The sequence below is a fragment of the Miniopterus natalensis genome, chromosome 4 (assembly GCF_054644295.1).
Source record: "Miniopterus natalensis isolate mMinNat1 chromosome 4, mMinNat1.hap1, whole genome shotgun sequence".
Taxonomy (NCBI): domain Eukaryota; kingdom Metazoa; phylum Chordata; class Mammalia; order Chiroptera; family Miniopteridae; genus Miniopterus; species Miniopterus natalensis.
In genome coordinates, this window is record NC_142084.1 from 75,878,558 (window position 1) to 75,945,539 (window position 66,982).

Below are 66,982 nucleotides of genomic sequence, written 5' to 3' on the forward strand. Positions count from 1 at the left end.
GGTATCCTGAAAATACATTTTAGAAAGAGGTAAGAATGAATTAGGCACTGGAACTCTGAGCAGCACTTAATCTGAAGACTGGGAACTTGAAGACAACCTCTCCTACTTCATAGTTCTGAGGAAAATCCCTCAAGTTGTCTTGGCGGGGACCATCCCTTATAAGTAACCTTTTAGAAATTAGAGATATAAAGAATTCCTCTTGATTCAATATTGACACATGCCCTTTGTAAAAGTTAGGTCCCTTGGGTCCCAAGTGACAAGAAGTCAAGCCTACTTTGTCTCAGACATTAGAGGGCTTATGTGGCTTTCTGATTAAAAGAACAAATGTGGGTGTGACTTCAGAAGAGACTTCGTCTGTACTCCCAAAGTGTGTTATTAACAATCTTTTTCTCTCCCTCTCTTTACCTTGCCTTTTTCAGTGTTTGTACCCTCCTGGGGACCCATGTGAAGGGATTTGGAGTTTGAATGGCACTGCCTTCTTCAAGCCCTTTTATAGACAGAGGTGGAGATCCAGATCAACACTTTCTGTGCGCCCTGCCACTCGAGGATTCCACAGGGCATTGCATCTACTCTTCCTATGGTTCTTGACTGTTAAGCATTTAATGGCTTCCTATGTTATTCATTTGGCAACTGCTCGTCTTCCTCTTTGAGCTACAGGAAAAAATAAAAACAGAGCCCTATCTGGCCTGAGGTGGCCAGGGTAAGAGAGAAAGTAATAATTACGTTTCTGGTTTGGTCCAAGGTTTGGAAAGCGGAGCTGAAAATGGACTCTGCCAGGAAAATGCGTGCTTGTGGAGGTCTGCCAGACGTTGGGAGAGAGGAAACCACAAACATTTACGTCCCAAGAACACATTTGGAGTGGATTAGCTTAAGGCAGTGCTGTCGCACCTGGCTGGTCATCTCATCACCTGTCGAGGTTTATAAAATGTAGATTCCCTGGCCCCACCGCAGACGGCTCAATGAAAATCATCCAGGCTGGGATCCGAGAATGTGTTCTTGAAAAGCATCCCAGGTGATTCTCATGATCAGTCAGGTTTATGATGCTGGGCTCTGGGGATGTCTGGTGAACAGCTGGCTCACGGGCATGACTACACTAATGGGTTTTATCCTATCTGCAGATAGCCTTACACTGTGAGACACAAGACGTGGTGCTGGCCCTCAGTGCTGCTTGGGCTCAGCCTAATTTGTACCCATGTGCCCTTCTGTACTCCGATCTGGAGTCAGGGCCTCATTGCCTGTGCTTCTGGCTTTAGACAGAGTGCTGACCTATCGTACAGGTCCCAGCAATTTAGACTGGGCCTTACTGTATTTTCCTTGGCTTATTCTAGTGGTACAAAAAGAGAAGCGATTAATCTTTTAAAGTTGCCATATATCATATCCCCCTCCCCCCCCCATAAAATCTGCTACATAAAGAAGGAGTGGTTTCCAAGCCTGGGAAGCCTCTAACAATTGGCATGTGTGTTTATTGTACTGAACTGCCTCTCCTGAGTGGTTTGGCTCATCTCACCACTTCCTGCTAGAGATTTTCAAGCTATGATATTTGTAGTATGATTTTTAGGGGACTTGGGATAGTTATACATAATGGGATTTCACTGTTTAAAAAACATCTTGCCCCCTCCCCCCCAATCTGTATAATAAGTCTTCTAATTTCCATTCATGGTATCTTTTAAAAATTTAAACATCTTTATTTATTTTTCTGTTTATTGCACTTTCCTGTTTTTTAAACTTTCCTGTTATTAAGAACACTACTCTGTTATTAAAGAATTAATTATTATAGTATTGTATGACTTAAAAGTAATCTCTGCAAGGTCGCTTCTGATTTAGATATATTTAGTGTTCTTAATTTGGGACCCTGCTGTATATTAAGTATAGTATATATATAAATATATAAACACAGAGCATATCACTTGAAAATGTAAAAAATAAAAGCTAGCCTGGTAAAAAGCAGGCTTGGCATGTGTATCATTAAGAGAATTTTTAGGATGGCATTCATATCCTAATTTATATGCATCAACAAGCAAAAAGCCTACCTTACCCGCAGCGTCTCAGGATCATATCTCTGGGGTTTGGAATAAAAAATTAAGACTGCATGAGGTTACAACAAAACTCCAAAGGTTCCAGTAGTATTCTACACCTGGGGATTAGGCCACGAGGGTGGAGCCCTCAGGAGCTGAATTAGTGCCCTTACAAAGAGGCCCCAGAGAGCTTGCCTACTCCCTCTGCCGTGCGAGGATACGCCGAGAAGTTTGCAGCTGAAACGGGTCCTCACCCAACCATGCCGGGGCCCTGCTGTCAGACTCCCAGCCTCCAGGGCTGTGGCTATACATTCCCGTTGTTTGCAAGCCGCCCCATCTGTGCTATTCTGCAATAGCGGCCTGAATGGAGTAAGACCCTTCATATAGTATTCAGTATCTATTGAACTCATTCTACCATGCCCTTGATTTTATACCAGCCTTTCGTACTGATCGTCCATGCACTAAAATTAAAATTACTTAGTTTGCTTTCTCAGTCATTTTCATGATCTGGCTGCAATTACTCTTTTAAGTCTCGTTTTCATCCAATCTGCTCTATGCACCCTCTGCTTCGCACAATTTCTTTATTCCCAAGGAAAATACCTTTGTTCAGGATTTTCCAAGCTTCAGAAAGGGCAATCAAACTTTTAAAAATATACCTGAGTTCTATTTTATCATCTAACACTCCATTTACATTGGACCCAAACCAAAAAGTCTTTCTTGACTCCCCAAGACCAAAATGTTTCTCCCCCACAATTTCTATGGCATTGAAGGCCCATTTCCCTCTTTTGGCCTTTAACATGTACTGTCTGCCTTGTCAGACACCTTTATTTCTATACTTATATCTTGTTATCTCAACCATGTTGAAAGCCGCTAAGTGTAGAAATTTGGAAGGATGCCTTTTTGCCTCTCCTATAGCACAAACTAGTGCTTCTCACACCACACTCAAATATGTGTTTAATTGTTTAGTATACCAAACAAAATTGATGTAGTATACAGTACATACAATTGGATTTCTAACTGATTGACTATGGGTAAATTTTTTTTTAGTATGTGAAGAAAACATTAGTATGCAGTCTAGGCAAAAAAATTTTTTTTCCTGTCAAAAGCTTTATTGTTTCTATTTGGTCCAGGGCATGGGAGAGGGCTCCAGGGTGGTTAAAAGGCCGCCTAGCAGTTGTAGGGAGAGTCTCTGGCAGAAGCCAGACACCAGGGGGTTGCAAAAGGGCCCCTCAAAGACCTCTGGGCTCCAAAGGCTCCTAGTTGCGCTTGAGGGGGAGCCTTTTAAAGAGACACGCACCCAGCCCAGCCTGGGGCCCGCCAGCCTGGGGAGGTGCCAGGTGTCGCCTGTCTTCTTGATGAGTTTCTCCTGCTCATCCAGGAAGCGGGTCTGCAGGAGGTCACAGAGCTGAGGGTCTGTGCGGGCAGAACGCAGGGCCTGCGGATCCAAAAGGGCCTGGTTCAGGTTCCTCTCCAAGGCCTGGAGGCTTCCGTGGCGTCCTGAGTTTTAACCCACTCAGCTTGGGATCACTTCTGCTCATGCAGTCCTCTGCTCGTCCTGGCAGAGGGAGCAGCCTCCGGGCTGGTTTTGCATCTTCAAGAGATGCTCATGGCTCTTGTGATTCTCCGCTGAGAGCCACATCATCTCAGTCGACATAGAAGCCCAGAGACAAGTAGGTGTCGGAGGAGCGCAGATGCAGGCTGACCAGGTGGTCGATGGCAGCCTCCACCTCGGGGTAATAATTCTGTTGAACTTGGGAGGTCGTGGTTGCTCAGCAGGGAGGAATTAAGCTGAAGGAAGGGTGTTGGCTGGTCTAGGAGGCTGAGGATGGCTGAGATGGTTCTGAAGGTGGCCGCTGGAAAAGAGGTTGGAAGGTGGTTGAAAGCTAGAAGAAGGGGCATCCCTGGGTCTGTTCTGTCTAAACACTGATGAAGGGACAGATCCGGGGGACCCCCAAGGGTACTGCCTCCGGTCACTTTTTTCTTTTTTCATATTCATAGTATCTTTGAATAACACCTGAGTTTCTGTTTTCAGTTAATTTTAATAATCCCTAATTTTAATTGTTCAGACACAGTTTTTGAAGGTGTTAAATAGTAATTCTAGCTAAAAATAGTCTTCATTGAATGGCCCTGTTTTGGGGTTGAACTTTGGAAGGAAGAAAATCAATGTTTGTCCTAGAGCTTTAAGTTTCCAGAATTGTGAGGAAGTTATAGTACAGTTAAGTTTGCTTGCCCTAGAGCCAAACATTCAAAGGAGCATATGTTTGGCAAATTAGTGGGCTGTCAGATGATGGGTTTAAGTAATCACAGGATAAATCTGTTGCTAAGATTTTCAGGATTTAGAAGTCTCCTGATGAATGACTGGCATCGGGGGCCTAGGGGTATTAGCAGAGCCTGTAATTGTGGCCATTTATCCCACATTTCTTTCCACTTACCATGATTGTGGGCTCTTTTCCCATAGCAAATAGGTGTCTGCTCCATAATATTCTGAAGCCATTTGGAAAGTAAAAAGCTATATGTTTCCAGGGTTGTTCAGTAACAGTCTACATTACAGCCAATCACCCTAGTAATCCTGCCCTTAGAGTCAATTGCAACCATGGAGCCAGTACATAGATCTCTCACTTAATATCCTGACAACTACTGAGCTGATATTTTCCGACTACTTGTAACTCACCTAAATATCCTGAGAGAACAAGACACAAGTATGAGAACTTGGCTTTCCCGTTCAGAATATTTACCAAGTAATTTCACATTTATTTGAGGTGCTTCACTCAAAATTCCAAAAGAAAGAAAGAAAGACCCACACGGTTTTAATTATCACAATATAAACTTATAATCAATAATTTGGGGGGGGGGGTAAGAAAACAAGAAAGAAAATGAAAGTTTCTCATATTTCCATCTTCCTGTAATGAACCATGAACCACTATTAAAAATGTTGTAGTTCTTAGAATATATAACATATATTTTTAAATAAAACTTGGATCACACAATACTATCTTATAGTTTTCTTTTTAATTTAACAATACAATGTAAATGTCATACCGTCGTATATATATTGCATGTCTTCTATATTTTTGTAATTTTCCATTATCTTGCTATTTTACATTTAAACTAAGCTTTCAGTAATGAATATTTATGTCTCCATGTATAACTATTATAAATACTTATGTATTGAATAACTGCCTATTTTCTGCTACATTCATGGAAATTTTTTATTATATGCTCGTATTACATCAGACCGGTAAGTTCTTTGTCCCCCTGCCCCCTCACATACCTTTTTCTGTGCATGCACTTTCCTTTTGAATTCAGAATTTTTCAAGCTTGTGTTTTAATTCCCTTTAGTATCCAATCTAATGTGTCCTGCCACCACTACATTTCATTGCAGATAGTATTTTTCATCTCTAGAATGTTTATTATCTGAGCTTTTCTCTCCCTCTTTGAAAGGCCTGGGTTAATTTCAAGATGTAACTATTTGTAATTGGTGTGTGTGTGTGTGTGTGTGTGTGTGTGTCCTTGCACACGCACAGGAAGGAGGAGCAGGGAGAGAGAAAGAGAAATGGAAAGATGTTGTTAAAACAACCTTGAATAGATACATAAGAAACATGTTTTTCTATTGAGATCATGAGCAATGATAGCATAGGGCGGGTGCTGATAACGGAGCAGAGAGGTTGCAAACAGCAAGCTTTGCTTGCTTACACTTTTTTCCTAGACCCGAGCATAACTGTGGCATCTTCAGCAGGAACCAAGGAAGTTAATACAAGAAGTACATGCAGTTCTCCCCTGTATTACCACCATGTGCTTTCTATAGTCCATCTTTTTTTCTTTGTGATTGGCAAGCCCTAAATATCTAGCTTAACTGTTTATTCTGGGAGTTCTTCCAGAAATATCATAAGATTAGCTCACTCATGAAACTGGAGCAATTTTACTGCATCGTTATTACTAGTAATAACCTTATTAGTTAATAAATAGAAGCATTGATTCAGGACCAGCAGAGTTCTGTGGGATCATTTTGTTTAACATATAATTGGAGGTGGTGCTGGAAGCACTAGGGAGCAGAGTTGGAGCCAAAAATTTTGGAAACCAAACCTTAGGGAAACTAGGTTCCAACTTTATAAGTTTTCTGAAAGTTTCAGAGTCACTTTTTTGAAAAATTTCATAAAATTCCAACACTTTCCATTTTATTTTGGAACTGGGTCATCTCAGACTCAGGCCACTGTTCTTATCTGACTTTTACAGTTGCTTTCATGCTGTCTTTTCATTAGTTTGGCGCTGACTCTAGTGTCATGCCTAAAAAATGTGGGCATGTAAAGAAAATCCTTTGTCGTTGTTGTTTTAAATATGTTTTTATTGATTTCAGAGGAAGGGAGAGAGAGATAGAAACATCAATGATGAATCATTGATCGGCTGCCTCCTGCAAGCCCCCGACTGGGGATCGAGCCCACAACCCAGGCATGTGCCCTGACCGGGAATCGAACCCTGACCTATTGGCCGATGCTCAACCACTGAGCCACGCCAACCAGGCTGTTTGTTTTTATTGCCAACATGCTATGTGTGCCCTCATAGAATACTTAGTGGGTAAGTGGATACTACTCATTCAATGTGGCGACAAGAATTACTTTTCTAAAGTAATATTAGACAATAAGGAAGAGTTTAGGAAATGTTTGAATTCTATGACAAACTGTAAGCCAGAAAAATGTTTTGCTTAATTGTTGCATCTATCCAGAAGTTGGCATATTTTAAGTGAAGATACTGTTGTGATAAATATTTATATTAATATATAATTCATGTGTATATAATATATATGTGAGTGTATAGTATTAATATATAAGTTATATATAGATACTTATCTGTATCTATTTATATATAAATTTTATACATGCATATACAAAATGTACAAAGAAATATTACTACCACAACAAGCTTATTTTTAATCACCTTCAAATTGGCAATTGCATGTTTCTATTGGTTTTGTGGAAACATAAAGGGTTAAGTTAAGAAAAGTAAGAGAACGCAGGAACCTGGAATTTTCCAGTGAGACACACTGGGAATATTCTCACAAATCAGAAATATTTATGGATTGACTTGTTTTACCTGAGACTATCGCCCTACAAAGATAGCAGGACGTAGAAAATACCTCAGTGACTCACCTCTTTTCAATAGGTGTTCTATAATTTATTATAAATGGAAGGCATTCCTACTCCAAACTAACACACCCAACTCTCTAAGTGAAGTTAACTTGCTACGTCGGTTTCTTCACAGAACACTTCAAAGCCAGCTTCTAATACACTTTGGAGACTTAATAAAGCTTCACCCAAAATGTAAAATTGACTTTCTTCCTGTTTCTTAATCCTACCAGACCCTAGGAACCCGGGTCTAGTGTCACCTTCTCCCGGAAGCATGGACAGTGCAGAGGTAAAATTAAAAGTCACCTTCTCTGGCTGTTATTTCACAGATAAGAAAGCAGGAGAAGAGAGGCTAAGGGAATGGCTCAGTGCCACACGAGGCCTGCTCCGCGTTCCCGCGTCCTCACTGTCCCTGGGTGAGCTTCTCAGGCCTTGAACATGGCCAGATCATGCGGGTTAGGGACACGGTGTCCTAGGAAATGGGCGCAACGTTGCAGAGCCAGCTCACCGGCCTCCTCACGGGGTGGGTCTCCCGGGCAAAGGAGCCGGGTGTAGGAGGCTGTCAGAGGCCGGGCCCCGCCGCCCAGGCTGGTCACTGAGAGGGTGATGATGGCAGTCGCGGCTGGAATGGAGCCACCTCCTTGCCCGCGTTACTACAGCTCGCCTTTGATGTGGGAATCAGCGTACGTTCTAGAACACTCATTTTGAAATCACACCTAAAAATGGGCTTCAGGGGGCCAGAGTCTCCCACATGAAAATCTGCTCAGAAATTGTTTTGGGGGGGGGTTGTTGTTGCTTGCTTTTTGTTGACTTATTTATTCATCTATCTGAGGTCAAGCCCACAGGGTCCCTCAGGTTTTCCAAGGGTTTTCTGAACCAAAGAAGACTTAAAAATCACTGACCTCAAGTTTCAAAACAAGTGCACCCGCCCTAACGCTGGAAAGCGGTGCTTTTGTCCCCGCGTGTGCAGCCTCTGTGTTCAGTACTGTTTTGCCTCCGTTAGCACTGTTTCAGCGCACCCCCCATTTCAGGCACTCGGGGTTCTCATGCTCTTATCTCCTTCAAGCCTATTATCTTCCAGAAAGAAAATTAAAGCACTTTCTTCGCAGCGGAGATGTGTATGACCGGTGGAGCAGTCATGCGTGTCCTGGTGAGCTGAGCTGCAGGTTCGAGGGGCCCCCCACATCCTGGCTTGGCAGTGAGGGGGTGCACCCACCTTTCCTGGGCTCTTTGCCATTCTCCCTTTGAGGCCAAATTTAATGATTCCAGGTGGATACAGCTCTCTTCCTGTGTTTATTCATTTAACCTGCTAGACAACATGGACTTCTGTCCCCGGGCGCCAGGTGACATTTGTGTCAGCCTTCAGTTCGAGGAATTCCCCGGTGTCCCTTCAGACTCACGTTCGCTTCATCTTCTGTTCTTAGATTCCCATTCATAAGAGTTTTTAGTTTTTAATTTCTTTTTGCTTTCTCAATTAACTGTGCTGTGGTCTGACAATAGCATCTGCACAAAACAAATACTTTTGAAAAGTTTAAACTCTTACTTTATTGCCTAATACATAGTCAATTTTGTTTAGTATGTGTTTGAAAAGAACTTGAAACCATTTGTTTTGCATTGGAGTGCCCTAAATATGTACTTTAGATATTTTTCTCATTTTTTGGTTCAAATAATTTTGTACACATCAATTTTTGTCTGCTTGTATCAATTACTAAGGTGTGTTAAATCTTCTAATATGACTATGAATTTCTCAGGTTTTTTTTGTTTTGTCAGGATGGGCTCTCTATGTAATTAAGTACGTGAAATTTAAAATTTTTATATAACCCGGTCGATGGAAACTTTTGTCAATATGTAGGGAATTTGTTTATCTCTGGAAACATGTTTTGCCTCAAAGACTATTTGTCTGCTATTAAATTGTGTCATCATTTGGTTTTGAGTGTTTATTATAGTTCTCCAGCCACTGTCACTTTTTTCTATTCTTATGTTTTGCTAGCTTGTGTTACAAGTTTGCAAATATCATGTGGTTGGATTTAAAAAATATATGATGATTATTTATGACCTATCTGAATAATCTATTATTTCACATTTTGTGATGACTTATATATTTGTATATGTTTCTACCTTAACTCTTGTGCTTCCTTTTTATTGACTTTTCTGTTTGTTTTTCTCCCTCTTTGATTTACTTTTGATCAGTTATGGTTGTTTGTTTCTTAATTTAACTATTTTCCTCCACTAATTTGATATTCATTCTAATTATATTCTTGCAGGGGATATCTTTAAATTTTAATAAGTCTGTTTACATAAAATTATAAAATTATTCAATATATTTATTCATCTTTCCAGTAATACAAGGACCTTAGGACAGTTGAACTGCATATATCCTATCCTAGCCCAGATGCTATTGTTTTTCAGTTTTTAGCTTCAGATTGTTTTCTAATTCCACATATGACATATTATTGTCAAAATTAATGGTCAATAATTATTTGGATTTACATATTTGTAATGTTTATAGTTAACATTTCTTCTTGTATCTAAGATTTTCCTTTGGTAATTTTCTCTCTTATTGAAACATTTTCTTTCATTTTCTATGTTGTTAGGAAATTATTTCTTTTTCTTATTTTTTCTTAATTTACCTTTCTTTTCTTTTCCCTCTTGAAAGATCATATTTTTGCTGTACAATTCTACATTTATAGTGATTTTCTTCTCAGCAACTTGAAGCTATTATCTTGCAGATTTTTGCTTCCATTATTATTCTTTTAAAATATATTTTGCTTCGTTTTTAACTTTGTTTTTCCACCTGTGCTGAGATTAAAGCTTTTGCTTCAAGCCGTCAAATATCCTTTCTGGAGCAGAAAAGATCTCTATCTGGATTGGACTGGGCAGAGTCTGTGGACTAGACAGAGCGCAGGGTGACAGCACAGAGTATTAGCCTAGAATGGAACAGAACTAAGGTTTCAGGTTACCTTCCTGATGTGTCCTGGATATTTAATTCTGATTTAGAAGATCATGTTTGCACAACATGCCACCTGACACGTATTTGAAGCAAACATTAGCAGATAAAAATGGAGTTAGAGTGACAATCGGGAGCACAGAACTGTGGTCAATGTCCACATAGGGCTTTTGGAGAAGACAGTGAGCAATACATGATTCACTCTGACATCAAGCTTTCAGGAGAAGTAGAAATTAATTATGACTCACTTTGTAATCTGCTACACACTACATCTTCTGTGTGCAAACCCGGCACGCTCCATTTCGTTTTCCCATCCAAAAATGGTCAGAACAGGTAGATGGCTTTGGAGAAATTTGTTTTGTAAGATGAGTTTCTGAATTGTACAGTGTTTTTTTTACATTAGCCTTACCTCCAAACACAAGGCACTGAAACCCTTTATTTATCCCACTGTTGGGGGTGTATCCGTTTCTCTGTCTACACCTACAAATCTCTTGCCCTGACCCTGGTTCATTTCTGCCTAAATTAACGAACGAGAAATGCTATAACAGGATCAGAGGTTTGCAACAACCAAAATAAAAGCATGGGATTGAGAGAAGAAAGTACTGAGTTTATTTCCTCCTTTGGCATTAACGGATAGGGGGAAGTATTTTAAAAGTAACTTGACCCTTATTGACCTCAGCTTTCTTATTAGGAAAGCTAGTGGGTTTGGCTCAGATTACTGATACATTCAGCAGCACCTTTGTTGGGGTTAATAACAGTGTGGGCCTCATTCAATTAGTTGGGGGCCTTAATAGCAAAAAGATCAACCTCCCCTGAGAAAGTGAGTATTCTGCCAATACGTGGCCCTCAGACTTGAGCTGCAACATCAACTCTTCTAGGTTTCCAGCCTGCCTCCCCTAGAGATTTCAGACTTGTCTGCCTCCACAACTGCATGAGGCAATTCAGGGACTGCTTCAGATATGGTGACTAAAGGCAGAAATTAAATAACACGTGGGAAAAGGGAGTGTTAGCTGGAGAACTCGGCTCTGGACAAGGGCTTGAGTTTGATTGGAAAGGGCAGGTCTGAAGAATTATATAGCAGTCATTTCACTTAGATCTAGCTGCCTGGGCACAAACAAGCCACTGTGAACAGTGGCAAGACAAGCTGTGAACCAGGACCCTTAGTGTCCTAAGGAGGCACCATCCCTGTCTAGGAAAGGTTCAGAGACTGTAAAAATGATTCCTCTTATTTATGATCACGGGTAGAAAGAGGTTTCCCATGTTTACTACATTATGGACCAGTTTCCAGCCAGTGACAAAACAGTTGCTATAACACACCAGTCAGAATCCACTTCCTACTTAATATCTTGAAAACAGAAGACATTTTCCAATGATTTAGACCTGTAGGAGCTGTTGGATGATTTTGGAGTGGAAGGGTACACAGAAGAATAGAATAGGTTCCCTGCTAATAGTGTGCTCTGTGGGCTCAAGTGGATTACTAAAAACTTCTTTAAAGTTTATATATATATATAAATATAAAAGTTTATATTTATATATATATATATATAAAATATATACACACACACATATATATATAATCAGAATTTTATGTTAATAATACTTTTTGCTACAAAAATTTTTCAAAATCTTCAAATTCGTTCACTTGACAAATATTGCCAAATATTTATTGGGTACTTACTCTGAAACATGCACAGTTCTAAAAGCTGGATATACTTCATTGAACAATTACTTACCCTCATGGAACTTACATTCAATTGGATAAGAGACAGACTGTAAAAATAAATAAACAAATAAATATATATACAGGGGTGGGCAAAAATAGATTAAATTACCAACCATCATTGCCTAAGAGATAAATCATGAGTAAGGATATGAAATAATAACAGCAACAATAAGACAAATCATACAAATAAATATTACAATATTTAATAAATAATAATACAAGAGTAAACCGTGCTTTGTGTACTCATGACTCTAAACCCACTTTTACGCACTGCTGTATAATATAGAATGCTAGTACGTGATGCTGTGCGGTGATGAAAAATAAAAGAGAAAGGCAAAGGTCGTGCTGGAGAAGAGAAAGTGGGAACTTCTGACCAGGTTCCATCTCACTGAGAAGGCAGTCTTAGAGCAAATACTTGAACTAGTTAACCATTCGGGTAGATATCGGAGGGAAGAGCATTTCAGGCAGAAGGAACAGTCGAAGCAAATGCTGAGGCAAGTATATGTCTGCCATAGTGGCGGACTGTGGACCAACCGGCGCGGCCGCATTAGGCCGAGCGGGAAGACGAGCTCAGAGAGCAGAAGGCACTGAGCAGCGAGCGCAGAGCTTCGAGGCGCAGACCCTGCGCGGCTTTGAAGGCCGTGGTCACGGAGATGGAGGTGAGTCTAACCGAGATGGCGAAGACTTTCAGTCCGCCTGGATTTTGATGTGTAGGCAGAGCATGGGAGTAAACAGGGGAAACCTCTTTCTACCCATGACTATAAATAAGACTAATGAGATGGCCCTGTGGGAGTTTCACTGGGAAATCAAAACATAACAAATCAAAGCGCATATAGAGAATGCCCCCAGAGGACATGTCACGGCTGCAGGAGGTGGGGGTGCTGGGTTGTCTTATCTGTCCTCTAATTATTCCATCGGTGAGGGACAGATCTTAACTTTAAGGTTATGGGTGCGGCTGAACACACACCCGTCATTGGACAGGCGAGACTGACGACGCTTTCTGCCACGTGTACTCACAGCCCAGGGCTGGGGAATGCCCGTGCCATGCCCGGCACGAGGGTTACGCTTGGGAGCAGGGTGAACCACCAGGGGCTTCGGGAGGCCAGCTTCGTAGTACCAAGGGGGTGAGATGCCCCTGGTCCCCATGGGCGTGTGTAATGGGCCTGAGTAACTGCAGGCTGGCAGGAAACCGAAGCTCACTACTCAGAGATAAGCAGGGCCTGTGCCTGGCCCCTGTGATAAGAAGGGTGTGTGACCAAGGGACCTTATCCATGGGAGCAGAGCAGGGAGAGAGACTCGTGGTTAGGCCAGTGCAGGCCCTCTCGGTTTCCAATAGATGTGAAGGCTCACGTAACACTGGGTCTTCATTTTAGTTCTTATGCCAGAAAGAGAATGGGGGAGAGTGTACGTCAGCAGTGGAGCACAGAAAAACTAGGAGTTACAATTATAAACCTAGAAAATGTCAATGCTCATTCTACCTGGAAGACAGAGTGCCCTGCTAGCCCCGGTCTGCTAGTTAAGCACATCAGATTATGCAAATGAGGCAGCTTTTGACTAGACCCAACACATCTCTGCTGATTCCCTATTGCTTTTAATTTAGATGTTGTAAAATGAGAGGACCGGCCACTTCATGTTGCAAAGAACCTAATGGAATGTAGTATATCTTAAGCACATACCTGGTAATTCAGGGCCAAAGGGAGCTATTGGCTGATTGTAAAATTAACATCTAAGCAAGAGGGTAGAATCTTATGTCAATATAGTACCCGATGATAACAAAATCTCTTAGCTTTCTTATGTAAAACTGTATTTACCAAGCTTTCCTTCCTTTGTGTCACACTATTTACTTACCACAGGTGGGAAGGTGTTAAGTTAGAATAGGAAACCCTAAGTCTTTACATTGCTTTTGGCTTTAAAAGAGTAACAGCTCTTTTTCTACTTTTCTTCTACGACTCAGCTGCTCCCCTTGTTTTTTTAAGAGGAATCCTCTTTCAATCATTAATTCAGTGGGCAAATGTATATTAGTAGCTACTATTTCTAAGCACTAATTTGGGGTTTTGGGGGCGCAATGATGACTAATATATGTCTTAAAAAATAGCTCAGTTTAAGGAAAGAAAGGCCACTTAATAATTTTGGAAAATATTTCTATTTTTGTTTATTTTACATAATTTAAAAATTATACAAGTAATGCTAAACACTATTTAAAAAATTTTAAAAATGGGTACAAACACATCTTCCCAGCACAACCAAAAAAAGTGTCTCTAAATATTTTGGGATTTTTTCTGTTTTTGTATTATACTCCAAATAGCTTTTTGAAGTTTTTATTTCATTTTGATCGTTTTATATATAACTTGATCACTTTATTTTTTTCCTGATACTATGATGTAAAGCTTTTCCATAATATAAAAATTTATTGCACAGGTAATTTTAAATGTTGGCTTAATATTTCACTGAGTAGGTATGTGGTAGACTGCATACCTGTCTTCTTATTTTTGGATATTTATTGTTAGTTTTATCTTTTATACACAATGTAATTGACATATTGATGCATAAAAGTCATTTATGTTTCAGATAATCTTCTTAGAATGATTCTCAGTGGTTGAATTATTTATTTAAATATGAAAAATGTTTAAAGTTTTTGAATTTGACAATGGTAAGTCTTCTTCATCTTAGAGGGTACTTTCAAACTCTAAGCTCGTACTTTTGTTTGTTCTGTTACCCTAAGTCGTGGTAGAGATGTGATCAGATAAGTTTTCAATATGTATACAATAGTGTATGGAGCAGAGAGACGGGATGTGTTCACCCATGTTGAAACCAGAGTTTCTTAAACCCCAGGACACATACTTTTTAGCATCACTGGAAACATTTAGTCTGTGCCGACTCTGTGCAGTACCTGGCTGCAAAGAAGGCAGTGTCTCAGTTCTCCATGACTCTGTAGCTGTCTTTGGATTGAAGGAGTGGTACCTCTCTGTGCATTCCAGGTGCAATTATAAGAGCATGGCAATTTAGAGATATTTAACTAAGTAAAGACATATATTGAAGACCCTGCACCCAATGGTCCCAAGATTAGTCACAGATGATCAGAGAAGATCTATTGTCTTTGATTTCAATAATACTTCTTTCTTAGAGTTGTGGTAAAGATTGACATGTGGTAATATAAAGTAACTGGCATATTCGAATCACCCAGTAACTACTGTTTCTTTCTTTTCCACTTGAGAAGATCTTGCATCCCCTTGGCCTGAGTGGGACCTAGCAGAAGGTGACCGAATCATCCTTTCCTTCCATTTCAGCACTAACACCATTTCCTCTTCTTTCTACATGACATTCTTTGAAATAATAAAAATGGAAAAGAGAAAGAATAGTAACAATTCTGGGCTGAAAAGAGATTTTTTTGTGTGAAGTTCTTTTGAGGAGAGAGAGAATCTTCCATGTGTGTGGATGAATCCCTCTTCTGCCCTTAGCGATTAGAGTGCTTGGAAGCAGAGCTGTTACGGTTCTGGGGTGTGAACAGAGTTACAAGAATCACTGCTTCAAGAATAACCCACCTTACACAGAGTTCAAGACATCATCTCTCATTCATATAATTCAATGGTTCTAAGTAATTATTTTTGAAGACATTTTGAAGCCTTTAAATGAAATAAATATCCGGAGAGCACAGCAGGACTATTATATTAATCAGCTCCAATCTATGGGTCTCAGGAAATGACACACAATTGAGTTTTAGGTCCATCTGCTCCTAGGAGGGAAGGGCCATCTACTATTAAAAAAAAAGGTGTTTTGAACTGTGACTATCTCTCCTTCCTATTTATCTGTGTCTGTTTTCCCAGTAGATTTTTTTGTGTGAGGTATGCACCCAGAAGAAAAACAGGAGAGGGTGTCATACTGTGCTACAGATTCTCACCTCCAAGAAATGCCTCCCAAATCAGCAATGAAAAGGCAATACCGACCAAAAGACGAGAGCCTCCCCGCTACAGTAAATTTTATTGTCCGCCTCCTCCTAGGTGCTGTAGGAGCCTTTCACTGTCACTGTCTCCCCAGCCAGCATCCCTGAAGGATTTTTCTCTTTCTGACAACCAGTGAACTGTGCTCCCTGAAGGGTGGAGCTAGGACCTGGGCGACCCCTGCTGGCGGATGCTAGCATACAACGATCTTGCAAAAGCTGCACGTCGCTGGAGTCCCTGGGACAACTTTCTTGAGAACTGAGACCTACATCAAAAACAGTTTTTGTAAGAATTAACGACAAAGTATACCATGCACTTCAAACGGTGCCAGGCATGTATTAAAGGGAAGGGACTTTCCCAGTATCTCAGAAATTACAATACCTAGGAATTACACAATTTGGAACTCGGGTTCAAAGCAGAAATGCCCCTTCCTGCATCCAGATCATAATAAATACACACATTTCTCAAGATCCATCGAAGCTGTTGTCGCATGCAGGCTTGTTGGGCTGGGGTAATATATTGGAAATGCACTGCCTTTGAGTGGGGTGTTGGGGCGAGTGAAGGATAAACCACAGCTTATGGTGAAGCCAACTGGGAGCCCGGAGGCAGCCAGGACTTCCTCCTGCTTGTGCCATCGCCGCGGGACCACAGCTTCAAGGTTGCGCAATGCCTTCGGTAAACACTTCCTGAGGCAGGGACAGCCCTGAGCCTGGCAGTTTCAGTCGTCTCACTCGAGAGGTGACAGCGAAAGACCGAGCAGGACGCTGCTGTCTGCGGGAAGAGGGCAGACACCACGCTCCCGGGGTCGCCCAGGATGTCGCAAGGCCTGCTTCTCGTGGCCACTTCCATTCTTTCTTCAGTCCCAGGTAGGTATTTCCTTCTTTTTAGGTTCCACTAAACACATCGGTGAGCAGCTTGCTTTTCATCTTCTCCAAATGTATTTGTTTAACGAATTTTACTAATAGTTGGGCAGATTTTAATCTGTTGCTGGGGGGGGGGGGGGGACAGAAACTCTCAATGTAAATGAGAGGCAAGGAGATGTTAATCAATAGTTACAGATCTGATCTGAGAATATGGAAATCAAATGGAAGATTTCATTCTGCATAATTTAAATAAGGAATCTGATCTTTGAGTTGAAAAGTGAAATTCGTGGGAACCCGCCTTGGCGTTTTTGGAGCAGTGAAGATGAGTGGATCCGACTGGGTATTGCTGTGCACGAGGCTTTGGAAAGTGTTTGCTACTTTTATGGGGACCCTTTGGCTCGTCCTGCTCCTTCTGAGCTCACATTTTTTTATATTTTGTTCTTTCATTTCTGGTGATAATATATATGACTAACTAGAAATATATACGTGACCGATTTCATTTTATAATATAAGGCATTGTGATATTACTTGATCAAAACAATGTTGCTGCTAAGCCTGACTTGATCACTTACTTCCATTTTGCTGGTTATAACAAGCATTTAAGAAATTAAGAGTAGAGAAAGCCTACTTCCTAATAATATGTAATATCTAGTATCTCTCTCCTTCTTTGATAAATTCTTCAATTAGATGTTGGTTAAATTAGATTGGTCAACACATTTCCTCAGCTTATGTCTATTTCTCGAGCTTAAGGAGGCACATTAGCTTTAGTGCCTGAGAACCCTTCCTTGGCCAACCTTTTCTTGGGCTTAGCACGCTTGCTGGGACCTAGGAATGGGAACAAATCACAATAAGAAGTGGGGGATTGGGAAGAAAAGACTCTCTTTCCCCTTGCTTTGTCACTAAAAGTGATTGTTTCCTTTCCCCCTGGTTTCTGATTTGTTTCCCAAACTTGTGAAAGTGTTACTTAATCTCTTTAAACATAGAACTGTGCGAGGCATTTATGTTTTTGACTGAAAATTTCTACTTTCTGAGTCCCACGTAATAAAAGTCTTCTTTCCCTATAATTTCCAAAAATGCTATGACTAAAAGCTCTTTGGAAGCCTTTGCTTGGTTGAAACATAAGCATTGCTTAGGTGCTACTTTATCCGACAGCATGAAGGCCACGCTGGACCCATAACAGAATCGCATAACTAACCCTGTAGTTTATTTATCTACGTGATAGCCTTTTCAGTGAAATTGGGTGTAAAAATGGATTCTGTCCCCCCTCCCCGGGTTTGCATTCACTAACAGGCCCCCAGAGATGCAGCTTCCTTAGAAGTAAAGCCTAAAAGGGTCACATCTCTGAGTACTTGGTGGCGGAGGCAGAGGTTCTGAAGTGGCTCTTGTGAGAATGAGGGGACAGACAGAAAAGCTGCCCCCTCTTTTTTACCCACCATCTTGTTATTTTTAAGACTGTTTCCTTGGTCAGTGAAATACCCCGATAGTGTTTCCAATAGATTTGTTTCCCAGCCAGAACGTAAGAAGTAAAGCAATTTTCCATTTCCCCATCTCTCCTTTTTGTTGTTGTTTTGCTTCATGGTTCCCATCATCCAAAGAATAAATATGTGTTTCTCAGACCATTAATGTCGCCTAGCTCTTGTATACGTGAAATAAAAGAATGGGGTAAAATCAGGCCAACTGTTTGTGATGAGCTTAGCAATCCCCTGAGAAAAAGAACATATAAGATTTCATCAGAGGAAAGAAAAAACCATTTTTAAGGATGTGGCAGGTGTTTGGGGTCCAAAACAAAGTGCACTCACAGAGGAATGAAGTCGTTGCTATGTTCCAGCAGAATATTTAGGGGCTGCAGTACTTCTGAAATGATTTTATTTCAAACTAGTAATTCTTTCTTACCTTCATAAGGTGACTAGAAGACCCTAAAGAGCACGCATAATTTCATCTTAATAGCCAAATGATAGACTTAATAAGGATGTGTTTTTTTCTTCCTCCCGTGTTTGTACTCACTTTTCCAACACGAAGCTTGAAATCACCAGATGGTTTGTAGGGGCTCAGTGAATCCCTGAGCTTAAGTCGATGGCATTGCATAAACCTTGGTCAGGACTTCATGTCATGTATCCAGCTTCGGAAGGCATTGCTCTAAACAGTTTTGCATGTACATGAAAATGTCAATTTTATGTACAAACGTGCTAAAAATCCAGAGTGGCCCCAAACACATTTAAAAATAAAGTAGGATCCAGACCAATGTCTGTCATGTTAATCTGCTCAACAACTTTTAACTTTCAACATAAAAATAATGATCTAACCCAAACCAAACTAACAGATTTCTTTTTCTTGATCTAGTTTTGACTAATCCATTGCATGAGTTCTGTGGGAGAGAGAAAGAAGTATTACAGTGAATTAGTAGGAACGTATTGTGTTACAGCTCGAATTTGTGTAATCCCTGGATGGCACTCAGTTGTGTTTGTTCCCCAGGCTTCAAAATAATTAGCCCTTGTAATTTAGCTGTGAAGAGGCTGAACCATCTCTGTCACCTTACGGATGAACGAGCCAAACATCATTAAGGTCTGCAGCATCTCTCTAGCGGCTGTGTAATTTATTACATCTCAAATCCCACTCGTTCAGGGGCCTCTTGGTTTCAGAAAAATAAGGGCCATTCAGGGAAATTCTACCTGTTTTCTTTAGAGACCGTACTATGTTGCAAGGGTTTAGGAAGAGCTAGAAATCGTTCGTTTCCAACTGAAGAACGTGAGAGGTTGCCAAAGACTTAAAAAGAATATTCTGGTTTATTTTATTTGTTGATTTATTTTGCTTGCCATTTGGAAGTGGTCCGCCATCAAACAAAGTGGAAAATAAATCTCCCTACTAGTTTATATATTTCAACTCCATAGTTGAGTCGGTTGGTAGTTTTGGATTTCAGAAAACATTAGAATTTAGATACTAACTAGAAGATGGAGATCAGTGTGTATATCAAAGAAAACTTGTGCTGGTCATTTTGGCCCGTTCTTTACTCACCACCTCTGAATGGGGAATGTGTATGTGTCATTACTTTATGCTATTATTGAAAGAATCATTTGGGTAGGTATTATTTTATGGCCTGAGGGCAGCCTGGAGAGTATTTCCTGTCAGAATGATGTGTATTGTGGATAAAAACAATTTTTCATAGGGCATTTTTAAAAGAGTTACTCTGTTTGCAACGTTGGTGAATATATGGCTTCATGGGCTCCTTATTAATGGGACTAACTGCACTGATTGGACACAATCCACCAGGCAGCAGGTATGCCTTATGGTTTGCTCGTTTGGTATCACAGAGTTCCAGGAGGCTGTGGTGAATTGTGTTGATACCATTAGTAAATTTCGGGCATGAGTAATTTTCTTACCTCTTGACATCATATTACTTTGAAATAATTGTGGTAATTACAAAAATTTTCACTTAATGGAAAGACAGCGATCGATTAAATAGTTCTTTAGGCTTTTGGACCTCTGTTTTGAAAACTGTTTATAACTATTGTTATAATTTTCTTTTACCCAAAATTATTAAATAGAAATAAAAGATGGCCAGTGAGTATCTGTGTAACAGCAAGAAGTAAGTAACTGAGGGGACTGGTGATGAGGTTCTGGAAGTGTGACTAGGTGAGACTTATTTTATCAGCTGGTTAGAACTTTATCCAAATGAGCATTGCCTCTTTGAAGAGGTTACAAGGGATTCTGTATTTACTTGCATAAAATTGTAGACCACTTGAACTGGCCAGAGTTCATTTATCCTGCCCTCTCTTTTTAAATAATTAAAAAAACAAAGAACAACTAAACCCAAAGTTTAGTTTTCTGGTATTCGAGTGTTGATGCCATGGCTTTTGAAATATTTTTAAGAGTAAATCTGTAGCCACTTAATAAAAAACTGTTTTATCATTTTAGCACCCAATTTTTAACCCACTGAGTTGTCAGACAATTTTCTCACTTTATCTATCTTTCAAAGTTAGATGTAAATGGCTCCTGAGTGACCAAAAGAAATATAGCCATCTTAAAATAATAAAAGAGAATTGACATCACCAAGAATTTTGAAAATTTCTGCTTTAGTTTCTAAATATTAATCTTTAGAAATGTTTTAAAAATAAATCTTTATTCTTGGGAGCATATTGGGATAAGTGTACAGTCATCCAAGGTGACTAACAACAATCCTCAGTTCTATTTGTTAAAATGTCAACCCCAGTAACATAAATTTGCATTACCATAGAACGTAGGTTTGCGTACTGTGATGAGCTAGGGTTGCCTTAGGGAGCCCTCTATCTACACGGAGAGCTACAGCCTTTTTAGTCACAGTGTCAGTCAGGCGCTGGGTTGGGCCCTGGTTCCTGCTGCATCTGCATCTGCATCTGAGTGGACCTGCAGCCTCCTCAGCAGCCGGAGAGCAGGTCTGTGGACATTTCCTCAGGTTCCGCTCTGCACAGGACAGGAACTGGACCATGTGGGCGAATAGAAAAAGAAAAGAAACTAGAAATTCCAGTGTTAGGTTTGGGAAAACTGAATTTCTCTCAAAAATAACTTCCAGATACAATGTTGAGATGAGAATTCAAGATGCTGATAGGCGGTTGGATGAGATAACTTTTCAATTCTCTTTTACTGTAACAGCAGGTTCAGAAATTTCCTTCCAGGCCAGTAGTTGTGTTTTAATTGTCTGTCTCTAACTTTTTAAATACTTTTTTCATGTGTTGTATGCAAAAATGAAGGTGTGTCTGTACTGCAAAAACCCAGCCTTTTTTTATGGAGCTGGTACAGGAACCTTCTCTCCCTGACTTGGTTTCTCTCATTGGTGTAAAACACTGCTACTGGGAAACCCAAAGAAAATGTGTTAGAATCCGAAATGGCACCCATTAGTTATTTCCTTTTTCTAACACTGTGTAGTTTTGAGAGTGCTTCAACTCTACCACCCGGACACCGATTTAGCTTCTTAGAGGGTTCACTAGGCTCCCTGCCATCCTCGGCTGGCTGCGGTCTACACTGCATGGCTCCTTCCCCTGCAGGGGACCCAAGGCAGCAAAGAGAAGTGGGAAAATTCAAAAGAAATATTCTCAGTGGGGAAATACTTGCAGGTGTGGGTTAAAGTAAAAGTTTGAAAGGAAGAGTGGGTCTTTGATTTTGTGGATCTCCTCTGTTGTCTGCATTTTAATAAGTCTCTGGCGTAGCTCAAAGTCTCTGTGGGTGGCACCATTCGCAGGAACTGCATTAAAGGTGACCATTTCCGACCAGCCTGTTAGTTCTGCTTAGCTAAGTCTTCTCTTACTTTTCTTTCAGTAAATGCAATCAAAGAACACCCTGGAGTAAAGTATGAAGTGGTTTATCCCAGAAGACTTCATCCACTATACAAACGAGAGGCCAAGAGGCCAGATGAAGAGGTACAGCTTTTGATTTAACAAAGACAAAAAGTCTTGAATTTATATATATATATATACACACACAGAATACACATACATATAATATATAAACACACGATATACATATAAATACATATATTTAATGTATAAATACATATACACATATATACACACATTTGTATTCGTTTTTTGACCTATGTTATATTTAGTAATCTTTAAAATAATGCAACATTCTGCCTTATTTTGCAGATTAAGTTTCTGACAATTAAAATAAACTATCCAAGGTCACACGGAGAGTAAAATTTAACACTCTTATGGTAATATATAATTTATTCTCTGTACTCCCAAAGAAATTTGATACAATTTATCTATCTTCCTGTATACACATATATAAACAAAACCATGAACATTAAAACTGATGTAGAAAATAAAGTATTGTGGATGAATGCATGCATATATGCATATTAAATTAAGATTAATTACTGTAATTAAACATGGCATTTACCTCTGTCTTTTCTAAAAAGGCAGCTATTAAAGTTTGTATAATTCTTACTAATTAATGAAATGACACATTCTCAGTCAAAAGAAGAAAGCTAAAACATAATAATTCATTCAACGATGACTTTCTAATTACCTACACCTGGAACTCTTTTTTAGGGAGCCAGGAAAATCCAAATAAATGAGACATAAATAATAACTTGCGCCATCCATTGTAAGATGCAACTCACTGGGAGCTCATATTTTCCAACTGGGTAATTCCAGATACCTTTCTTCATTGAATATCTGGAGAAAAATTTGAATACGTGGCCAATGTTTTTCATCACAGTTATATACAGTGAGTTCTTCGTAACTGTGAAAATAAATTAAAGCTTTCAAGCAATTTATTTTGATGAAAAACCATAAAGCAGCTATTGGCACATACTAGATGCCCAATCATTTTGTGAAATGATTGAATAGACGGATGCAGTTGATTGCAATGTGCTTGATATTTATGGCAAATGCATATTTATCTAGTCAACCGTTCCGTTAACTGCCTGTATGAACCTTATGTTTTCCTGATTCATAGTGAAAGTGTAAAGGATCTGAATTCACAGGGCGTGTTTGTGTTCATGTCTTAGCTTTGTTAATTCTCCCTGTGTCAATTTAGGCACATAGGAACTTCAAATTCTTTGTGTGAAAATTGACGTAGTAATAGTAATGCTTACCTTATGTGGCTATTTTGAGGTAATTACACAACAAGCAAAGCAGGATGCAGAAATTAACTCCCTGTCCAAGTTTATGCTATGATGTTATCCTATGTAAGAAATCAATCACATTTTACTTCTTAGGACCAACTTTGAAGGCATTTTATACTTACTGCTATGGCTTAGTAAGCTATTTTGTTATCTTTTCAGCTTCTTAACTTCCTTTTCAGTCACGCTGGAGATTCTTAAGGCCTTTCTCAATCATATGCTGCATATCCACATACCCTTTCTTATGGAGTTCCTCTTGCTCAAAAGGGTCTTCCTATAGGTAAAGCCCAGTCCACTTTGTATTCTTTCAATTAATTTTTTTAGTGAATTTTTTTTAACCTCACCTGAGGACATGCTTAGAGAGAGGAAGAGAGAGAGAGAGAGAGACATCGACTGGTTGTCCTCCGCATGCTCCCCGATGGGGAATTGAACCAGCAACCTTTCAGTGCATGAGACTGTGCTCAACCAACTGAGCCACTCCGGCCGGGCCGTCTCCCATTCTTTGTGATAGACCGATCCCTTTCCTGAAGTCATGCTTTAGTCATGGTCAGTGGTATACCATTTGGCTCTTGAGTTTTGTTTTTTTATAATATTTATTTTATTTTAGTGGCAGTGTGTGTACGTGTGTGTATTTCTATGAGAGTGTGTGTAATTTTCTCTTCTAGTTTGAAACTGTCGGGGTCAATAAGTAAAGTGTTTTCTATGTCTTTGGTGTGGCTCTGCCCTCCTTCACCCTCTCTCTCAGTCCTTGGCCTATAGATTTAGCAAATAAAAATATAGGATACCCACTTAAATGTGGATGTCAGATAAATGATTAATGCTTTTTTACTATAATTATTCTCAAATATTACATGGGACATGCTGATATTGAAAAATTATTCACTGTTTATCTGACATTCTAATTTAACTGGTGTCCTATATTTTATCTGGCAATCATACCATGGGGCTTTTGTCATCTCCCTATGAACATCTAGAACTACACCAGAGAAACATCTTTGAATCCAAGGCCTTGTCCCAATAATATGCTTGCACATCTCTATGTTTTTCCTATAAATATAAGACCCCACGGTGCTGCGTGTCTGTTTCAATCCTGCCCTGTCAGAGTCGCTGTTATCTGCCATATCACACTTGTCTACCAAACATAAGTCTAGAGAAGCTAGTGACATCCCTGTCTGCCACGCAGCAGGTACATTCTTTTCCCTGACACAGAATATTCTCTTTTTGCTCAGGTACAGATTATGACCAATAAAAATACTGTCATCAATATAAGCCACGGTCTTGGAGGGTATTCTTGTGGTTTGTGCATTGAGACTATTGGTCATACTCGTGCAAAGAACTGAATAGTAATTACCTGAAAGATCCAGAATTCATAATGTATGTAACCACGGGGATCTCTGCATCCCTTAGATGCCCCCTAGGTCTCAGTCTAGATTAGTCACGTCTCGAGGCCTCCTGAAGAGGGGGACTCTTGTACTTACCATTATAAAGCTGTGCCCTCTACTGGGCCAGAGGCTCAGGCACCGGTGTTACCTATCAGCGATGCCAGAAGCATGGCTCCATTTTTCTAAGTCCATGATGACTAGCCATGTGACTTACAACTTGAGTTGCTAAAAATGCCCATATTCTGACCTCTACTTGGCCTTAAGCTCTCACAATAAAAATAATCAGTGAGAGCCTTTGAGGTCTTTTGGTCAGTGTGCATACTGTTCCTTCTTCTCAAATAACTTTCCCACCCCGCTTCACCCGGCTAATTCATGTCTCAGCTTGTGCATCACCTCCTCAGGAAAGCCTTTCCTCCCCTTCAGATGTTAGACACCCTACATTGCTTCTATATTTATTTCATTTATCACACAACATAACTCACATTTATTGTTTGTCTTTCTACATTATAAGCTTTATGACAGCAGGTACCAATTTTTGTTGCTTTGAGTTGAATTTCCAGAACCGAGCCATATCTTGCATATAACCAATGCTCAATTAATATTTATAAACTGCATGGATGGATAAATGAATGGATGGAGGGGTGGAGGGATAGATGGGTTGATATGAAGGTCTCATGTAATTTATCTACTCAGTTGGCAAAGTTGGTAAAATCAATGAAGGTATATTTTTTAAAAAAGAGAGAGAGGCAGAAGCAGACAGTTGTCATTATACACACGATTGTTAAGGAAAAGCTGGCATTGCTTGCTCATGATTAAACAGCTGGACCTAACAAAATGAATATTTGTGTGTGTGTTTTTAATTACCAGCAAATGTTTGTACATTTTTGCAGGAAAAATTTGAAACTGAATTGAAATATGAAATGACAGTTCATGGGAAAATCGCAGTGCTTTACTTGAAAAAGTCCAAGTAAGTGTCTTTACTTCTGATATAATCCTCACCAACAGCAGGTTAGAATGTGGGAAGTATGCTAATTGAGTCTGTTCCTACCTATGGCTCACATAAACCTTGGCTAATCAGCTTTTGCTCTCAACTTGCCCAAGAGGTTCAACAAATATTTATTCCTACTGAAGTAGTGAAAACTTATTGGGTAAAACAACAGTTTACTAATATTTTGATACTTCTAGTAATAAAACAATAAATGAGGTGCAAGCAGACATACATTTTTTCAAATTTGATGAAATGGCTATAGATTTTTAACTCTTCCACTACATTATTTCATTTTATTATTCTAACATTGAAAGATTAGATTTCAAAACAATTTGCAACCATTTTCATTGGGGGAGAAAAAGGCATAAAAGTGAAATAAACTCTAGGGCCAAAGAACCGGTCGGTGGTAAAACCAAAGTTGGGCTGCTCTCCTGATGTCAACACCAATGCCCTTTCTACCCAGCTGTCCACTAACTTGTCCATTTCTCTCATGTTACATTAGGCTCTTAGTCTTTCATACTCTTCACCCAGTTCATCAAAATTCAACATTTCTTTTCAAGTTTCACTGCCTGAGCTCTAACCCAGATCTTGATTACCCTATATCTACTCTATTTCAAAAGTAGTTTTTCCTAATAATTTGTTCTTTCAAGCTCTTTCAGTCCCTCAATTATTCTATATAGGACAACAAGATAGACAAATAGACTACTACCTTTTGCAAAAAAATCACAACTGACTGGAGTTTGGAAGTAGCGAGCTGTCATGGAAATAACACAGGCTTAGGATTAAGGTAGACCTAAACTTGGTTCTATGCCAGTTGAACTATTTAATCTCATCTGAAAAAACAGAGAATAATATTTACATTGTAGGATTGTTGTAAAGATTATGTTAAATGACTCAAGGAACGTGTCTAAGCCAGTGGCCAGTATTTAATACATAATAGTTCCTTCCTTTTCTCTTTGCCCTACGTCTTTTACAAATATATCCAAGCTCTTATTTTCTAGAGGGTAATTGAAAGAATTTCAGGAAACTCAGTGGAAATGCTAGAAGGGCCGTAACTACCAAATGCAGGTCGATTTTCAATAAGCTTTAACAGTCACTGGTAACAGAAAGGATTAGGTGGAAATGCAGTTACCTTAAGCTAGTGAGGAACATTGCTCTTTTCAGTCACTTTTTACCAACTTTCCCCTTCTCTGCTTCATTTCTTCCTCAAATCTCTCCTCAGACAAGTATGCCAAGTGTGATGACAAAGCAGACCTTGTTCCTTTCTACTCATGAGTGCCCCTGCCCCTTTCAGCCTCTCCACTTTAAGCATCTCTTTCATGCTTGGACTTGTCTTAAGGGGTTAGGAGGAGGAGCTCAGGAGTTAAAACTTGACTGCACACCCACTGAAAGCTTTCACTTTGATCACTGAACTTTGAAATGAGCATGAGGAATCATGACTTTTTTTTTTCTTTCCTTTGTCTCCAGAAATCTTGCACCAGGCTACACGGAAACACATTATAATTCCACGGGAAAGGAGGTCACCACCAGCCCACAGATCATGGTAAAAGGGAGTATCTTAGATTCACTGTTAATTGGGGTATGACCCCCACATCCAAATGCAGTGTCATCGACAAACAAACAGTGGAAGGACAGCACCACTGATAGCATTAGTGCTTTATTTAGTAGTAATTTCTTAATCGGTCCTCCATCATTCGAAGAGTTTAACAAAACAGTCATTTCTTGACAACCATGGAAACGCTTTCCAGCCCTCACGGGTTCCTTAGAGAGCCGGCAGAAAGAGATTCTTATTTTCATTAGAAGAGTTAAAAATTACATACCTCTGTTTTTTTTTTGAGTGAATGCCAATCACCTCTCTAGATCATCTAGTCTCTCAATCTCAAGACTATTTCCTCAATGGTAGAATTATAAAATTCCATGTTTTCTTTAAATAATTTCCAATGTTTTATTCAGAGAAGATGACAGTGACATAACATAAGGGGTATTTTGTCTTTGACATCTTTTCAGGGGTCTGTTTTCTATTGGAAGGCCTTCACACATTCCCTTCTATGCAATTATGCAGCGGCACAGGGGTTTACATGGGCCCATGCCTCATCTTTCCCAAAGTAGAAGGGTGTAGTTGATAGAAGTACATACACATGAAAACGGGTTAGCATTGGGCATTTTGCTCCAAACAGAGGCAGGAGATACTGTGCTAATCCAATTATTCTTGTGAAACTCTTTGGATAAATCAAGAGATAGCATAACTGGAATAACACATGCATTGGAAAGAGCTCGTAGTTGTTAGGGGAAAAAAATGAATGAGCGATCAGTCAAGGAAAGGAATGGATGTCTGATGTGTTGGGAGCTCAGGTTTTAAACATACACCTGTAAGTTTGTCTCTTTCAGACTGTTCACCCTTTTTCTGCAACACCAACATTTACACCAATATTTAGTTAGCATTCTGTAAACATTTGGGATCATTAACTAAATATTAAAGATTTTAACCATGAAAAACTTTAAACATGTTTTTAATATCTCTAAGTCGACTGCTATTCAGCATAAAATGATTTAAAAACATTTTAGATCCTATTTCAAGATTTCAAATTTGAATTCAGCAATGGATCTAAAAAACATACATGCTTTCCTTTATAAAACACCTTTTCTCTTTGCTTTAGGATGACTGTTATTACCAAGGACACATCATTAATGAAAAAGTTTCTGAAGCTAGCATCAGCACTTGCAGGGGGCTAAGGTAAGGCTTCATGAGTGGTTTGTATGTATCTTTGACGATGGGATGTGTATGCGTGTTTAATAAACCTAAAGAAATGGGGGACATCTGTAATAGTGTCAATAATAGATCAAAAAATATATAATTTATTATAGAGGAATATGAATTCTTTTTTAAAATTTATCTTTATTGTTGAAAGTTCTACAGATGTCCCCTTGTTACCCCCCCTTGACCCCCTCTCCCCTCCCCCTGCCCCCTCCCCAGGCTTTCATCATGCTATTGTCCATGTCCAAGGGTTATGCATATATGCATATGAGTTCTTTGGTTAATCCCCCCCCTTTCCCTCTGCTATACATCAGTCTGTTACGTGCTTCAGTGTCTTTGGGTCTATTTGTTCATCAGCTTATTTTGTTCATTAGGTTCCACATAAAAGTGAGATCATGTGAATTCTAAGGGATAAAAATTTTGAAATTTGAAGGAAACATAGCTCCTGTTGATAGCAGTTTATACATTATAAACCTGTATTGCTTCCTGAGTTGCTTTTCTTTGTTCACTTGTTTTCAAAATATAGGTTTTGAGTCCCAATTTTAAAGTCAGAACCCTTAGGAAATGGGAGCTCCTCTACGTCTGTCCTATCCATGCCTGTCTTATCCATTTCTTTCCCTGTGCTGGACTCTGCATGTATCTGCCAATAATAAGATATCCAGACTTCTGATGCCCAGGCCTGATTATCTAATTTTCTCTTTCATATCTCCATATCTCTTCCATATCTGGATATCTTAATGAAATCTCAATCAAGCTAATGATTTTCTCCAAAGTTTGGTAATTTTCCAGTGTTCCTTATCTCAGTGAATGGTATCAACCAACCACTTGCCCAATCCAGAAACCTAGGTTGTTGATGACTTACTGTTTTTCAAATACCCATTTTTAATCCATTATCGAGCCCTGTTGATTATATGTACTAAGTATTTTCTGAGATTATTCACTACATTCTTTCTTTACTGCCACATCCCAGTCTAAACTACCATGATCTTCATGCAGACCACTGCAATCAACCCCCTCCTTTATCTCTCCACATCACCTCTTATCTTCTAATTCTATGTATACTTAATACAGTTGCCTTGTTATATGTTCCGGCGCTTTTCTTCTTAGCAATTATCTGCTGGAATTATGTTACATATATGACATATAACTATATATATATTTATGGATCAAATATAATTATTTAACCTACATTGACCTTCCTCATTTGAATATAAACTCTATGAGAGGAGCGACCTTGGCTCTTTTTTACCATCTGCCTTTTGTCCAATGCCTAATGAATAGTGAGTGCTCCCTATATATTGGTTGAATGGATCTTAGCTTGGGGCTTCAGCAGAGAGAATTAAGATGAAATTGGTGTTATTCATTGATCATGTGCTTTGCATATTGTCTCCTTCAATTTTTTATAACCACTTTATTGTCTGTATTATTATTCTCATTTTATAGATGGAGAAACTGAAGCTATGTGAGTTTAAGTAATTTCCCATGGTATTACCATTAATAAATGATAGCCCCAGAGTTTTGACTCTTATCTATAAGACTCCAAAATCTCTTTCATTTGCAGCACACTTTGAGAGCAGACATGGCAAGGGAATTGGAAGAACACTGAACTGAGAGTCAGGAAATTTTATTCTAGTGCCATCTCTGACTTAGGTTAGCTATACCACATTGCAGTAGTCACTCCAACCAATAGGTTCCATTTCCTCATAGAGAAAATATGTTTAGGTTATCTCTAAGGGGATCTTCAGCTGTAATGTTACACTGTATTCTACTGCCATGAGCTTGGAATATTTTGGCAATGGTAACTTTTTGGAGTCTCTAAGTCTATAGCACTCAAATGCAGGAATATTTTTTAAGAAGCCTGGATTCTCATGTTTTTCAGGGGCTACTTCAGTCTGGGAGATGAAAGGTACTTCATTGAACCTTTAAGCCCCGAAAATCAGGATGAACAGGAACATGCACTCTTCAAGCATGATCCCGATGAAAAGACTAATAGCTCCTGTGGGATGGATGACATATTATGGGCACATGGATCTCAGCAAAATGTGGCCCCGTCTGCCACCAGTCTGGTTGTATGCATACCTTTGTTTTTTATTTGGAATGCTCTCATGTATCCTGTCTTTTCTGCTTTGGGTTCCAGTCTTAGCAATTACAATTGCTGAAACTACAGTGATTGTTGAAACCAGTAGGTTATAGAGACATTAAAACCTTGTTGTACATTGATTTTTTAATAAGTACTTATGGATCAACTGTTATTAATAACAACATTCAAGGGCTAGAAAGAAGTATGAGTAAAAGGCTTGCCCTCTAGGAGCAGGCAACTTTCACAATGCTGCAACATACAACAAAGTGTGAAGCATTATTTTTACTTTGAGGTAAAATCTCCTGCTGTTTTCACAAATGAACTCATTCAACAAATCTTTCTTCCAGTACTTCCATAAGTGCTGGGGATGTAGCAGTGAGGAAAATAAATATAGGATCTGCCGACAGCAACTTAGAATGTGCTTTCATACATGAAATTCAGCTTTCAGTCACAGAAGAATCATCTCTTGTAGACGTTTGCAAAATCCATAAGCACTGGGCAGAATTGGTCTGAATAAAATAAAATCTCTGTTGGGTTCAACTTATTGGGTGTATAAATGCCAAATAACCATGTTTCCATGCCATCCTTTTTTTCCATTTTTGGTTTTCCTCCTACCTCACTAGTGCTGTGCTTTCTCAGCTCCTCTCACTGTGATCCCTCCCCTGGTTGACCACTAAACAATCCAGGCCCTTGTAAAACGCAATCCTGGGTCCATCCCATTTCTTGCTTTATCTGCACATTCTTTCTAGACAATCTTATCCTGTGCTAGGCCTTATTTAAGCAAGAGCTCTACAGTAATTACTATCACATATATACCTTCGACCTTGGACTCTCCTTTAAAGGCCAGACTTATAATTAACTGCCTACTTCATGCATCCATTTGAATGTCTAATATAAACTGGCTGTGGTCACAGTAGAACCACCGATTTCCAAACCCCAAACAGCACCTGCTTCTCCCGCACTCTCCCCTGTATGGGCGCCACCATTTATCATGTGCTCAGGCCCGAGTCCAGAAATCCTCCTTGGCTCCTCTTTCACTCCTCCCTCTTCACATGGCGCCCGTCAGCAAGCGCCTCTGCATCCTCCAGATCGTTCACGTTACCTCTCTCCAGCCACCACAGGGCACTGTCCCTCTCCCAAGAACTGTCGCAACAGCCTCTACCCGACTTTCCCACTCTCGTTCCTGCCTCCGTAGAATCCACTCCCCACGCCATAGCTGGAATGATTTTTATTCTGAATCGCATCGTGTCACTTTCCTGTTTCAAACCCTCTGATGGCTTCTCATTGCATTTAGTACAAAATCTAAAAAAAAACCTGACCCAGTTACAAACCCATGTAGGACTAGGGCCCCCACTACCTCTCTGATCTCCTCCTATCTTGTACCCCCATCCACCTATGACCCCCCCCATTATGTTCTGTGCTCTAAACATGTGCTTTAAACACAAACTCTTTCTGTGCTTTAAACATGCCAATATCAATTCACCTTGGAGTCCTTTCGCTCAGTTTTTCTCTGCTGGGATTATCTTTCAATTTCTCTCTCTTGCCTAGCTTCTCATTTTCATTAATATGTCCGCTTCAGTGCCAGCTCCTTAGAGCTTTTTCTAACCATCTCTTCTGAAATGACTACCTTGTCATGCGGTGCCCATCACTGTGTACAGCACTAATCCCGTCCGATTAGCTGTTTATTTGTCTACTGTGAGCTCCTTCAGTACACGGACCATGTGTGTTTCACTGCTGCACCCCTAGTGCCCAGAGCATTGCTGGGGGACAGTACGTGCTAATGCATATATTTCTCCCATGGAGGGTGGGAGGTAAGCTCATGTCTCATTAGATAACAGCTAAAAGTCTACCTTCAGTAATCTGTCCTTCATGGGAGCTTATCTACCTGTTAAAAGACAAGCACTTCTAGAAATGCAACATAATCAACTTTGATGGTTTATCATTTAGTACAAATAATGGCTGCTGCTGTCCAATGGGGCAATCCACTATGAGATGTATTTTTGTTGTTGTTGTTTCGTTCTATTTTATTTTGTTTTATGGAGAGAAAGGAACAGAAAATAGGGAAGCTTAGGATGTGGGAAAGAGATCCAGCTCTTTCTGAGAAGAACAGAACAGACGAGGTGCCACGGTGGCTTTGGGCGTTGCACCGTTGGTAAAGGAGGGGGTGTTCACTGGGACAGGAATAAAAGGACACTAACCACTACCACCAACGCCAGGAGGTTACTGAAGTCAGCGTTTGTCTGTTTCATAGCGGGACAGTGGAGAAGGCCCACTGTTCAAAAAATCTGAACGCTCTGGTTTTAATTCTAGCCCTCCTATTTATTAGTTGTGTGATCACTTAAGCTGTGTGCTAAGATAAAGGGGCCAGGCTAGAATATCATTGATATCTCTTCTAGCTTGACATTCTGAGCCTTGTCTATAGATAATTCTGGCTTATTAGTTAGAATTAATATGGTAATCTTAGTTTTCCTTTATTCCCAAACAACAACCAATCTCTTCTAAAATTACACATTTCTAATAAAAGAATGACTCTTGCAGAGAAAGGTCTTGTTTTAGTAATTTTTTTTTTTAAATATTTATTACAGGAATTAAATGACCACAAGTTTTGGGAACAAAAGAAATACGTAGAATATTTTTTGGTCCTGGATAATAGTGAGGTAATTGTGCCAGATAAACATGTCTTTTATAATCCCCTTCTACCTAAGTTTGTGAGTATTAACTGTATGGATTGGTTTTAAATAATCATGACTCTGAGTTATTCTTTTTCACAAATTGTTCTGACCCTACGAAATTTGACACCTGATTAAGCTGATATGGTTTCTTTTTGGGGGGAGTGGGCACTTGATAGAACGTGTATGCAATAAATTTTCTGCACTCTAAGCTCCTTTCTTATTGTCTTAAGAGCTCCAGTTTCCAATTAAATGTCTTTGTCATTTTGGCTTCTGTTAACTAGTTAAATCATTGGTAATTTAGAATTTATGCTCAAAACGGAGTGGTAAATATAAGGACTAATGAATGGAATCTTCTGAAAAAAGCGCTTTTTTGTAATGTGCATTGTTTGCCTCCTTCTATAAAGATGCATTTTCATAGAGTGAATGTTCTTAACCTGAGATCCACATGTGTGATCTCAAAGGAAAAATTCTGTACTATGATAACTTGAGTAAATTAATTCATATAGGCCCTAAAACTTTGACTTCTTTTGTTATACTAAATTCATTTACTGTTCATATTTTTTTAATGAATAAGCTATTCTTGGCACTGATTTCGCACAGTTTAGGAAACCATGGTATTTAACTGAAATGCATTTGGAATAAATCTTTAAAGGTTTACACTGAGCTAGTACTTTAAGGGGACAAAAACATCATCTCTACTCCTAAAGTGCTTTCATTTAATTAGAGAAATAAGGAAGCACTTGTTTCTAAGTTGTAACTTTTTATAACTGATCATGGATTATAACTGCTGATAACTAAAATAAACTGAAGATGCCTTGTGTTTTTTTTACCTTACCATTATGTTCATTTCTATCAATGACCATCTTTTGTCTTGGTTTTCTTTTAGTTTAAAAAGTACAATCAAGATCCAGAGGAAATAAGAAAGAGGGTGTTTGAGATGACCAATTACATCAACATGGTATGATATATTTTATTCAATGTAATTTTAACAACTTGCTAGGCGGTATCATTGGGTGTTTCTCTGAATACTCATGAAGCAGGGAAAGTCAATACTCTTTAGACTAATAGTGATGACTGCCTCTTGAAAGGGGACCACAACTCTTGCTGCTTAACTAAATATTAATATTACACTGCAAAGACACTTCTCAGCCACTTGTCACACTATTCATAGCTCCATGAAGGTGTAAAAGGTGTTTGCGTGGTTTTTGTTTTCCCAAAGCCCAATAAGAAAATTTCGACAAACAAATCTCAAAGGAAAGCCAATCTAAGGAAGAAAGTAGAAAAGCAAAATAAGGCAAGCTACGACACAGTAACATCTTTCAGTACGTTATGTCATTTAATCATCAAGGAATGCTAAAATATTACCAAACCTAACTTACAGCTAAGAAATTAGGTTCCAAGAAGTGAAGTAACTTGTCTAAAATCACAGAGCTAGAAAATGATGGAAATAAAATTTGAACTTAGGTTGGTCAGATTTCAAGCCCATTTTGATTACACAGTTGTTGATTCTATTCTTTAAACATGATTTTAAATAGATTTTTGAAACCTATTTTTCAAAATCTTTGCAAACATGATTTCTACATCCTTTCTATTGAAATCTTAATTTTTGGTTTGTTAGTTAAACATATAGTTAGCCTGCTTAATTGAAGTGAGTAGGTCACTTTGTGGTGTCCTACAGATCACCTGAGGATAGAAAGAAAATGAAGGTGGGTTCAGTGGCTAAGGTCGTACCCTGTCTTTTCACCACCAAGATCATGGTGACTCCCCTTAAGGAAACCCAAGTACTGGCCATATTTATTGAGCATCTACTTTGTGCCAGGTACTTTTCGAGATTACAGAAATAAAGTGGGGAACAAAACTGACAAATATCTTTTTCTTCAAGGAGTTTACATTTTTGTTCAAGGAGACAAATGTAAATAAATCAACTAAAGAGTACGTAGCACGGTGATAGTTGCTATAAAGAAAAAGGGAGGGGTCTCATCTTAGGTGCTATGTTAAGTAGGGAGGCCTCTCTAATAAGGTGACATTTGAGTAGAGGCTTGAAGGAAGGAATGGTCTCTGACCCTAAGGAAGGTGTGCAAGGCAGAGCAAAGGATCTGAGGACAGAACGTAGATTATCATATTTGAGGAACAGCGGGAAGGCCACTGTGGCTGGAATGCAGTAAGCCAGGGCAAAGGCGGGGGAGATGGCATCTGACAGGTACTGGTGGAAACCTGAAGGCCCTGGTGGGCCTGTGTAAGGACTTTGTTATTGCCCATGAGAGAGAAGGACACTGGAGAGCTTAAGGTGTGACACGTTTAGATGGATATTCTTAAAAGATTATCTTAGTCACTGTGTTGAAAATAAACTGAAGGAAAGCAAGGGCAGAAACCAGATGAGACAGGGGAATTGTGCCATAATTCAGGCAAGAGATGATGGTGGTTTGAGAAAAAGCAGTGATGATGGCTCTGTTGAGAACAGTGGATCTCGAGATAGAGTCAACCGAGTTATGAGGTGTGTGGGAGATGAGAATTACAAAAAATAAAGAGCAGAGTCAAGTGACATCAAGGGTTTTGACTTAAAAAATGGGAAATGGGAAAAAATGGTAGGGGATGGTGACTCAGACGAAAGATTAAGAATTCCATTTTGGACACATTAACATTGAGACATCTTTTTGTATGAAGATTTCCAAGTAGAAATGCTGGAAATATAAGATTGGAGTTCTTATATAGATCTATAAATCTATAAGTCTTCAGCACATATAGATGGCATAAGGCCTAGGTCAGAAAACTGTAGCCTGTGTACCAAATCCAGCCTGCTGCTTTTTTACAAAATAAAGTTTTAGTGAAACACAGCCACCCTCGTTTGCTTGCACACTGTCTGGGGCTGCTTTCCTGAAACATTGCCAGAGGTGGTGAGTAGCTGCAACCCAGGCTACACGGCCCCAAAGCTTAAGCTATTTTCTATCTGGACCTTTACAGAAAAAGTTGGCCAACCCTGGTGCAGGCTCACCAAGGATGTGATGTAGATAAATAGAAGAGAGACCCAAAGACAGGTCTTTGAAGTACTTCTCTGAGGAGAGATTAGAGTGGAGAAAAAACTGAAGGAGACCAAGAAGGGGTAGACAGTGAGGTAGGAGGAAAACCAGCAGAGAGTTGTTCCAGGAGCTACCTGAAACAAAAATCTATCAAAGGCAAAAACAATCAGAGGTTTTAGATGCTTCTGAGCACTGAGGCTTGACCATTGGACTTAACAAAGGAGAGGTTATGGGTCACCTGGTTGACACAAGTGTCTGTGGCTTGTAAAAGTAAATCGTGATTAGAGGGAGTCCAGAGAGAATGAGAGAAGTGAAATTAGAGACAGCAAATACGGAAATTATTTCCAGAAGTTTTCCTATAAAGGGAAACCCAGAAATGGAGCATACATTAGAGGGGGAAGGGTCAGAAAGAGAAATTCTCGTTTCATCTTACAACCCCCACTGAGAGGCTTATCTTTTTTCGCTGCCAATGAGAATGAGTTCCATGGAAGGAAGATGGAAGAGTTGCTGGAATTATCTCTTTGATCTGGGGGGAGATAGGGGATCTTGTGCAGAAATGAAGGAGTTGTCCTTGGCCTCACAGGACATTCATGCCTATCTTAAAAAAGGGAAGGCAAAGGTTGTTTGACAGAGCGTAGGCCAGTGGGTGGATGGGTGGTAGGAGCCTGGGAAAGTTTGCTTCTAGTTGCTTCTATATGCTCAGTGAATTTGGAAGCAGGGGCATCCATTTAAAGTAAGGATTTAAAAGAAAGTGTCAGAATTTGTAAGAAAGGTGAGTGAGTATGAAAAAAATGTGCAGAGAGTGAATGAATTTTGGAAATGCAGCCTGTTTGCTGGAGAGTGGGAAAGACCACCGGAGGTTAGTAGTCGTGGCTTCAAAGCAGTCAGCATAGTGTGCTTTTCCCGTCTGTTCTGGGGCCTCGTGGAGGACACGCATAGTGGGGAGTCAGCTTTTCCCAGGATTAGAGATTTGCCAGGTGACTAAAATAAAGAGAGAAAGGAATAAGGAAGATGCTTTAATAATAAAGGGATTTCAATCTTGTTAGATTTTGACTCCTCTTTTGGTGATAACTGCATTCCTCAAGGCTTTTATTATTTTCCAAACTACTTAAAAAATCATTTGTATGGGTTTCTCAGCAGAATGTTGCCCATGAGAAAGCCTGTCACTGCGGAATTCTTTTCAGCTTTATTGAGACATAATTGGTGTATAGCACTGTGTAAGCTTAAGGTGTTCAAAGTATTGCTTTGATATACTTATGTATTGCAAAATAATTACCTCCATAGGTTTGCTAACACCTCCATTATAGCACGTAACTACCATTTTTTTTTTCTTGTGGGGAAAACATTTAACATCTACTCTCTTAGCAATTTTTAAGTATATGATATACTAGAGTAATATTAACTATAATTGCCATGCTCTACACTCCATCCCCAGAACTAACTCATTGTAAAACTGACAGTTCTCACCCTTTGACCAACACTATAGTTTTAGAAACTACAGCAGCTATGTAAGCTTTTATCTTTAGAGTAAGCGTGCTGTCTCATAAGCTTAACTTATTTCCAAAACTCATTCTGTGTGTGTTGGAGAGTATTTGGTTTAGTCCAGGTATGAGATCTAGAGGACCACCTACTTCATTGTAACTTCCAGATGTAGGACTTTCTCAGCCTCGCTAAATTCTGAAATATCTGACTCTGAGAACGCTACAAAGCATTTCTGTAAATACTTAAAATGAAGTAATAGTAAGAACTATTAATAGAAAATTTTATTTCTTGAGGTTGCAAACAGAATAAGTTTGTCTCAATAGAACGTTTGCTCCAAAATAAAAGGGAATTTACAGACCTGAAATATCTAAGGGTGTTTCTTTTGCCCAAGAATGGGGATGCTAGCGTCTGCAAGAAAGAAACGGCAACTTCCATTCACAAATAGGTTTATATAGGACGACTTTACCGTGGTGTTATAAATGCTTTGAAAGTCTAAAGTACATTGAAAATATTACATGATGACATCACCATTATAAGTCGATGCCTTGCCATTTATTCTCTTTGGACAGCTTTATAAGAAGCTCAATACTCACGTGGCCTTAGTGGGGATAGAAATCTGGAATGACAACGATAAAATAAAGATAACCCAAAGCGCACAGGCCACCTTGGAAAACTTCTCTCAGTGGAGGGGCAATGTCCTCCTAAGAAGAAAGCGTCACGATATCGCTCAGTTACTCACGTATGTATGGACTCCCCCCTTTGTATGTTATGTGGTTTTTAGCATAAAACTTTTTAAAGCCTGGGCAAAGCAAGTGGTATCTCAGGGTACAGGGCAAGAGGAAGTGGTTTTCATGTAGAAGGTTAATGTTGAATATGCTCTCTCTTTTTTTTAATTGAAGCTAATGATTTAGTGATGATTCATAAGACATTTTGTCTGTTTTGATTGGATGTATGGAAAGGAAAGGCAGGTTGAGAGAATGGAAAGGGGAATTTAGATTTACTATTAAAAATAATTGATTAGCTTTAAGCACTAGTCAGGACAAACTTCTAGGATAGAAGAGAAATTGAATATTATGTTCTAATTATACACCTCTATCATCCTGCTGAAATGACTAATTTTAAAAGGGGGGAGAGGGGACTAAGTCTAACAGTTGTAAATTACACAAGAAAAGCTAAGCATTTGCCTCAAAAGAAATCAAGAAAATTCTGCTGGATAGCTTGCAGCTGTGTCAGCCAGAAGGAGGCAGCAAGAAATCACTTGAAATTACTTGAGTTTCACTTCCTAAGAAAATGATGGGTGTCATGGGAAATAGTGGACTAGCCAGGCTGGGGTGGCTCAGTTGGTTGAGTGTCCTCCATGCACCGAGAGGTTGCTGGCTCGCATCCCGGTCAGGGCACATGCCTGGGTTGCAGGCTCAATCCCCAGACGAGGGCGTACAGGAGGCAGCCAATTGATGTTTCTCTCATTGATGTTTCTATCTCTCTCTCCTTCTTCCTCTCCCTCCCTCTGTCTGAAATCAACTAAAACATATTTCAAAAAAAAGGGAATGGTGGACTAAATGTTGTGAGGATTAATATTCTTTGCTGGTTATCTGTTGCAGCATAATACATCAGCTCACAACTTCCAAGCTTAAACTAAGTCTTCCTCACTTATATGACTGGTAACTTTCCTGGTATGGCTGGAGCAAAGGGGCTGGGTGATATCTCTCTGTCTATATAGTTTTTTCAAGTGGCTAACTTGGACTGCCTCCAACATGGCAGTCTCAGGGTTTGGACATCTTAGAAAGTGACTTGCTTTTCCCAGAAGAAGCATTCTCAAAGACCCAGGAGAAAGCATCAAGGCTTTGTTATGACCCAATTTCGGAAATAACATGGTCACTGCTGTTTTTTTCTGTTGGTCAAGAGCAAGTCATAGACCTATCCAGATTCATAGGCCCTACAGGGTATGAATACTGCAAAGCTGGCTCATCCTGGGCTATCTTTGAAGAACAGGTGCTACAGTTCCTTCATTTGGAAAGGTGAATTCCAGACTCCAGGGCCCACCAAAGGAAAAAGATCATTTTTGGAAAGGTCATGATTTTTTAAGATCTCATACTAAGGGAATCCAACCAACTTTTAAGAGACTGGGTCCAGGGCCATGCTTGATTAAAGTGTATTCCTGTATGTGAAGTAGTAGGGTAGAGAGATACAAATTATAGACAAGATGAGAGATGTATAGATTTAAAAAATGGAAATCCAATTTCAAGAGTAAGTTTCTTGAGTAGGCCAAAATAAACAAAATAAAATCACTAAAAATATATGATGGAAAGAAATAATTGTCCATTCACTTGTAAATAGAACATTTTACCATTTACCTGACAAATTAACAAAAGATACCTTTACCTAACTGTAACCAGGTAGGGACCTTAGAGTCCAAATATATTCTATTCACTAAAAAGAAGAACCAAACTAGATAACGTCCTGATGAAGAAAGATTTTATTTTTTATAAGTGAACTAGTAGTGAGAATTGAACCCAAACAAATGTAGACTTAAGTGCAAGTAATTTTACAATACAATTTTAAAAGAAGATCAATATCATTTCAAAACAACAGATTTCTGAATACAGTGAATGCAAAGTGGGAGGAAGTTCTCTAATTTCCTCATTTTGCACAGCAAAATTAATATTTTCCATTCTTGATGTTGACAAGTAGAAAATATAGGTTCAACTTTTTATGTAAATGCATCTACCAAGCAAATTTCTTTTAAAAAAATCCCTACCCAAGGATATGCTTATTGATTTAGAGGGAAAGAGAGAGAGAGAGAGAGAGAGAGAGAGAGAGAGAGAGAGAGAGAGAGAGGAAACATCAGTTTGTTGTTCCACTTATTTATGCATTTATTGGTTGAGTCTTGTATGTTCCCTGACTGGGTATGGAACCCACAACCTTGGCGTATTGGATGATGCGCTAACCAACTGAGCTATCAGGCAGGGGCCAAAAACTGAAGAAAATATCTAAAAGTGATGATTCACAATGTGAGTTTCTCTGCTAACATTTAGAGTTGTGGATGAACTGTCTATAGAAAATAAAGCTTAGAATCATAAGTTGTCATATCAATTTTTTTCTTTCTTGCAGGGCAAAAGAACTTAATGGGATGACTGTGGGTCTTGCTTTCATGTCTACAATGTGCTCTCCTTATAATTCTGTTGGTATCGTCCAGGTTTGTTGGAAGATAAACAATTGGTTCTGTGTTCAAGCTTGTCAAATACTCTGTTTCGTGAACCTATTGAGAAGATGGTATAGTCTTTCTCCTTCAGTGTCTTGACATGGTTGATTAACATTGATTGAATTTCAAATGTTGAATCCATCTTGCATATCCAGTATAAACCCAGCATGATCGTAATGCATTATCTTGTTTATGGAGGTCATTCCAGGGGGTGGGGGAAACATTGGAGTCATGAAAATAACTATTTAAAGGAAGATATACCCTAAATTGGAAGGAATCTTAAAGCGATCTGGAAAGTCTCTAAACACATTTCCACTTTTCTTAATTTTTTTGGTTTTGTTTTTGTCCCCATTTGGGGAGCTCTATCTTACTAGATAACAAGGTTTATCATATTTATTTTAGCAGAATGAAACAATTTTGTGAGTGGTGTGTATTAACTTCTCACGTTACACAGGTGTTCCTTGCTTGCCAGTCTTGTACTATGCCTTATGAATCTCTTTATTTAGTTCTTTGAAATGAAGAAAATAAAGAAACCAGGTTTCTGTGGATGGGAGTTATTAGCAAGTTCATCTCCCCACTGGGAAATTACAACCAGCAATGATTTCCTAGTGTTGTTTTATTGCTCCTGGATCACTTGGAGCACCCAGTCCAACAACTCTTATCAGAAACACTCTGGTAATGAAGTTGGCCATTGGCTGGACTTCATGCAATGGGGCAAGGCTGGAATCGACTGATGTCTAGCCTTGGCAGTAATTAAGTTGAAAAAGATACCAATGGACTATAGTTCTAGGTTAATGAACACTTTTAAAGCTCCATTAGCTAAACATATCAAAGGCCTCCAATTGAATTAGAAGATACTAAAATGCAAGCTGGGGGAAGGGAGGCAGATTGTTTTAAAAATGTTTCTGATTCCTTATCATTGTTGAATAAATTTTGTCACAATCTCTTATGGCAGAAAACCATAAATATTTTTCTCATTAAAATATTCCCCATTCACTAGAAAAAAGAACAGGTAATATGCCCTGTGATGGGCATTCAGTACTTAAGTTGTGTGTGTGCATGTGCGTGCGTGCGTGCGTGCGTGTGTGTGTGGAGGGGGGAGGGAAGGGGAAGGGAGAGAAGGGGAGAGATGGAGAAAGACAGAGGACAGATGGTAGGTAGGGTGAGTAGACTAAAGCTAAAATCAGTCTCTCTACTGCACTTGGCTACAGTAAAAATATTTAATTATACCCTGAGTGATAATTCAGCTTGCAAACCAGAAGATCTGTTTTCCTGTTCTCACCCATAGGACCACAGTGACAATTTGCTTAGAGTTGCAGGGACAATGGCCCATGAAATGGGCCATAACTTTGGAATGTTCCATGACTCCCATGTTTGCAAGTGCCCTTCTACAATATGTGTGATGGACAGAGCTCTAAGGTAAGGCTTTCTGGGAAGATGCTCTTTGCCCCCGTTTCTGATTCTCTCTGGGCTGTGCTGCTCTTTTATGTCACCTTCCACAGCATGGTCCAGCTTTTAAATGGTTATATAGCATAGTCATGAAGGTGTATCTATCCCAAGCCACCTTATCCCTCATCCACGGGTTAATATTTTTCATTAACTGAGATCTAGTTTAAGCATATTGTCTCCTTGCTGTTGGGGTGACTTGTCATTTTATCCTATCTACAGAAAATCATTAGCATTTATCAAATTTTTAGTAAATTCAGATTGGGTGGCAGTAAGGAAAAAGTTCTAGGAGAAAAATCTGGAGAAGAAAGTTTCACAGGAGGGGCGAAGGGAGAGTCCGTGGAAACGGATTCCGCCCTCCTGCCTTGCCCTAGGCGCTCGGGAATCTCATCTTTCAGATCCCGCAGGTCCTTGTCACACCCACTCCCTCCCTCTGTCCCTCTCGGCCGCCCCATCCAGGTTAGTCTCCTTCCACACAACGGCACGTGGCTGGATGCCAGCTGCGCAGCCCATGTTCCTTCTCCAGATACTAGTGCATTTTGGACCCTGAGCTTTATGTGTGGGCTGAAGAAGCCTGTCCGTAGGAATTCCTCTGAAGGAAAGTGAACTCCTAGGCCTGTAAATAAGTAAGATTTTACTACCGTGAGGACTTTACAACCCAGACGACCTAAGGCTGAACAGGGTTCCTAGATGAGTCGGAAGCACTGGTGATTTTTTAGACACGGGCCTGGATGCTATCTCTTTCTCTCTCTCTCTATATATATTTTTTAACGTATATTTTTATTGATTTCAGAGAGAGGAAGAGAGAGAAACAGAAACATCAATGATGAGAGAGTCATTGATCGGCTGCCTCCTGCACGCCCCTGGCTGGGGATCGAGCCCGCAACCCGGGCATGTGCCCTGACCGGGAACCGAACCTCGATCTCCCGGATCCTAGGTTGATGCTCAGTTGCTGAGCTATGCCAGGCAGGGCTGGATGCTATATTTTGAGATATGACCATATTTGCTCATTTAGCTAGAGGTGTTTATGTCCATCTAGACGGGCAAATTTAGGGACATGAATGAGCTTATGATTTAGCAGACGATCAGTGGATTTGATTTGATCTTTTGGGGCAGGTTTCGGGTGTCTCATCCCCAGTGTCTGATATTGTCCCCTCCATGCCCAGCATGACTGCACTCTCTTTTCTCTTTCCTGATCCTCACAGCTTCCATATACCTACAGACTTCAGTTCCTGCAGCCGTGTCAGCTACAAAAGGTTTTTTGAAGATGAACTATCGAATTGCCTCTTTAATGCCCCATTGCCTAGAGATATCATATCCCCCCCGATGTGCGGGAACCAGTTGGTAGAAACGGGAGAGGACTGTGATTGTGGGACTTCCGAGGTATGACCGAGTCCTTTATAAAAAAGTTTAGTTTGCTTTCCAATTGCCAAGAAGATAAACTATAAAACTAGATGGTGTTTGTTCACTTGAAATCTGTATAATTTTATTAACCAATGTCACCCCGATAAATTTAATTAAAAACTAAAATAAAACACATTTGAGCCGTATTTTTAAAAACTATATAAAGTGGTTCACTCTGAAATTTCACGTGTCGTGTGATTTTTCTCTATATTCATTTGTAAATACTCGTGAGGTCAGCTTTTCTAACAGTGGACACTGCAGTGCTTGACACAGAGCTTCTTGGGGTTTCCTCCCCATATGTAGTTTTTTAAGTGCCACTCACCGGCCTGGGCTTTGTGTCTGCACCCCTCCCTCTCTGTCAGAGGTACCTCACATTTCTCATGAGCCTCGGACTTCCTGAGCGGTTGCTGTAGACAGCGCACCGCGACAGTGCTCAGAAGGTGGGAATGGCCTGCCCAGGGTCACCATGCAGGCAAAGGAAGGCGCTAGGATGTGGATTCGGGGTGCTGTTCCGGCAATCCCACCAGCACCCGGCCCGGTTTATCCCTTTGCCACTCAGGACTTGTCACCATTAGAAGAGCCTGGCCTGATCCCACCTTGTTCACCGGGCAGCCAGGGCTCTGAATGGGACCCTTGTCCCCATCTTATTAACGCTTACTATAAGCAACATGTCAAGCCCTTGGGGGCCCAGCTTCTCCGAAACTTCAAACAGGATCACAGGTTTATTCATTCTATGAGAAAGAGTAATCTTTCTCAGATGATATTTATGTTTGAAATAAGGGCAAGAATTTTAACCCTAACTATTGTAATTCTGAAATATCATTCTTCTTGGGGAATGTAAAATGCTACAACCAGAAAGGGGCCTGGTTCTCAAAAATAAGGCAAGGAGAACGAAATACAGCAAATCGCTTTATGCGGAGCTGAATTAAATGTCGACATTGAATAAAAAACTGTATTTTTAGATTCGCAGTTACATGTTCTAGAGATTAAATTTACTGCTGAGTAGATACAAAACTCATCAGTTGAACTAATTATGTTCTCTAGTTAGATAAATTTTATTTTTTAAAAACCGTCCTTTGTCTTTTTGTTTGCTCTCATATTTTCAGTATTATTGTGGGAAACTGGGTGAGTAAAAAAAGATATTCAAATTTTAAAACTGTAAGTAGAATCCAGACAAATAACAAACCCTTGGTGGCTCTAAAATCTCAGCTTTTCTAATGTTAAGCCTTGCTGCTGCTGTTGTTTTATTTTCCTGAAAATTATTTTCAGACTATACCAAAGTGAAGTCTGTGGGTGAGCAAATTATGTTATGCATTGTGCTAAAATGAGACCAAAAAGTAATTGGGCCTTTGCAATTGTTTCTGGTGTTTTATAGGAATGCACCGACCTGTGCTGTGACGCTAAGACATGTAAAATCAAGGCAGGTTTCCAATGTGCGTTAGGAGACTGCTGTGAAAAGTGCCAGGTAAGATTCTTTTATTCTGTCTTAATAATTACAACTACCCTTTATTTTTTTCCATGTTAAAATCTCAGGGGTTGTGTTCAACGAAATAGGCAAAGCAACATTTTTCTGTCTCTAAAATAATGCTACCTACCATTTACCAAGTCCTCACTGAGTGCTTGACAAACATGGACTATCTGATCCTCCAACACCCCTTCGAAGTAGATATTATGATCTCATTTTGCTTTTGAAGGAAAAGAGCCTCAGAACAGAAAACGTGCAGAATCGCAGAATCACTGACTAGCAAACTCCAGATTCACCCGCTCCAAAGCCAGCGCTCCTGCCTCCTGCTTCTTGAGATACTACAGGCCTTCTTAGACCAAACCTCATAATTAGTTCTAAATTCCTTTAATGATGAGTTTGGTGGAAAAACTTTTCTTTTTAATAACGCCGAGGCTCCCCTGTCTTCAACCTTTGAAGTCACTTTAGGGTGAAATTCATAGTAAAAAAGACATAAAGTGAGGATGCCGTGTCGTTTTTCTCTGCGGGGCTTTTTGGCTTTTCCTTCAAGTTAAAATTTAGCATTTTACATTCCATTGTTGCATAGAATTCTATGTAACGGTTATTTATTTATGAGTCTGTCTCTTTTGTTAGAATGACTCCTAAGGGCAGGGGATGGACATCCTCGCCTAGCACAGATTTCATGCATTTTAAATGCTCAATAACTATTTCTAGAAGAAATGTGCAGATTGGATACCAGGTTATGGGTAGTGTTTGGGGTAGTTTGGTTTTTTTTTAATGTCAGAGGGAGAGGAAAGAAATAAAGGAGGCCAAAAGGAAGAAAATTTGAGAACTTAAGTAGTATTCAACAAGTGTTTATTACATTCTATTGGGAGATGTTAAAAAAAACAAAAAACAATTTTTGACCTCAAAGAACTTGCTATTTTCTTAGGGCAATGAACTTGTAAATTAAAGATTAGACAGGAAAAGGGATTTTCAGAGATTAAATTCATTTTCTAAGGTTACACATTTAACCACTGACAGAGCTAAGATTCAAACCTGCATCTTCCAAATCTGAGCTCAGCCACTTTCCCCACCACATGTAGAAAACTTGACCTGGGGTGGTGAACACACAGGACAGTGTACAGATGATGTGTGTGGAATTGTGCACCTGAAACTTGTATAATTTTGCTAACCAGTGTCACTCCAATAAGTTCAATCAGCCAATCAACCAACCAATCAAATAAAAAAAAGGAGCAGCTATGCGTGTGGAAGAAATCAGAGGAGCCTTCATGAAAAGTGAGGCTTTCAAACTAGGCTGGAAAATGAATAGGTTTTAGAGAAGTGGACAGAAAGAGAAAAACTTTCCAAATAAGGAGGCTGAGAGAAAGAACAAAGAACAGAAAATATAAGCATAGTTTGTAAAGCTGGGCTGGCTGGGGCAGCAAGGGTTGAATTTGGAGGGTTTCATATGCTCCGATTTAAATTTATATATTTTATTCTGTCACCAGCATAAAGATATCGAAAGTGTTTTGGTGACCTGAGAGCCTCCTGCTCACTTCAGGGAAAGATATGCTTCCAGTGTCCACACAGGCCTCTTCACCTTCGAATAGAAGGCAGAACTGTTTTACTGAGGTTTCTCTAAGGAAATAAGAGCAAGATTTGCAGTAGTAGATTGCAATAGAATTAATATATCAAGTGAATATTTGGGTATTTCTCTCTCATTATAAATTATTCCACAAGAAGTGGGTTGAAAAGAAATATCTGAACACACAATAAGAGGAACTAAGAATTCAGAAACATGATGCCTGGGAAAGGCTCAGAGCACCCGACCCGGTGCTTGTAAACTTAACCTCCCTTAATGCGGAAGATCCACGTCACCAATAAACCTGAAGTTACAGACTGAAATCTCCTTGAAAGTCTTGACAAAGATGCATTCAACAAAGCCAGACATACCTTCCTTCTTTGCATCTGGGATATTGATTGGTTTTCTTCTGTATTTTTCTCATTGATATTTCTATAATGTTTCCACTACAAATCCAGAAATACTGGTTACTTGACGAATTAGGTCATTGGCCAAAGTCAATAGAAATGACATAATAGGAGGTGGCTTTAGCTTATATGATGTAAATGTAAACTGGAATAGAATGATGCTCCTCACTACCTTGGCAATAAAGGGCCAAAGGGAAAATATTATTTGGGTTTAATTTGAAATAGTTGGTAAGTCGGGTGGAAAAAGCCTTCTCTCCATTTTTCCTCTTGCAGTTTAAAAAGGCTGGTACAGTGTGCAGACCAGCAAAAGATGAGTGTGACCTGCTGGAAATGTGTGACGGTAAATCTGGCACTTGCCCTGATGATCGATTCCAGGTCAATGGCTTCCCTTGCCAGAATGAGAAGGGCTACTGCTTGATGGGGACGTGCCCCACGCTGCAGGGGCAGTGCACCGGGCTCTGGGGAGCAGGTAGGGGGCCAAACCCCAGGGGAGCTGGCGTCCCGCCTCTCGATGCACATGCAACAAAACAAACAAAACAAAACAACAAAACAACAAAACAAAACATGGTCTTTCAAGTGACAGTGTTTAATCATGGCCAAAGTAGCATTCTGTCCCATTCTTCTTTCTTAGCAACTATGCCACTGCATTTTAGGACCTAAGATCAGTTTAGGGCTTGCTAGATTTAGCAAATAAAAATAAGAATGGGCCAGTGAAGTTTAAATTTCAGATTAACGATCTTTTTTAGTGTCTATATGTCTTGTGCAATATTTATGGCAAACTCAAACTAAAAAAAATCCTTTGTGTATCTGAGATTCAAATTTAACTGGGTTCAGTATTTTATCTGCTAACCGTAACCAAGACCCTTTTCAGATAAGTAACCCCTTGAAAGTCTTTGTGTGTGTGTGTGTGTGTATACATGTAATTTTCACAGCCTTTTCTGCTACTCTTCTGATTCCTACTTAAATGGCTGAAGGAATTTTTTTTTCAAATAGGGAGAATACATATTCCTAAAATTATTTGAAGAGAGTTATCACATGCCAGAAAAATTTTATAATTCCTAAAAATATACAAGGGACAAGATTAAGGAAAGCAACAGTAATGACTGATTCACAATATAATCAAAATAAAAGAAACCTGGGAAATAAATGGACAGGAACATTAAAATAAAATTCCTCAATAAAAACTTTGCGTGTCAGGGAAGGGTGGTCTGAGACAATTTGAGGAGCAAAGCTTGACCCCAAGTTAATCTTCTAAGCTTGTTAAATTGGCAAAGCTGGGTTACAGTTAATGCTTAATGTTGGCGAGGATGTGACAAAACACCTACGTTTCCACACTCTGGTAAGAATATGAATCAGCACAGTCTCTTCAGAGAGAATTTGGAAAAGTGCATATGCAACCTAAAAAATACTCCTTTTCCTAAAAATTGTACCCAAGAATATTTATTTGCAAGTATTTCTCCTAGCACTTTTAAAAAATAATAGTAGATATTAATAGTTGGGAAACATCTCAAAGTCCAAGAATAAGGTATAGTGAATAAAATTATAGTGTATCTATCCAGTGAATTTTTTTTTTTGCAGCTATGATATTGTAGAATATTTAATGCCTGGGGAAAGGACAAGTAGATTGTTAATTGGGAAAAGTAATTTATGAAGAAGTGTGACACCCGGTATGTGGATGATACTTTCTGCAGTATTAGCAGCAGTGACTCTGAATTTGGGGATTAAGAATATGTCTTTTCGGCATGAATGGACCTAGAGGGTATTACGCTAAGTGAAATAAGCCAGTCAGAGACAGACAAATACCATATGATTTCACTTATATGTGGGATCTAATGAACAAAATAAGCTGACAAACAAAATAGAAACAGACTCATATACAGAGAACAGACTGACAGCTGTCAGAGTGGAGGGGTGTTGGGAGGCTGGGTAAAAAAATTGAAGAGATTAAGCAGTGCAGATTGGCAGTTACAGAACAGCCACAGAGATGCAGATTGCAGCAAGGGGAATCTAGTCAATAATGCCTAGATTACTGGGCATGACTGTGGCTCTCCTGGGTAAATCTCCAATTCATATAGGTTTCTTTTAACTCTCAGCAAATAATCCAGATGTTTTCAAATACTTAAATAGCAATTATTCAGAATGAAAATATTTAAAACATTGTTTTTACCCCCAGTCAGCTCTCTCAACATCAAATTAGTGCAAGCTATAGTTCTAAGGGTCAATGGCGTTACATCCTGTGCTGCATAATGATGTTTCCATCAACGACGGACCACATATACTCTGGTGGCTTCATAAGATTATAATGCAGCTGGGATTTTTCTATTACATATTGATGTCATAACCTTCATAATGTCCTAGCACAATGCATTTCTCATGTGTTTGTAGTGATGCTGGTGTAGACAAACCTACTGCATTGCCATTATCAACTATATGTACTTAATAATCAAAATAAACAATTATTTAATGGTTTCTGTATTTACTGGAGTATACTTTTTATCATTATTTTACAGTATTCTCTTTCTACTTATAAAAAAAGTCTACTGTAAAACAGTATGTTGTGTTACACCGGCAGCAGCCTCACACTTCTCCTGTTTACCATGTCTGTTAAATGCATCATCCTCTCTTGTCATTGATTTAATCTCATGTTGTTCATCACGGCCCCTAAGTGTACAAAATTCACTGCTAATCTGCCAGTAAGAGAGGCCAGGTCCAGTGAAAGACCTGGAAATAAAATTTAAAGCAGTGGTTTTGGCCCAGCCAGTGCGGCTCAGCAGTTGAGTGTCGACCTAGGATCCAGGCGATCGGGGTTCGATTCCCGGTCAAGGCACATACCCAGGTTGCAGGCTAGATAGCCGATCAATGACTCTCTCATCATTGATACTTCTCTCTCTCTCTCTCTCCCTTCCTCTCTCTGAAATCAATAAAGACATATTTAAATAAATAAATAAATAAATAAATAAATAAATAAATAAATAAATAAATAAAGTGGTGCTGTTGTTCACCTGAGGCATGTCCCATCCCATCACATAGTCTTGAAGAACAAGAACAGTGACGGAAGCTGTTCAAGGATCAGCTTCATGGAAGGCAACAGACTAGCGGCAGTTTAAGAACCGTGGGATTTCACTACTGCGGGATACAGCGCAGTGGTTGGGCAATCATATAATTTACAATGGTCCCCTGATATTTCAAGTACATATCTGCTACCATACGTAGTTATTACAATATGACTGACTATATTCCCCATCAACCCTTTGTAGCATTGAACTTCCTTTCTATTTTCTTTCCAAATACGTTGCTCCTGACCACGCCTGGTGCCAGGAACAGAGGTGGCGGATGAGTTGTGCTACCGGATGAACGAAGGCGTGTCAAAGTACGGGTATTGCCGCAAAGTGAATGACACACCCGTTCCCTGTAAAGCGAAGTAAGTGGCCTTCAAACAACAGTTTTAGCCCTTCCTCCTCCACAGACCAGGGAAATTGCTCACTTCCAGTCATACATTCTGCTTTATTCCATCTAAAGAGAAGGTGAATTTGGACGTCATTCATTTGACAGGTAGTCACTGAGCAACTATTTTGTGCCATGTTTCTAGCTAGGCACTGAGTTGACAAGAGAAATAAGAATTGATCCCTTTTGTCAAGTCCTTCCTAGCGGAAGGAACTGCTCCATTGATCCTTGTCAGTGACTGATATCAAGTACAATCACTGTTAAATAAAATGAATATTTGAGATGGAACAAGCAAGGTAAATAGAAATGTATCCATTAATTTTCCAGGATATTTTAGGTGCTTTCCCATCTGATGTCTTTTATTGTGATTCTAGAAGCACAAATATCTACCTACTCAGAGAATAATCAATACAATGCTTGTAAAATTTTATGTAAACTTGCCATGGAATTATATAAAGAAAAAAGGCAGTAAGAGAAAAAATTGACAGTTCACCTGAAGAATGTTTTAATTTTTATAATATTATATGCAATAAACTTGAGATTTTTCTATAAGATGTTTTTGTACAATTTTGAGATGACATTAAAAATTCAAATTATGATAGGTTAAACTCTTTGTACTTGTTCCAAATTTTACACTAAGCCATATGCAACAAGAAGTTAAACAAGATCAGCATTTCTCAATGTTTTTCTGTTAAACACTAATTTTTCTAGGTGATAAATTTTGCCAAGCAAATTATATATATATTTTTAATTTTTCTAAACAAAATATATTTTGGACATAGGGTCATCTCTTGGGGAGGTTGCACCTAAAGGATGGACAATCATATTTTGTGCTTTCTCCTTTATAGGATATCAGGGCAGATTTAAAGGGGGAAACTATATAAAAGGAAATATTTTGGGGGGAAAAGAGCAATATGTTGTATGAGAGGGTAGTGATTGGGGAAAGGAAGCAGGGTAGTTCTATTTTTCCTCTGCAGTGTGTGCACACCCATTTTCTCACATCGCCATCTGTATGAGCACTGGATAATTTCTGCAACTAAAGGCACGAGTATTTCTTTCTCCCCACAGGCTGCATTTCTAGTCACTTCTTAATAGTAACTGGCTGTAGTGGAGAGCAAGCCTAGAATTCCCTGTGTCCTAGAATCTTCCTTATAAGACTTCACCTAAATTATTCAAGAAAAACACCCTCTCAAGTTTGGAGAGAATGCATGCCTTTCTCTGCTACTTTTTCCAGCAACCAGCGAAGACATCAGAAGGATCTGATTCTATCTGCCCTCAGAATACTTTCTCACAGCCCTTCTCTGAATTCTACATAAAGCAATCGACTGCAATTTTATTGGCATTGACTTTACTCTCTTTGGTTGGTAAACAATGGTTTTATTGAGTGCTGAGTAGTTTCATCTGTGTTTTCAGGGAGATAGTTCTTTCAGTAACCCCACATAATGCCTTGGAGCAGGGGTGGGGAAACTTTTTTCTGCCAAGGACCATTTGGATATTTATAACATCATTCACAAGCCATACAAAACTGTCAACTTAAAAATTAGCTATGAAAAAAGCTCCTAGATTTATTGAATTTTGAGTCCCTCCTGCAGTTGCCTTGGCAGGGCCAGACCAAATGATTTCACAGGCCAGAAACAGCCTGTGGGCCCTACGTTCCCCACCCCAAGGCTTTGAGGATCAATTAAGGCCCAACTTTATATTGACACAACCATAGTTGAAATTATTCTGCTGCAACTCATGAAAATAAATAAGAAAAAATAACTGAAGATAGAAACTGATTTCCTTGGTGGTGAAACAAGATAGAAACTGATTTCCTTGGTGGTGAAACAAGATAGAAACTGATTTCCTTGGTGGTGAAACAAGATAGAAACTGATTTCCTTGGTGCCCTCCAGTATGTCAGAGATCCATCCTCATATTTTCTAGCTCTATCATATACGTGACCACCATTCCCAAGTGTTTCTCTTGGTGTGTGTTGGCTTCTCCAGTGCCAGCCATCACTTTCCAATAAGTAAAAAGGAAACAACAACAACAACAAATGTAAGGCCACCTTCAGGAATTTATACTTAAGATTCTGTTCCCTTCCCAAGGGCCAAAATTAGCTGCATGGAAATCTGGGAAATGTGTTTTTGTTGTTGTTACAGCAACAACGTGCTTTTCCATACTCAATGGTTCTATTACTGAAGACTAAGAGGAAATCTGATCTCAAGGAGGAAGAACCAGGAGTCTCTGCTACAGGGAGAAATACCATTAGTTCAATATTGACAGTCAGGGAGCTATCAACATTTGTCTAAATCTGCAATTTAGATCCTGGTAATTTAACTGCAGCAAATTTTGACTTTTCCTTAGTGATGCCATGTGTGGGAAGTTGTTCTGTCAAGGTGGGTCAGATACTTTGCCCTGGAAAGGACGTATAATAACTTTCCTGTCATGTAAATCATTCAATCCTGAGGACAACAGTGAAGAAATAGGCATGGTAGCCAATGGAACCAAGTGTGGAAATAAGAAGGTAGGTTGAAACTGTGGTTTTTATTCTTACATGTTTTTAGTTTTTGTTTCTTGTTTTGTTTTTCAAGGCCTCCTTGTGTTTCATAGGAGCAGTTTTTTTGGTTTGTTTTTTTGTTTGTTTTTAATCTTCACCTGAGGATATTTTTTTCCTGTTGCATTTCAGAGAGAGTGGAAAGGAGAAAGAGAGAGAGAGAGAGAGAGAGAGAGAGAGAGAAACATCAATTAGTTGCCTCTGGCTCGTTCCCCAGTCGAGCCTGGAACTGAGGTATGTGCCCTTTCCCAGAATTGAACCCAGGACCCTTCAGTCCTAAGGCTCTAACCACTGAGGCAAACTGGCAAGGGCAATAGGCGCAGTTTTCAAAGCAATGCTTATGTCGTTCATTTATGCCTGCCTGCATTGATTCTTTCAATACTATTTAATAAGTATCTATTGTCTGCTTAGCACAAGGTTGCTAAACTTAGGTAACTTTTATTGCCCCCAAATTGATAGGTTTTCAATGAATGATAATCACTTTAATAATAAAAAAGAGATTTAAAATATCATTTATTTTTATATAAATGATAATTTTTAATATTTCAGAAGATGTGATATTGACAAGTTTTCCATAATACTTGTGTTGGAATGGGTACCTTGTATCATTGCTCAGCTCCATGCTAAATAAATATCAGTCTTAAGACTTGGACTAAAGACTGGGTTCAGGGAATGACCACTGAGGAATGAAACGAAGTAAGGAAATCTTTAAGGGAGGCTTTCTAAACATTTTATTATAAAAATTACCTAGATACCATCTTCCTATTTTCAAAAGAATGCTGTGATTTCCTTAATAAAAATGTAAGTTTAATAATGGTAACAGTGGCTACTAAGACCAAATTCCAAACAGACAGCAATTTGCAGAGCTGATGCCACTGGCCATAGTGTCAACTTTATGTTTCTCGCATCATTTTCAGGTTTGCATTAATGCAGAATGCGTGGATATCGAGAGAGCCTACAAATCGACCAATTGCTCGTCTAAGTGCAAAGGACACGCTGTAAGATCTGAAACTTTTCCCCCAAGCTTGCTGAATCTTATGTAATTTTTAGATCGGTTTTCATGATATAAAAGAATGTTTCAGCAGCTGTAAAAAAGAAGAATCCCTTACCCTTGAAACAACATGGAGGGACCTGGAGATCATTATGCTAAGCTAAATAAACCAGTCAGAGAAAGACAAATATTACATGATCTCACTTATATGTGGAATCTAATGAACAAAATAAACTGACAGGCAAAATAGATCCAGAGACATGGAAGCATGCAAAAGTCTGAAGAATCTCAGAGGGAAGGTATGGGGCAGGAAGAGATTAACCAAAGAACTCATATGCATGACCCGTGGACACAGATCAACAGTTCGGTGAAAGCTTGGGGAGAGGGCAGGAGCAGGGAGGAGGGGCCCATGGGGGGAAAAGGGGAACATCTGTAATACTTTCAACAATAAAGATAAATTTAAAAGCAAAAAAGACTGACAACCAAAAAAAATGTTTAAGTTTGTCTAACCCATCAGTAGTGTGTTTCAATGAAAAATTTCTTTTAAGAACCTGGTCTATACAAAATTCCTATTATCGATTTGGATGTTATATAGATAGCTGAAAGACTCAGAACAGGGGTTATTCCATTTCCAGAATGGACTTAATCGTGGATGAGTAGGCCTTTGGGTCAGTGGTCAGTCTAGTGTGGAAACTTATAGGATCTTTGATCCCCCAGGTGTGTGACCACAACCTCCAGTGTCAGTGTAAAGAGGGCTGGGCCCCTCCTGATTGCGATGTCTCCTCCTTGGTCTTCCGTAGGTAACATTACATGTCTAACCTGAGAAACTGCTCTTCTTTTCCAAGCTTTTCTTTCTTATAACAAAAGATTTCATTGCCTCTTTTCTCTTCTCTTGGAATTCCTGTCCTGTAAATACTGAATCCACAATATTAATCTTCAAATTCTCTTTAACAGATTTTTAATCCTATTTTCCACATCCCTATGCATTCACTCTACATACAAAAAAGATTTCTTCAAATTTTATATTTGTAAGCTTATTTTAATTTCCCAAATTATCTTGCTTTCTGATTGTTCCATTTTCATACCAGCCTTGACTTAAAGTATAGATGTAACATTCTCATAAGACTCTCTAAGAATATGACAGATTATTTTTGTAGGTTTAATTCTGCATACTGAATTATCTCTATTTCTTTTGAATTTGGCTGTTCCATTTTTGCAGCCTGCCCCTTGTATTTCATTGGGTTGTTTGTCTTCAGGGCCTGTGACCTTTTATTGGATATGGGATTCTGTTCGACTTGAATTAGCTCACATGGATTTTCTTTGCATGTGTGTGTGCTTGTACCTACCAACCACCCTTCCTGATGGGAGATCTGGCTGTGAGGGTAGGAAGCAGCCGGAGTGGGGATCCTCACCTCTGGTCTCTGTGGTGAAGATACTTTGCCATGAGGAGAGGGGTCTTTATTTCATTTACTTCTTGCACTCAACTGCTCCTCGATTCTCCCTTCTCTCTCTGATCTAGAATGAATGTCTGTTGTTAGCCTCTGTGCTGCTTCTCAGGCAAGAGCCCCCGCCCCCCGCCCATTGTTTCTAGAGACTTCTCTAGAAGGACTTTGCCTTGAGGCATGAGCCACTCTTGTTCTAAATACACAAGGGATGGGGATGGGCCTGAGTGAATCATATGTCCCAAGTTCAGATTCTCTGTTAACTTCCCAAGAAAAAATAGCATCTATTCCTGATGTTTGGAGCTAGAATGTACACTGTTTTTGTCCACATAAATCCTTTTACTTCTTATATTTCCATAATTCTTTTCATTTTTATGGAGGGTGGAAAGTATCAGATGTTTGAAGTGAAATTATTATCCTACCTAGAATTCTACTACTGCTGTCTGCATGTGTGTGTTAACACTTGTGAACTTCCTTTGCATTTTTACAAAACAGGATCGTATTGGCTTACTGATCTCTGCAATAAGAAAGTGATAGCTGTTTCATTTGCTCTTCAAATTTCCATCTCCTGGCATCTATGTTTTCTGATTATTATGAGGAACGTGAATATTTGAAATAGCAAAAGATTGAAGTTACACTTATTACTTAGATAAGTAGGTAAAAGCAAAAGCACCATATAGAACCAAGAAATTTGTTCAAACCATTTCCCAGTTCACAGGGTCACATAATTTCCTTTCCAACCATAATCTTTATAGTATAGAGCAAAAATCAGTAGAGCATTTGTCTTAGGTCTCGGCTCCTTATTTGCTACTGACAGTAATGTGATTTCAAGGCTTCAGTTTCTTTTTCCCTGTTTTATTTCAGGGCTGAATTTTAAAAATACTTCACTCCTTTTCTGCCATCCCCTTTTCTTTATATTCTCTCTAATCCCCCAGTCATTCATTTTCCAACTACTACAAACATCATCCCTTCTAATACTTCTCAGTAGTATTTGCTTCAGCTGTCTCATATGAAATGTTTCCTATAGATTTCCCCTTTATTTACTCTACCTAAATCATATTTTACTAATCATAATCAAAACATATCTTGATTTTACTGGCTATGGGAGATTTTCCAGAGACTGCACGTTCTCTGGGGGAAGGGTAGAGGCTGTGCTAAATGAAGAAAAAAGACAAATGTGGTACATATGTGTGAATTTCTTAGGTCCTCGCTAAGCCTGGGCTCTCTGTTGCAGCCTTTCCCATTGTGGTTGGGGTGCTGTTCCCTGTGGCTGTCATAAGTGTGGTGTTTGCTGTAGTAGTGTGGCTCCAAAGCGTCAGAGGAAAGCAGAAGAAAGTCCAAAGGTAGGCTTTTACCTGGGGACTTTTTGGCCTCTAGTTAACTTTAAATTCAAAGATAAGACCCAAATTATGAAACTTAATGCTGGTTTACTTCAAATACTTAGAAATAAGTACACATACATTTTGCTTGGACCAGAAGCTGAGTATTTCTTTTACTGAGAAGTCTTTCCCAGCAAGACATGTCTTTTTCCCCTGTAATTACTGTAAATATAATTAATAATAAGATTAATAACTCATTATTAAAGATTTTGCACTTATTATAAGAATACAATATCTAACCTTTATTGATCACTATCTTTATGATAAGCACTTCTATTAACTCCTTTTACATACATTATCTCATTTAATCTTTGCAATATCATGTGGTAGTAACTATTATTTCTATCATATAGATGAAAAGATATTATATATTAATTTTACAACAATCCTGCAAGATCAGGCACTTCTCATTTTACCAATGTAGAAACAGAAGCTCAGAGGGTTAATAAACATGTTCAAAGTTGTACAAAGGAAGTGATGGTGTCTTAATATGCACCAAGATCAGTCAATCTTTTGAACATGGTCTTGACACTACAGCATCTTTCTTGAATTTTTATAAGGACAATTTACCCATAATGGGCTATTAATAAATTTCGAAGGAATAAAATAAGTCATTAATTAAATGACATAATTTGATAAAAGTTGTATTCATCACCATTGTTATTAGGGTTCAGGGCTCTGCAAGAGAATCAAAAAGAAAATCAGCGGTGGGGATGATGAATTATAGGACATAGAAGCCTTAAGAACATCCTAGGGAGCAGGTGAAAACCCACTCAGTCACCAAGGATGACACAGCGGGCAAAGGAAATTGGCAGATTTATCTTGAGTTTCCCCCTTGGGATGAACAAACTGCCTGGTCAGTTTGTCTGATACCCTTTCCCCTACAGGCCAGCGTCTACCCCCGGCACCGGGCCATGCAGACAGAAGAGGACACCACAGACGGTGAAGGCCGGTCAGCCCCAAGAGGTGCGTCATAGTTTGTAGCGTGCTTGCCATGGGCCCAGGTTGTGATTCTCTCCCTCTCTTGCCCTGACCGCCTACCTATCATTTCTGCTCGTCAGTGTTGTATAAATTCACCGCACTTGTGAGTATGTGGCAGGATTGTGGGCTCTGCAACTACACATCCAGAAAGTTCTCCTCTGCGTTTGGTTAAATCCAGAAGAGCCCCCCTAAAATGCAGAAATGCAGAGGCTGCTTTGCTAGGATTCACAAAATGCAAACAGAGTAAGACAACAAGGAGGACAGATACCAGATCTCTCCTCTCTCTCTCTCTCCCTCTCTCTCTCTCTCTCTCTCTCTCTCTCTCATTCCTTTAAAAATGTCCCAGTAAAGGAAATAATACACATATTTGTATGACAATATATGTAATATGTATAACTCCTAATGCCTTGGTTGTGTCCTGCAAGTTTATAAATTTTTACAGGAGTTGGTTAATGATAACGCCATTAGTCATCGTGTGTTTGATGGAAACTTACCAATCTCTGATAGCTCTGAACCTAACAGAATGCAGCAGCTGGGCCGCTGTGCTTCCCATCTGGTCTCCAGTGTCATCTTAGTTCTGGTGTCCCATGCTTTTAAAGGACTGCTTATTTGGAAGCTGAACTTAAGAACCTGATAATTTATCTTAAAAATTTCTTTTTCCTTTCAGATAAGTCAGATGAAGCTTTGTGCCCCTGACCTGCCAGCAGACAGCAGTGAGCCTCCAGCTTCTTTTGTGAGTTAGCAACTTCTCTTAAATATCACTGCCAATCTAACCTTAAAGAAATACTAGTGAAAAACACAATGCACAATTATTTCTTTAGAAGAATATTGCAACCTGTATAAAAATTAATATAAAATATAGATTCTTCTACACAACATTTTGAAAATATCAAATTTGAGAATGTGTGCCTATCCATGATACTCCTATAATTTAACCCCTACACCAAAATTACCAGGTCTATAAAGTGATAACTCATTACGGGACGAGTGCTGATCTCCTTCCTAGAGCGGCATCTCAATCATATGTCTATTGGCATTGGACTTACTTCTCAATTCTTTGTGTACGCCTAAATGAAAACAATTGAACTGATAGGTTTAGGGCATTCTCATGGGTAAGGTCATACATTCTCTATTTCTGAAAATACTTTAAGCACTTCTTTCCATTAAGCACTTCTCTTTTTAAGGCCCCATCTTTGAATTATCTTTTTTTTACCTCTTACTAGCTAATTACAAAGCCAGATTTTCCACCACCTCCGATTCCTACATCTGAACCATCTTCCTCTTTCCTTGTAAGTATCAGATGGTCCCTGGTGATTTTTTAAATGTCTCTTGTGCCAATGTGAATAGTGTCTCTAAATCTGTGGGTTCTTTATCAAGATATGTGCTCCCTAGGCTAACCTGAGATAGCATAGCAAGGTCTATTTACTACCTATACATTATTATGGGTATTAATTTATCATTATTACAAATAGTTCTGTTATATAATTGTTAAGAAACGATCAGTAGTTCTGCTATAGAAGGCAAACTGTTTCCCTGAAAGGCTAGTTTCTAGATGGAGGATGTCAAATTTAATCATAAGTTATATTTTGCTTTTTAAAATTTATTATAGATAGAATAAGCCTATTTTAGTCATAGTCTTCTGTAACAGGTAGGGCATGAAAAACAGACCACAGATAAGCAAATGGGGAATAAAAGTCAGGTGCCCATGAAGTAAAAGGTAGAAATCATTCGCTCAAATAGTTACTGAGCATATTTCCTCGTATTTGGTGCTTTGTTGGCGGTAAATGAAGTAACTAAAATTTAAGGTATTTTTAAAGAACTTTTACAATTTTAGGAGGAAAACAAGTCAAATATATATGAAGCACTTAATCGCTCATATATTATTTATGCCAAAGCAGGTGATCCTGATGAAAAGAATATGGGGAGGGGAAAATGAATGGGCTCAGGGTGGTTAAACAGGAAGACAGTCCGGTTGACCAAGTAGCTGGAATTTGAACTGGACCTTTCGAGTTAGGGAGAATTTAAATGAGTGCTGAGAAGGTCAGGAATGATTTAAATAGGGAAATAAGTAGAGCTAAGATAGGAAATGTATAGCATTTCTGATGACTTACCATTAGTTTTCAAGGATAAGCCAATGTCTACCCTGAAGGTACGAGATCTGTAGCCAAACTATTATAATCTTGTAGCGCTCTTAGTGTCAAGGAGGGAATTAATAACTGTGTCTTCCTAGGAGATGTTCACTAAGAATAAAGTCTGGATAGGGAGATGGAGAGAGTATCCCATAGAATAATTATCACCTGGTGTCTCATAACTCTCCTCCTGAACCCCTACCATCTCCATTATACTAATTAGCTGGTGGATATTTGCATCCCAGTGAGGGGTTTTTCTTACCTTCTTTCCTAACACTCCCATGTTTTCACTCCTTCCCTGTGATGTATCAAATAATCCATAAAATAGGAAGTGTAACTACTGAGAATTAGTTGTAATTTCTTAATATTACAAAGTTATGAGATATATACATTTTTAGGAAAAGTTGATCACTGAAGAGTTTTGTCTTGTTTTTTAGGACTCCAATCCAAGTGTCTGAAGCAATGGCTAAGCCAGGATTGGTGGCTAAATGATCAACTTGGAAGACTGGACCATCTGGATAGAAGAGAAATATATGCACTATTTTACTATTTGCTCTTGAAACCCAAGAAGGTTAACATTTTCTGATTCATGTTATATTTTAAAGAGATTAAACAAAAGTTTTCAAGAGAGATGTACTCTTGAGAATCTTTGTTTGAATTTAAAATTTCTGTTCTCTATATCCAGGGGAAGGAAGATGACTCTATAGATACAGCTATGAAGCTGAAATTTCTAATTAGGCGACTTTCCTACTCACTCCCCCACTTCTTTTTTTTTTTTTTACTGTAATGTTGACTAATATTTGTTCAAATATTTTGAACATCTTGATTTTATCACTTGGTAGGAACTAATTCATCCTCCAATGAAAACAAAAAAATAAGTAGTCACAGGTAACTGGGAAGGAAGTGGAAAAACTAGTACATTCATCATTAGAAGACTAACAACAAGTTAATTGTTTTAATTATTAACCTATCAAATTAGAACCCTTTGTTAAGAAGAAAACTTATATAAACATTTTATGATTTATATATCTCTTTCCCACATTATCTTCTACAATCCATGTTAGCTGTGTAATTTGAGGTTTACTACAATTGAATAAATTTTACTAATTAAAATGTTTTTCATAGAAATGTGTATAGTTTAGTTACTGGAAAGGTTAAAGTGAACTTGGCTTTCTAAGTAAAGAACTTTTAGTTAAATTAAAAAATCAAAGGTTATAAACCGGTAGCCTTCCAGACATGTATGAATTGCTGATTTATTCACATTGGACCTGAATAATTTGGGCCACAAAGTATTTTTAAATGTTTTGAATGTGTTGCCAATATTTAAAAATTGGGACATCTTGCATAAACATCCAGATTTCCAGCTTATTAAAAGTAATCAAATGGTCTGTCAACACTAATCACAAGCTCGTAGCAACCATCTGCTTAGTTGACTGATGATGGAGCAAACATCATTGGTTGCCTGCCAAAGAACCCTCTTCTTTCTTGCTTTCAGAATGCCAATTTGTTCAGTTGTCCATATTTTAAAAGAATACTTCTAACTCTCTCTCATGGGTAAATCTCTATTACTCTAAATCAACATAAGAATCTCATTTTCCTTACTGGTGGTTGATTTAGAAGCGAGTGTAGCACCCACCCCGCCTTTTTTTTGGTCAGTGAGACAAGAGAGGAGATATGCTGGGGAATTTCTCGGAAAGATCTTCTTGTCCCTTCTTCTGGATGTCGGCATCTGGATATCCCATCTGGTAGTGTTGCAGCCATGTTGCAATTATGAGGGCGAGGCTGCTACACGGTACAAGGTAGAGCAGAAAGATGAAAAGAATAAAGCCTGGTCTTTTAACAATGTCATTGAACTGGTAAATTAGTAAATGCTGGAGTCCCCCACACTTTGTAGGACTTCCTATTTATATGATCCATAAAATTTCTTAAGCCATTTCGAATTGGATTTTCTCTTACTTATAACAGAAGTCATCCCAGCTCATAAAATAGCTGCTTCCATTATTAAGGCACATGCTTTCCGCTTCATGGATATCGCTGTACATTTTCTATACTTGGCCTTCTTTACCCGTTTGCATCACAGATCTGGCTTCCCTATTGGCCTACTTTTCCATGAGGGATTTTGCCCACAAGAATTTCATTTGTCCTTGTAGTGTGAATTTCTAGATAAGCTCATTCTGGCCTCCAAAGTGAAGCTCAATTCCCAGCAAACCCAGAATCCACCTATGAGATCATTGTCATTGTAGCAGCCTTTCTTTCCATGGAGGAGTTTATTCAAGAGCACATTAAAAATACAGCTTTATCTGCAGCGTGAGCTTTCAGAAGACCCTGCCTTAACCCAGAAACAAATCCCTATTTGCAGCAAGGCCATAATCTTACTTGTGATCGATCTATGAATCTTTGCTGGGGTTTTGTTGTTGTTGAATGATTTGTTTTCATTCCTGTGCCTGTCTCATTCTTTTAGTATTGACAAAATGGGAATCTTGAGCCTATGACTCTTCAACTAGCCATCTACATGACCTAAGCTAGAAATAAAACATACACTCTCAAGAAGTGGCATCTTAACTTTCCCGTAGATTCTGAAATGATGGCACTCGGTCCTTGATGTTTACGGAGTGAAGTAAGCCAATCTCAGAGGGACAAATACTGAATGATTTCATTTAGATGAGGTAGCAAAATAGTCAAACTCATGGAAGCCAAGGTTAGAATGTGGTTGCCAGGGACTGGAAGGGGAAATGGGGATCTGTCACTCAAAGGGTATCAAGTTTTATTTACTCAAGGTGAACAAGACTAGAGATCTGCTGTATACATTGCGCCTATAGATACCAGTACTGTATTGTACGCTTGAAAGTCTATCACAAGGGTAGATCCCATGCCGTGCATCTGTATCATTTCAGTGTTGAAATCCTTGGTGTGCAACCCCCAGGGGAATAATAACTAAAGGACATTCAGAAATGTATCTAAGTGAAAGACAAGGTGGGGACAACATGACTGTAGACAATGGTCTCCTCCTGATGTTCCAGTAATTTCTGAGAAAGATGGTTTCAGCTGCTGAACTATAAAATTGTTGCATTTCTTATAAAAAAGCCTCCAGATTCCCAGGTCAAGTGTTATGACCCAGCCACAGCGTTTTTCTCTTGTGAATCAACGTGTGTCATCAATTTGGTCTTCTTAGCTCTGTAACTTCTGTGAAATTACTCATAGAGCTTTGTGAGTCTTTTCGGGACATCTTGTGACTATAACTGGAATGGAGTCTGCAGGAGTCAGTTCTGGGTAGAGGCTCCTTTAGTCCTGCCTGCCAATGGTGGGGCCAAACAGATGCAGCAGAAAGCCCAAGGGTCACATGGGAAACAGAGGAATATCAAGAGGAAATGTAATGGAAATATATAGGACAGGGTATAAACAAACAAACAAATAAAGACAATATAAGCAAACAAGCAAACAAGACAGAGTATAAACAAACAAATAAATAAATAACATTATCTGGGGGAGGTAGACAATGCACAGGGATAAATGCAGAGGCAGTCCCTCTGGCTCTGCCAATAACTAGTTTTTTAGACTTAGTAAATGATTTAAACTCTTTGGGCATCTTTAAATTTTCTCATCTATGAAATGTAATTAATTCATAAATTGTCAATTTCCAAAGAGGATTTTTAAAGAAATATGTAAAGGTAGTCTGGGAGTATAAAAAGAAAAAGATAATAGAAGACAAATGCCCATGGTTTAGAAAGGTAGATAATGTACCTTTGTCAATGATCTATCCATTGGGTGACTCTCTCTTTGGGTTTGTCCGAGGTGAGGACCCTCTCTGCACAGGTTTCTATTTCACAGGTCTTTGAGAAAGAGCTAGGTCAAAGTTACTTATTATTTGCACATATTTTATTGGTGACCCTCTACTGTTCTTGGTGTTTTAAGTCTGCTTCTGAAATGATTTCCGAATTCATTTTCATATCTCCACTCAGATTCCTCCTCTTATGTTAAGTCATTTCTGGGTTAAGTCAAACACTGTCCTAGATTTGAGAATGCCATGTGCAATGATCCTGAATTGCTATTTTAGGGAAATCAACAAGCACTGAATCCGCAAAGCTCTTAGGAAAAATGCAGTGACAGCCAAATATAAATGTGATGATTGATTTTTAAAAATGTAAATATCATAGGTTAACAACGCAGGATTACAACTGTAGACTGCACTATGGTTTATACAAGATTATGGGTGTGTGTTTGCGTATGATTTCACTTAACCCATATAAAAATCCTATGTGAAGGACCATTGTCCTCATTTTATAGATGAAAAAAAACAAGATAAAAATGAGAATAGGTGATTTTTCTCTAGGTCACACAGCTAGTAAGTGTTGGAATAGAGACTTCAACCCAACTATTCTAAATTCAAAATTTTAGTTTCTGTACACAACTACAGTGCCTACAGCAAAACTATTTGGCACAGAAAGGCACATTTAGTATTGTAGTACTAAGTTCCATTTTATCTCCAGCTATAATTCCCTTTATATGATGTTACCAGTGAAAATGTACCTGACGGTGCAGTCAAATTGTACGCTCTTTGTCCACTTCTGAAAATCACTTTTGGCTTTTCTCCCTATTTTTGTGACTTGAGCCTGGAAAATGGTAAGTACTCAAAAAGTCTTTGTTTAACAGAAGTCTTCCATCAAGATTCTGGATTTATTTATTGTCCAGCTTACACTTACCTGGCTGGTATTTTTTGCTGTTGTTGTTCTTTGATCCAAACATTTACAAAATCCCTATTTACAATGTTGACACTGGATATAGAAAGATTAACTTCTTTCTCTGCTGTCCAGGGACTCAGGGCTTCATTCTAAAGACTGACATGAATCAAGAGAGAAATAAAATAATCACTAAAAGAGATAAGTCACTAAAACGCCAGCACAAGGGAGCACAGGAGAGATACATGTTTATCAGGGAAGGGTGTGAGAGTTTCTCGGGGGGGGGGGGGGGGTTGCTATTTAAATCTCAAATTATAGACAGTTTACCAGGCCTAAAAAGGAGAAAGAGGGAAAAGACACTCTGGGGACATAATGAAGTTTAACACAGCGTGGATGAAGTCATGATTCATCAGGTTTATCGAGGCTAGGCTGAACTCAAGCATTTTCTTTCTTTTCAGTGAGCCCTTTTATGTATTTCTATTACCACCCTTCATTAAATTTACACACACATTTGCGCACATGCAAATTGTGGAGGTTCAGAAAAGTCTAACAAAAGAAAAAGAAACAGTTATGAGAGTTAGAAAAACAGGCAGCAAGAACATTCTAGAAATCTTGAAGCCGGGGGTCAGATGAGACCAGTGAAATATAAAACATACAGCCTTCCATGTTTGCTAAGTATGAGCACCAAGTTTTACTCCAGACTACAAGATGGACCACAAAAGTGAATACACACTTTAACAGCGGAGAGTTCAACTCTGAAAATGAAATGTATTTTAATAAACGCTGCCTTTATAATGAATCAAAGTGTGTGTACACATTTTGGGAGGAACACCCTATATCTGAAAACAAAAGAGTAAACGAACAAGAGAAGTAAACAGCACTGGCAGATTTAGCGTGTCCATAAATTAAAAACAGCATACTATAAACAAGGGTCATAAAACCACATAAACAGCTCCAAATCAACCAGCCAACCAAATAAATAACCAGTGGCTCAGAAGGAGCACAGCCCTTCCTGCTGCGGAGACCTGAGAGAAGTGTCCCTGCTGGTACGGCTGTTGGATCAAACGGGAGAACCTAAACCCTTTCCCTGGGCTCTCACACTGGCAGCCCCTAGGCAGGTCTTTCACATACACAGGCTCCCGGCTGCTTGTCCTACCCCACGCTCTGGTCACACGCAGCGAGAAATGAACTCCATGAGGCAGCAAGGCACAGGCTCACTTAAGGACATTCACCCAACTTTTCACCACTCAATTGGCCACTTGTCAGGGTAATGGAGTAATTATTTCTAACTGCCTTGCATACCATAAGCTGAGAGAGCAACTAATCGCTCCTTCTCATATCATATGAGCTAGGATCTCATATCATCACTGAACAGATAAAATAGGTATTTTCACCTGTTTTAAGAGTACTTCCACTTTTTTATTTTTTGAAATGTACACTGTAGCATATTTAAATTTGCCATTGAGGGAATTTAATGTCTGAGAACATAATGGCTTTACACTGACAAAGGTTACATTTTGTGTAATTGCACAACAATTAGTTATAATAGCTGAGACAGAAATAATTGACATAGAAACCTATCTCAACTGATTATTTTAAAGCCTGAATCTACTTTTTTCCCTACAGAATTATTTCTGTGCTTATTAGAGTCACCGTTTTTGGTCACTAAAGTATATGTCAAGTATTGCAATATTTGCTTTCTTATACTTGTAATGATTTTATTGGTAATCAATTCTGCTTGGAGCAAGATAAGTAACAGCAAAGTTATATACAGTGTTCTTCATTTGCTGAAAATCAATATTGAAATTGTTCTTCATGTAATAATGACCCTTGATCAAAGGTGAGCATTGAAATAATCTATATTACCTAAAAAAAATAGAAGCCCCACTTTATACCAACAGAATCTGAACACAGGATACAGGAATCAAGACATGAGCTTTTTAATAAGCTCTGGAGGTAATCTCAATATGTACTCCTGGTTAAAGAGCAGAAGACCTAATGGAAACATCTCAGTCACTTGCTACCTACCCCATATTCCTATTGTCAATATTGATTATTCATTCAAATTAACGTCAGGAAGCAAAAGTAATTTGATTACAAAAATATTTTTTAAAGCTGTGTTTTGTTTTGTTTTGGGTGGTGAGGTGTCTCACACATTATTAAAAATGAACAAAGCAAGTCTGAATCTTTATTTAAAACTGGATTATATGTGGATAAGAATGTGTTATAAATCAAGCACTGTAATCTACTCAGTTATCTTCACTTGATATCCAATAAGAAAAATTGATCACCGTATATGCCGATTATAGTATAGATTCTATAAAAGTTCATATAT

General features: G+C 39.0%; 1 protein-coding gene across 1 annotated transcript; it reads left to right on the plus strand.

The window, feature by feature from the left end:
- Positions 1–16,557: 16,557 nt before the first annotated feature.
- On the plus strand, positions 16,558–60,588 carry ADAM28 (ADAM metallopeptidase domain 28). Its single transcript, XM_016214180.2, has 23 exons — positions 16,558–16,609; positions 21,896–21,996; positions 25,480–25,556; positions 27,045–27,120; positions 28,235–28,311; positions 30,212–30,401; positions 32,998–33,069; positions 33,971–34,042; positions 38,153–38,322; positions 40,695–40,779; positions 42,074–42,204; positions 43,437–43,614; positions 45,011–45,100; positions 47,342–47,537; positions 50,387–50,489; positions 52,860–53,019; positions 53,967–54,047; positions 54,758–54,836; positions 56,717–56,825; positions 57,749–57,827; positions 58,510–58,575; positions 59,066–59,131; positions 60,409–60,588. Exons 1-23 carry the CDS (start codon positions 16,558–16,560, stop codon positions 60,427–60,429), a joined length of 2,331 nt encoding a protein of 776 aa, XP_016069666.2. The 3' UTR covers positions 60,430–60,588.
- Positions 60,589–66,982: the final 6,394 nt, after the last annotated feature.

Coding starts and splice junctions, on each gene's coding strand:
- ADAM28 (XM_016214180.2), top strand. CDS start 16,558: ATGTCGCAAGGCCTGCTTCTCGTGGCCACTTCCATTCTTTCTTCAGTC. Junction 16,610..21,895: donor CATTCTTTCTTCAGTCCCAG/GTAGGTATTTCC, acceptor CTTTTCTTTCAG/TAAATGCAATCAAAGAACAC. Junction 40,780..42,073: donor ATTCTGTTGGTATCGTCCAG/GTTTGTTGGAAG, acceptor TCTCACCCATAG/GACCACAGTGACAATTTGCT.